We start from the raw sequence: 72,089 nt of genomic DNA, 5'->3' as shown, positions 1-72,089 counted from the left end.
GGCGAGCCATATGATGAACTGGTGTCTAGGGATAATCTTCGTTGATCATACAAGAGGAGTCCATTCTACTTTTTGTGCTTTTTCCCAAGTTACCTCCCTTATTTTCTTCGATACCAGCTTTCCATTAATGAATATCCGGTCTGTCGTGTAGTTGTATTTTACTTATATGATCAAGTATCCTCTGTCCTTCTGGATTTCTTCTCATGAGTGAGTCCCAATTTTCGTCTTTAATGTCTCTGATTTTCGCTGTTGTGTAGTCCCTTCTGATGCGGGTATTTTGAAACTCCTCCTTGTGGATGATATGCTGGTTTTCGAACCAGGGGTCGTGCCAGAATAGAGTGCATTTCTCATCCCCTAGCCGGATGTCATAAAGATTTGTAGTATCGCTTCTTAGTTTAAGAATCTTTTTTAAAGACCAGTTCATACCTTCATGAATTTTGCAGGTCCAGATGCTACCAAGTTTGTGCATTGCTTAAACTTGGTTGGTCTTCATTGTTGAGTTACTCTCTTAGGGCTATGGTGGAAAAGGTTTGATTTTGTGGTTATGCTATCAAAGATTGGAATTCGTTTCAAGGTGGAGATTGTTAGAGTTTGTGGCCCGAATTCTTGTTGGGCTTTGCTCGCACTGTATGGACCTGTAGAATTAATGGGTCTGACCCCTTTTAATTTACATTTTATTTTAGGGTTAGACAATATATAGAGGATACAGTCGTCTTTTCTCTCATCTAGTTTTACGTTGTCCACTCAAATTTGTACAATCTTCGATATAGTGAAACCTTCTCTTTTGCCCGTGGTTTTTCACACGTAAGGGTTTTTGTTAGGCCTACACATCAAGGCATCGGTCCTAGAATATTTCTGGCACCCTTTTTCTCGGTCCTATGGAACACTTGGGCCAACTTTATGTTTTTGTTTAATAATTCTGTTTTGTTTCCCTTCTCTTATATTTCTCTCAAACCGAATTCTGTTATTCTTTTAAAGTTGTTGTAAAAAGTTGGTAACCGAATACTCTTGGGTATTTCAGCCTCTTTAAATGCTGATGCCCACCTCACTTTTTGAGCTATGAATTGAAGCTTGTGAAAGTTGTTACTCTTAAGTTATTCTCTCGGCCTTGAACCTTTTTCTTGAACTACTAGGTGTATTCTAGTAGTATTCTCTTCTCACCCTGGTTTCTTCTCTCTTTAACCTCGAATTCTCTTATCACATTATATCTGCTGCGCTTGATTAAAGAATTCTATACTCGGTCTCATCAATCAAGAACACGTTTCTTGAATCAAGAACTCAGAAAGTTAAGTTATAGTTTTAAGCTTAACATTTTAGTATCAGAGCTGGGAGATTCTCCAAATGGTAGAAACCCGCCAGCAGACAGAAATGTAGGCGCTAAAGTTCCTAATCGAAGGATTGTCCCAACAATCAGTCGCTACGTAGGCCATTTTACACCAACACATGACTGAATCGGCTGTTATGCATGCCGCCCTTAAACAGTAGATGGCCGAACTAAGCAATAACATGGATGGAAGATTCAATGTTGCTGAAGAAAGACTTGCAGCAATTGAAAGTTGTGCATCGGGTAAGGGCCATGATCCCCGCGTCGGCCTCGATGATGATGATGAACCTTCTTGCCACGGTCCTCCATATCGACCCCATCACCCTGGCAGAAATCGCGACCAACATTATGTTCCTCCCATTCGGCTAACCAAGGTCGACTTTCCTCGGTTTGATGGACTCGACGTTGAGGGCTGGCTGATATCCGCCGAGCAATTCTTCAAGGTGGACAAGACAAAGGATGACACCAAATTAGATATCGCTCCCATTCACTTTTCTGGTGAAGCAAGAATGTGGTACGAGTCATATCTTCAGAAACGCAACCAAAAGGAAACATTGTCATGGGATGTGTTCAAAAGAGACCTCTTGGCGCAATTTGGGCCCTCTATACACGACACTCCAATGAGGCAGCTGATGAATTTGAAACAGGTTGGTTCGGTTCAAGAATATAATCTGCGGTACATGTTGATCTCTCAAAAGTTATATCATATGCCAAGGGACTACGTAATAGATTGCTACATGTCTGGTCTGAGGGAGGAAATTGCAAACTGCATCAGGTTGCGATTCCCAGATTCTCTAAACGAAGCCATGACCATGGCTAAAGTCCAAGAAGCAACATATCGGTCTTTAATGAGCAGTGGTAACTTGTACAGCGCTGAAGCACCGTTGCTGCCCACGCCATCCAATATCAACACAGCCGGGCCGAACACCAATACCGACTTAAAAAATGCATCATATGGGTCCTCTTCAAGTGCAAATCAAGTCCATGTTAAGCAATTAGACCCAGCCTTAATGGATGAAAAGAGAAAGAAGGGCCTATGCTACTCTTGCAATGAAAAATGGCAACCAAACCATTGGTGTAAATCAAAGTTATTCATGGTCTCGGTCAATCAAGAAGTTCAAGAAGCCGATCAAGAACCTGTTTTTGATGATCTACCTTCGTTGCTCGGGCCAAGGGAAGAACTAGCCATATCCTTACATGCATTGACCAGTTCTAAATCTTTTCAAACGCTCCAGATTCTTTGCAAAGTTGGGAACCTGTCGGTAGTGATCTTGATCGATATAGGTAGCACCCACAATTTTATCAATAACAGGATTTGGAGAAAATAGACCACAAAAGCATAGCAACCCGGGTGCAATCGGTTAGAGTGGTCGATGGGTCCAATATTGCTCTAGCATTTGCAAAGACTTGAAGTGGTCGATGGAAGACAATGAATATCAAACAGAAATGAAGGTAATTTTCATGGACGGATATGATATTGTGTTGGGCATTGAATGACTGATTACTTTAGGTCCCTCATCTTGGAACTTCGAAAAGTTGACCCTATCTTATGAGAAGCAAGGCATAATCACGGTCTTAAGAGGGATTCCTCGATCGCGGGTCACCTTGATGCATGGAAACCAGCTGGAAAAGACTTCGGAAGAATGTAGTGTTGCTGCCAAAGTGCAAATAAAAAGTAAGCATGAAGGCCAAACTGTTTCCCTCGCGGCAATGACCTTGGAAGATATTCCTAAAGATCTAATTAGAAGTTATGGCTCTTTCGCTTCCCCTGTTATGTTGGTTCGGGAAAAAGACTTGGCTTGGATTTTTGATAATCGAAGTTGGAAGAAATTATTTTTGCACTAGGCGCTGGAGACATTGCAGCAACAAAGGTCAGCTCTAAACAATGAAAAACTCGACCTTGGGTGCACAAAAATTCCTTACATGGGCGGAGTGGCAAGTGACCCGGCAATGCAAAAGACTGCAAGGACCCGACCAGCTCCACTACTGAAACGATTCTGCCGAAAGATTTTTAAGAAGTCCGGTCCTATGCAGCGACCCTTGCTGAACATTCTGAAGCCCGACCGAAGTAATAGTTTTTTGAAATTTTGAGGATGCGCATTAGAGGCTCACCATTCCACGTTCTTTTCGTCGAGGGCGACGAACTTTGAAGGGGGAGATTATGTTAGGCCTACTCATCAAGGCCTCGGTCCTAGAATATTTTCGGCACCCTTTTTCTCGGTCCTATGGAACACTTGGCCAACTTTATGTTTTTGTTTAATAATTCTTTTTTGTTTCTCTTCTCTTATATTTCTCTCAAACCGAATTCTGTTATTCTTTTAAAGTTGTTGTAACAAGTTGGTAACCGAATACTCTTGGGTAATTCAGCTTCTTTAAATTCTGATGTCCACCCCACTTTTTGGGCTATGAATTGAAGCTTGTGAAAGTTGTTACTCTTAAGTTATTCTCTCGGCCTTGAACCTCTTTTTGGACTACTAAGTGTATTCTAGTAGTATTCTCTTCTCACCCCGGTTTCTTCTCTCTTCAACCTCGAATTCTCTTATCACATTATGTCTGCTGCGCTTGATTAAAGAATTCTATACTCGGTCTCATCAATCAAAACAGGTTTCTTGAATCAAGAACTCAAAAAGTTAAGTTATAGTTTCAAGCTTAACAGTTTTCCACGTGATTCTTGGTGTTCAATTTTCCTTTTCATTTTTATTATCGTTTATTATGGTTTGATTCTAACAGAATGCATTTTAGCATTGACAATGAAGAATGAGGTGAAATCACTAAAAGCAAAAGCAAAATGGTCCTTATATCTGGTTTTGGATTTTAACTTTACATGAATATAAAGTATTTGTATACTTATTCCCATTTAATGTAATGAAGAAAAACAGATAAATTATAAAATTATGTTTATTGCAATAGTCTGCATAAAAGATGAAAAATCATCTGGCAGATATATTTGAAAATGTTACATCATTATTGGAAACGGTTTTCACTTCTTGTGACGACGATGATCCGACTGAAATCACAACACGTCGTTTGAGTGAGAACGCTGGTCGTCGTGGTTGTGGAAGTTTCATTGCATCACTTCGAAGCATCAAAACCACATTTGACATTGTTGGTCGGTCTGCCGGATCTTCTTGCACGCAAATCAATCCTATATGTATGCATTTCAACACTTCTGATGCCACATACTTTTCTACTAGTGAGGAGTCTAGCAACACTAAGCCATTGCCATTCTTCCACTCTTCCCATGCCTGGAAAGTTGGTCATTAAAACTATGTAACAAACCAATTATAAACATACATAAACTACATTCTTTAAATAAACTACTACTTAGAGAAATTCGTTAAAGATACTTACGAAAATTAAGAGATTCTTTCGAGTGTCGGGGTGATCAAATTTCCAATTTCTTTTACCACTTATAATCTCTAGGAGGAGAACTCCAAAACTAAAAACATCCGATTTAACTGAAAATAATCCTTCCAAAGCATATTCAGGTGCCATGTAGCCACTGTATACATAAACATCCAATGAGAATTGCAATAAATAAAACATCTAGAAATTTTAAAAGTGTTTCAAAAAACATACTATGTTCCAACAACTCGGTTAGTATTTGCTTCACATTGATTACTGTCAAAAATCCTTGCCATTCCAAAATCAGATATTTTTGGATTCATTTCATGATCAAGCAATATATTGCTAACTTTGAGATCTCTGTGTATGATTCGGAGTCGAGAATCCTGATGTAGATAAAGAAGCCCACGAGCTATGCCATCAATAATGCTAAAGCGTCTACTCCAATCTAGTTGTGGAGATCGAGTTGAATCTATAGATTTTTTTCACAATAAAACAATCTCAATAGTTAGTTGTTACCTCAAAATGTACATATTCCAAGTAAAAGGCTTGTATAGAAACATTAGTACCGAAGAGAAAAAAATCTAAGCTTTTGTTTGGCATATACTCATAGATGAGAAGGGATTCCCCTGCTTCCAAACAACAACCCCAAAGTCTAACAAGGTTACGATGTTGTAGTCTTGCGATCAACGAGATCTCGTTTTTAAACTCTTCTAGGCCTTGTCCAGAACTTTTTGAGAGTCGCTTAACAGCAATTTCTTTCCCATTTGATAGCTTACCCTATACATGAAAAACACAAAACATAGTTTTCAAATGAAAATATGCATAATGAGTTAGTGACTAAACACAACTTTCAGAATTTTTTTTTCTTTTTCTAATAAGATACCTTGTACACAGGACCGAATCCGCCTTCTCCAAGCTTATTCTCTTCTGAGAAATTCTCAGTTGCGGTAAGCACGAGATCTAATGGAAATTCTTTGGATTCCACCTGTTGTTCTCCTCCATCTTCTTGAAATATGTGTTTTTCTAGGCCGAGTACTATTGTCTCCTCTATATCATAATTAATGTATCAATCAAAAAATTAAAGAATTTGATGTATAGAACAGATGGTTGGATCGAGACTCATAGATCAGTGATAGAACAAAAAAAAAGATTAATGGATGATCTTAGCATGTCAAATACCTTGCTGTTTTTTCCTTTTCTTCAAATACACAATAAAAATGATCACAAATGCCGTCACTCCCAGAACTACTGACAAAATCACACTAATCAAAATGATTGTCTTCCTTCCATTCCCTGATCAAAACAATATATTCTTCTATTAGCCAATTGAACTTGTCCTGAAAATGAAATGTAATTAGAAGGAAACTCACACACCAATATTTGAGTTGTCTGTTGGTTTGATGGAAGGAGGAGCAGGCTGCGGTGCAAGCTGTGATGCAGGGGAATTCAGAAAAAACGAGAAAATCTCATATCTTATATTACAGCTTGGAGCAAGAAACATTGCACCCTGTTTTCCTTGTGTGGGGCGTTGTTGGAAGGCAGAAACACCGCTGTACAAGCAAGCCCGACAGTCTACACGTGACAAATCAGGAGTACATTGAACCATCCCATACAACGTTGGAACATTCTGAACATTCATCTCTGTAGTTGCATACATTCCAGGAGGAGGAGAAGTATAATTGGACAATGCATCTATCAGATTTGCCAACATTTGTTTCACAGCCTCATCAAACTTGTTTTGGTTATACAAGGACGATATATTACTAACACTGCCCTTGATTATGGCTGGATCTGTTTCTAAGTTTCCGAATAATGTTCTGTTTGAATAACGGAACAAACAATCATCATACCAAATTATAGCTTCTATGTTTAAAGAACATTCTACTAAGAGTTGTGAGGTGGACAAGTTGATACACTCCTGACATATACGTGAATTAATGTCGGCTTTGCAGAGGAAGAGTCCGGTAACTTGGTTGGGCCAATCTCCATAGGTGATATTGGAGAAGATGGAATTGTCGCTGTTGTGGTGAAGAGAGTTAATGACTCGACCCAAATTTCTCTCATATTCACTGCCAGAAGTATAATTGGCCTCCTCGTCGTAACATGATATGCCTATGTAATTTGACGCCTCATTTTGATGAAGGAATGATAATATTACTATAAAGAGAGCAAGCACAAGAACATGAATTGACATTTCTGTTGTAGAGGATGGGAAACCCATTGGAGGAGAAAATTGTTTCTTTCATGATCAGCCATTACTAGTGGCGGACCCAGAAATATTTTCTCGGGGGGGCCAAATACCTAATAACGTAGCATTTTTTGGCTATCAAATAAATGCATTTTTTAATTAAAATTTTACTCGATAATTACATAAAAATACTAATAAGCACAATTACTAAATTATTCTTGTCCATGAGTCGGTACAAAAGAAGACAAATATCTTCATTACGTTAACTATATTAATCAATCAATTCAAGAAAATTTCCTTTATTTGATGAACTACTTGACTCATCATGTCCTCGAAAAGGTAATCCTTGCCTCAATAGAAAGCGTGTTACATCAAATATTGTCGGTAAACATGTGTGATAATTTATTTCTATATCACGACCATGTGTACGTAAAACGTTTCTCACGTTATGTCTTTGATCTTAAAATGATTCAAATTGAATTCTAGCTTCATTATGACAACTATTTGAAGTTCTCATATGACGATTGAATCTTTCTAATGCTCTTTTCCAATTTTTGTACTCATCTCCTATAAATGTATCATCTACGTTTTCTCTATTTAAAGGTTTGAAAAGATAACACCAAAAACAAAATGATGCATCTTTTGATATGCTATATTCTAACCATGTATATTTGATCAGTAACATTAGACTCATTAGTAGGCTCATTAATTGATTGAGAAGACTCATGCTGGTCATATGATGTAAAAGTACAAATTCGTTTATAGAACATTTTCATTATTCTATATCCTACATAAAATAAATGATTAAAAATAAATATGTGTCACAACCCCTAAATAAAATCTAACAAATACATTTATTTGTTGAAATAATTTAAAATTAATTTAAAATTAAGAAATATAAAATAATATTTTACCCTTATATTTATATAAATGGTTATTTTACCCTTATATTTATAAGTAATTTGTATTATTAATTATATTAAAATTAATAATATATATATATATAAATAAATTATAATATAAATGTAGTTTTAAAATAAATAATAATATTATATGATTTTCATTATTTTATATATAATTCTTTATATTTTAACTTATATAAATAAATGTTATTTATATATTAACTAAAATTTATGTATTATTATAAATATTGTATTTTAGAAAAAAAAAATTGTATAAAATAAAATATTAATAATAATTATTTTAATAAAATTATATTTGAAATTAGAATACTATAATTATGAATTAGTTTTTATAAAAGGAAGGGCTAGTTTATTATAAATAGTGTTTGTATAAAAAAAGGTTAGAGGCAGGGTTTGATCACCTGACCTCTACTATACATTTCACCTCCAAAACCAATGAGGCAAAGCCTTATTTGATAAACATATATATATAATATCTAAAAAGTTTTACCCTGGTTGGGGAGGCCCGGGCCCCCCAAGGCCCCCCTTGTAGGTCCGCCACTGGCCATTACCATGGTTTTAATATAATTACTAGTCAATGTTGACTTGGTCAAGTCATGGATGATCACCTAATACAAAGACTTACAAAGACTTTAACATGCATTTAAAGTACTATTGATGTCGAAATTTAGGATATTTTAGGCTATAAAAAATATTTTAGATTTAACTTGTTATATTGAAATTATTCATAATTTTGTATTATATTTAATATAAATAATTTAATTTAGTTGTTTAAATAATATAATTTATTAAATCTTAAATTTTTTAAAAACAATTATAGGGTAAAGAGAGATTGGAAGCCTAGGACTGCCTAACTTGCCTCACAATAAATCCGGACTTATTATTTAACTTAAAAATAATTGCCGAGCAAATTAATTATCAACACACTTGTATAAATTTTTATTAAGAGAGTTTCCAAGGATATATACGAATAATGTTTATATTAAGGATGACAACGGGTATTCTACTAGTCATATAGTGAAGTACTCTTCCTTAAACTCGATTTAGATTTATTATCCTTACCCCGAACCCGAACCCGACATGTATCTCTACTTCTATTCTTATCCCCTCTACTACCTTTTGAGGGTGTTCCTTCTGTTCTCCTCACAAGAGGAGGGGAATTATGATAATAAAAGAAAATTTATTTTTCTTTTATTGCCATAATGCCCCTCCCCTTGTGAGGAGGAACATAGGGAACACCCTCAAATGGTAGTAGAGGATCTCATTGGGCCTAACTTACCTCACAATAAAGCCCGACTTATTATTTATCTTAAAAATCATTGCCCAACAAATTAATTATCTAACACACTTATATAAATTTTATTAAGAGAGTTATTTCAATGATATATATACAAATATTGTTTATATTAGGGATGACAACGGGTACCCTACCCCTATATAGTGAAGTACCCCTCCTCAAACTCGATTTAAATTTATTATCTTTACTCCGAACCCAAACCCGACAGGTATCTCTACTTCTATATATTCTCATCCCCTCTACTACCATTTGAGAGTGTTCCCTTTGTTCTCCTCACGAGAGGAGGGGCATTATGGTAATAAAAGAAATTTTCTTTTTCTTTTATTACCATAATGCCCCACCCCTTGTGAGGAGGAACATAAAGAACACCCTTAAATGATAGTAGAGGATCCCATTGGGCCTAACTTGCCTCACAATAAAGCCCAACTTATTATTTATCTTAAAAATCATTGCCCAACAAATTAATTATCAACCCACTTATATAAATTTGTATTAAGAGAGTTATTTCAATGATATATACAAATATTGTTTATATTAGGGATGACAACGGGTACCCTACCCCCATATAGTGAAGTACCCCTCCTCAAACTCGATTTAGATTTATTATTCTTACCCCGAACCCGACAGGTATCTCTACTTCTATTCTCATTCCCGATTCTTCGGATACCCGATCATCGACGGGTACCCTATTATCCGATTAAAAAACTAATTATGAGATTTTAAAGTTGGTAGAAAAAAACATAAATAATTTTAAAATTAATAATATCAAAATATTAAAAATACTAATAAAAACTTTAATTTACATATTTATTTGGTGGATGTTTGAGAAGATAAATTAAAGTGAAAAATAAAATAAAATGAAAGTTGAAAAAAAGTTAAAAGATTGATTATGAAAAATGATGTAATATTTTGATATTAATGTAAGTTAAAGATCAAAATTTATATAGAGAATATTTTCTTGGTAATATAAAAAATTTAAAGATGGACTGGAGTGTATTTTTTATGATATTCTCTGTGGAGTGTGAATAACACTAACTTAAATAACGTATTTATGAGATATTTGTAATGATTAAGAGTTTGAAAAGTCATATTATGTTTTAATAAAAAAAAATATTTTTTTAATATTAATAAATCCGGGTATCGGGTTTGGGTTTCGAACACTTCCCATAAGAGCTGCAAATGAGCCGAGCTCAAGCTTGTTGGAACTCGAACTCGACTCGATTAAATATTTATTAGCTCGACTCGACTATATTACATACAAGTTCGGCTCGACTCGAAAGCTTGAACAAAAATTGAATTTTCAAGCTCAAACTCGAGCTCGAACTCGAACCAAATTTATTTGTAAAATTAAAATATCAAACTTTCTTACATATTAAACATTTAAAACATGATATTTCAAAATTAAAATATGAAACAATCATAACTATTCAAAATTCTAAAACATAATAATCCAAAACATTAAACCACCATTACTAATCAAAATTCAAAAATATAAAATTCAAAAATCAGATAACAAAACTATATAAATTGTTTGAACATTCAATATATTTATCTTTTTTATTTTTTTATCTCATGTTCTTCAATCATAGTACACGTACAACTAACTGCATTCAATAATATAAAATGTTTAATCTTAAAAATAATTAATATAAAAAATAATTGTTAAAATAAAAATTTTTGGTATGTCTTTTCTTTCTGAAAAAGTGAAAAATCAATTAAATAGGTGAAGAAAAAAAATAAGTATTAAATATATGTATCTAGTATTAAGTAAAAACATACCGGACGGATTACTATATACTTAATACTACGTAAAGGGGACGGATTCATATGTGAGCTGTGACCCCTCTACAATTTATATGGTATAAATCCCTTTACTTTTTATTAAAAGGTATTAAGTATATGGTATAAATTGTAGAGGAGTATAAATTATAAATGATATGTCTTTTCTTTTTAGGGACGGATTCATATGTGAGTTGTGACATACATATATTTTTTATATACATATACTTAAATATTTTATTAAATACAATCAACATAAATTCTTATCTTAATTAAATTTTATTATATAAAAAATTAACACATTTATGTTTCATTTTTTTTATTTACATCTTTTACACTTGAATTATAAAAAATTAATAATCATTTGAATTTTATTACATAAATTTTACCATTATATAGTGTTTTTATATTGTGTTTTGGCGTTAATTTTATAGTATTATATTTTTTAGGCACAGTATATATTAAATATATAAGTTTGAATTTTTTTAATATTGTTCTTTCATTTATTACATTTTTTTAATATTGTGTGGAGTCATTTATTCTCATATTTATTATAAAAAAAAATTATATAAACTTTTTTTTATATACAAATATGGTCATTTTATTCAAAATTTTAGTTTTTTCGTTCTATTACTTTAATTTAATTTTCCCATTTTTTAACGTAAATTATCACTTTATCTTAAATAGGTAAAAATAATATTTTAGCAAAATATGTTTGTATTTTTTCTCTTTTGAACATAATTATTTCAGCTTCTACTTTATTCTCTCAAAAATTATAGAGAATAATAAAAATAAATAATTAAATAAAAAAATGATTTTTTTTTCTAAATTCACTGAGACAAAGAATCTTCGGCTTTCTCTTGATTTCAAATACTCGTCTTCTTTCGCTTCCCATTTTTCTTCAAATTAAGTTCGAATCTTTTCTTCTAGGTCCTCCATAATAAAATTTAATTTAACATATAAAACACGTTTCAAAATCTAAATAAATGATGATAGAATTAACAAACGACGATGATTAAATTCAGACTAAATTACATTATAATTAATATGATATGAATATATTAAATAAGATAATCAAGACAAATATTATAAAATAATGTGAATAATAAATTAATTAAACGTTATAATAAATAATAATAATAATATTATTTCAAAAACAAATTAGAAAATAGTAAAAAAAATTATGTTAAGAATATAAATATCATATGCATTTAAAAAAATATTTTATTTTATTAATTAGTCATAAAATTTTATCATTACTCATACTTTAACTATACCGGATTCAAAAGAAGATCGATGAAATGCGTAGGATGTTGTTGCAGCTTCCTGAAACGATCGGATTCAAAAGAAGATCGATGAAATGCGTATGACGTAGTTGCAGCTGCCTGAAACGATCAAATTCATGAGAAAAAAATATTGAACAACAGATTGTTGAAACATAACATAGTACAAATTCAATTATTGAAAACATTATATTGATAGAGAAATTGAGAAGATTACGAGTCGATACATAGATAACATGTTTGAAGACCGAGGATGTTGTTGTAGCTGCCTAAAATGATGAAATTCCTAGAAAAAATATGAACAACAAATTGTTGAAACATAACATAATGCAAATTCAATTATTGAATGCATGATATTGATAGAAAAGTTGAGAATATTATGAGTCGATATGGAGATATCACTATTCTCTCTTCAATTGAACCTTGTTGATCTAAGATTATTTATAAAAAAAAAATATTTGGGTGGAGAAGAAAAAGAAAAGTCGGGTTGATTTAGTATATTGGTTTAATTGTAGTTATATACGTTGATATAATCATTATTTAATGTTAAATTAAATTAATAGATAATTATAATATGTTAACTAAAAAAATTCTTGCATATTTTCATATTTAATATTAAACTGAATTAATATAGATAAAAAAAATTTAAAATTAATATAATAAAATAATGAAAACTCTTATTATATACATATAATAATTAATGATAAAACTTCGTTAATAGAATTGATGAAAATATATATATATATATATGAAAATATATATATATATATATATATATATATATATATATATATATATATATATATATATATATATATATATATATATATATATATATATATATATATATATATATATATATATATATATATATATATATATATATATGAAAAAGAAAATACTATGATGATGAGGATCATTTTGAGAGAGATAACGTGATTTACACCTCCAATATTTCAAATTAAGCGTCATTGTCATTAAATATATATGGAAAATAAAATACTTATGATGATGAGGATTATTTCAAATTAAGTGTAATTATATATATATATATATATATATATATATATTAATATATATATATATATATTATATATATATATATATATTAATATATATATATATATATATTATATATAAGAGTAACAGACATATAATAATTAATGATGAAACTTTGGCTAATATATATATATATATATTGAGGGGAAAAAAATAATTAATTAATAAAGAAAAATGAAGAAAGAGAAATATATATATATATATATATATATATATATATATATATATATATAAAAATTAATGAGGATCATTTTAGATTTGAGAGAGATAGCGTAATTTACACCTTCAACATTTGAAATTAAGCGTCATTAGATATATATAGAAGAAAAAATATATATGATGATGAGGATCATTTTGGAGAGAGCGTGATTTACACGAAAATACATATGATGTGGAGAATCATTTTGGAGAGAGCGTGATCATTTTGGAGAGAGCGTGATTTACACCTCCAACATTTCATTAGATATATATAGATAATATACTAATTATTATATCCATAATATTTACTTTTATTACATATAATATATTAACATTTCAATATTATGTATAATATACATTTATTAAAAAAGAAATGATATATATATATAGCACCTTTATATAGCACTTTTGTATAATCTTTGTATAACACCCATCATACAGCTTAGTTGGCAAAATTTTCTCTCTCTTGTATTTATTTCAAGATATTTTCTCTCTCTTTTATTTATTTCAAGATATTTTCTCTCTCTTTTATTTATTTTAGGATATATTTTCTCTCTTTTATTTATTTGAAGATATATTTTCTCTCCCTTTTTATTTTTTCAATATATATTTTTAGGGTCTTCTTTATTTTATTTAGGTTGTGATAATATTTAGGATTCCCTAATATCTTTTCTCCTTTTTAGGTTATGATAATATATTTTTTTAAGTTACGTGATATAAAAGAGATAAAATATATTATCTCAAAATATAATAGGTTGTTCGAGTTTAGGCTTTAAGGTTTAGGGTTTAGGGTTATTACAAATTATTGAACAAAAAGATCTACATTTCACATTTAGTGAGTTTAAACTTTATTTCTCATGTCTTGCAGATATGAAGATCGAGGTGTCAATGTATTTATTGTGAAACAATCGTGAAAGACAACAATGATTTTTTATAAGGTTGTAAGGCATTCATATAACTTGTACTAGAGATTTTAACTATGATTTTTTTATTGATTAATTATGCAATGCTAGTTGTTGTCGGGCAAATTTAGTTGTTTTGATATTAATTTGTTTTTATGGTAGTGAAGTAATATAAGGAGATTATAAATTAATATATAGAGAGAGAAGCTATATGACTATTTTGATATTAATTTAATTTTTTTATGACGTGGATAGCCACGTAAGTGATGCGGTGCGAGTCGAAGAGGCGTTTATGCGAAAGTTGCAGCATCCGAAAATATCTCGCAAGTGTCAGATTTCGACGATTGCCTAGTGTTTTTCGGGCGGAAACGTTTAGGGGCTCAAAATCGCATTTTTATTAGTTTCGGGTGTTTTTTTTTGCAATTTATTAAAAGTTGTTTATTTCTTTTGCAAGCTAGGGTTTGAGTATAAAAAAGAATCTTAAAACACTTTGTTAGAGAAATATTATTAATCAGAAAACGAGGTTTCCTCAATATCTATCAACTTTCGGTATTCGTAAGAATCAACGAATCTTGATAAAGGTTCATCCTAGCCACGCACGCTGCATCAGTTGGTATCAGTTTCCAATCGACCCTGAGGTATGCCGCCCCGAAGACAGCCGCGCAACCCTACCCCTAGTGCTGATGATGGTGACCTTGCTGAGTTGCGACGTGAAAACGCTGAGTTTCGCCGTGATAACGACGATTTGAGGCGGCAGGTTGAATGGTTGACGCAACGGATGGATGCATCTATGCACATGCACCACCCTGAAGATGATGTTACGATGACAGATGAAAACCCTCTCGATGGTCTTCGGAATCGATCCCCTGAACGCCCCAATCATCGCTGGGAGCAGGCTTTCAGGGTGGACATCCCTAAGTTCGATGGTAGTCTACCACCGGAAGAGTTTATTGATTGGCTTTCTCAGGTTGAAGAGATTCTGGATTTCAAGGAAGTTCCTGCAGATCGTCGTGTACCCCTAGTTACGATCCGCTTACATGGTCGTGCACAAGCATGGTGGCAGCAGTTGAAACAGACACGTGTTCGTCATGGTAAGGCAAAGCTCACGAATTGGGACAAATTCAGGAAGCATATTAGGGCTGCGTTTCTACCATATAATTACGAACGTAACCTGTACCAGCGGTTCCAGAATCTTCGTCAGGGTTCTCGTTCCGTGGATGACTATTCCACTGAGTTTTACACCTTTGTGGCTCGTGTTGACCTGTCTGAGTCCCCTCTCCAGTTGGTTTCTCATTATATTGGTGGCCTTCGCCTCCAGTTGCAGGATATTTTGAATATGTTTGATCCCTTGACTGTTTCTGAGGCACATCAGCGTGCTTCACAGGCTGAGAAACAGCTAGCCAGGCGCGGTTCGGGTAGCTTTGGAAAACAGGTTGTCCCCACTAGTGGCATTGGTTCTTCTTCCCAGCCGGCCCATCCCACCCCAGCCCCCCCTCGCGGCACTACAGCCCCCCCGCAGGGACGTCCCGGTGGCTTGCGTTGTTTCAATTGTGGTGAAGTTGGCCATCGCCAAGCAGAGTGTCGCAACCCAAAGTCCACCAATCGTGGTCTTTTTACTGAGGTGGATGATCCTGACTCTGCTCTTCCTTCAGATTCAGCGCCAGTGTATGATGTTTATGATGATGAGGCAGCGGAGGAGTATGTTTCTGGTGATGTTGGCCCCTTTTTGGTGATTCGTCGATCATGTTTAACCCCTCGTGCTCCTGACAACGAGTGGTTACGTAATAATCTGTTCCATTCCACTTGTACCATCGGTGGCAAAGTTTGCACCTTCATCATTGATGCTGGGAGTTGTGAGAATGTGATTTCTGAGGTTGCAGTTTCGAAGCTGGGTCTGTCCACTGAACCTCACCCCAAGCCTTATCGTCTGTCCTGGCTGAGTCAAGGTACGGATGTTACAGTTTCTAAGCGCGTACTTGTTAATTTTTCCATTGGTTCCCATTATCGTGATGCTGTATATTGTGATGTGGTTCCTATGGATGCTTGTCACCTTTTACTTGGTCGCCCTTGGCAGTTTGATCATTCTGTTATACATGATGGGCGTGCTAATACCTACACGTTCTTATTTCATGGTACCAAGATTGTGTTGATGCCAAATCAGCCCAAGAAGGGTGCTTCCCCCACTCATCATGCGTCCCCCCCTACCACCTTGTTGTCTCGGGGTCCTTTTCAGACCGCCATGGTCGAATCGGGCATGGTGTTTACTCTATTTTGTTCGCTGATTACCTTTGGTGCTAGTTCTGAGGTGCCTATTCCAGTGCAGCCGCTCTTACAGGAGTTTGCAGATGTTTTTCCTGAGAATCTGCCTTGTGCCTTGCCTCCTTTGCGTGATATCCAGCATCACATTGACTTGGTTCCAGGTGCTGCCCTACCCAACCGTCCTCATTACCGCATGAGTCCCAAAGAACATGAAAAGTTGCGTAGACAGGTGGAGGACTTGCTGGCTAAGGGACACATTCGAGAGAGCCTTAGTCCCTGTGCTGTCCCGGCCCTTCTTACCCCAAAAAAGGATGGGTCTTGGCGTATGTGCATTGATAGTCGTGCTATCAACAAGATTACAGTGCGTTATCGGTTTCCAATTCCCCGGTTGGATGACTTGTTGGATCAGTTGGGTGGTGCTTTTGTGTTTAGCAAACTGGATCTCAAGAGTGGATACCATCAGATTCGTATTCGCATGGGTGATGAGTGGAAGACTGCCTTTAAGACTCGTGAGGGCTTATATGAGTGGCTGGTTATGCCGTTTGGTCTGTCGAATGCTCCTAGCACCTTTATGCGTGTGATGAACCAGGCTCTTCGCCCTTTCATTGGGAAGTTTGTAGTCGTTTACTTCGACGACATCTTGATTTACAGTGACAGCGAGGTAGCACACCTCTCCCATCTTCGTGAGGTGTTATCTGTTCTCCGGCGTGACAAGTTCTATGCTGCTTCCTCGAAGTGCACATTTCTTACTGATTCTACCCAGTTCCTCGGTTATGTGGTGTCTCGGGAGGGCCTGAAAGTGGACCCGAGTAAGGTACTGGCTGTCAATCAGTGGCCCCGCCCCTCTTCGATCACTGAAGTTCGCAGTTTTCATGGCTTGGCTTCCTTCTATCGGCGTTTTATTCCTCACTTCAGTAGTGTTACGGCTCCTATCACTGATTGTATGAAGGGGGTTAAGTTCTTCTGGACGGATGATGCCGAGGCTGCCTTTGTTGAGATCAAGCACCGACTCACTTCAGCCCCTATTTTGGTTCTTCCTGATTTTTCCCAGCCATTTGAACTACATTGTGATGCTTCGAAATTGGGTATTGGGGCTGTACTTAGCCAATCTGGGCGTCCTGTTGCTTATTTTAGTGAGAAACTGTCTAGCGCTAAACTTCGTTTCAGTACCTATGATATTGAGTTCTATGTTATTGTCCAGGCAGTCAAACACTGGCGTCATTATTTATTTCAGCGGGAGTTTGTCTTATATACGGATCATGATTCCCTCGAGCATCTTGGTGGTCAGGACAAGATTTCTCATCGTCATGCTTCGTGGGTCTCTTATTTACAGCAGTTTACTTTTGTGATTAAACACAAGGCTGGTGTGTCTAATCGCGTGGCTGATGCTTTGAGTCGTCGTCATGGGCTGTTGGCGGAGATGCGTGTCCATGTACCCGGCTTTGATTCGTTTGTGGACCTCTATCGTGATGATCCTTTCTTTTCTCAGGTCCTCATTCGCATCCAACAGGGGGATTCGAGGGACTTTGTCTTGGAGGATGGGTTCCTTTTCCGCGGTGTGCAGCTGTGCATTCCAGATTGCAGCCTGCGTTTGAGGATGATTCAGGAACTCCACAAAGAAGGCCATGTTGGGCGTGATCGTACCTTCCAGCTTCTTGCAGCTTCTTATTTCTGGCCTTCGATGCGCAAAGAGGTGGGGCGTTTTGTTGCTCGTTGTCGTGTTTGTCAGTTGGCTAAGGGCGCTTCGACTAATGCCGGGTTATACTTGCCTCTGCCTATTCTCACTCAACCATGGTCTGATGTCAGTATGGATTTTGTCCTTGGGCTGCCACGCACCCAGCGTGGTTCTGATTCGATTTTTGTGGTGGTTGACCAATTCTCGAAGATGGTTCATTTCATTCCCTGCAAGAAAACCTCTGATGCTGTGGCTGTTGCACAGCTTTATTTCAGGGATGTGTATCGCCTTCATGGACTTCCTGCCTCCATAGTTTCTGATCGGGACACTCGCTTTGTGAGTCACTTTTGGAGGAGTCTTTGGCGTTTGGTTAATACTCAGCTGAATTTTAGCAGTGCCTATCACCCGCAAACTGATGGCCAAACTGAAGTTGTTAATAGGTCTTTGGGGAACCTTCTGCGCAGTTTAGTTGGGGATCATCCTAAGGCTTGGGATCTGAAGCTGCCTCAGGCCGAGTTTGCTCACAATCATGTTGTTAATCGCTCCACTGGTTTCAGTCCTTTCCATGTGATTTACGGGCTGTCTCCGCGTGCTCCTCTTGATTTGTTAGCGCTGCCCAGCAAGGTGCGTCCTCATTCCACTGCTGCGGATTTTGTTGGTCAGTTGGCTCAGGTTCATCAGACCACTCATGACCGCTTGGTTGCTGCTACTGCCAAGTACAAGGAGAAGGCTGATTCGAGAAGGCGTGCTGTTGATTTAGAAGTTGGTGACTTTGTGTGGGCTATTCTGACTAAGGATCGTTTTCCAGCTCATGAATATAGCAAGCTTGCTGCTAAGAAGATTGGTCCTGTTGAGATTGTGGAGAAGATCAACCCCAATGCTTATCGTTTACGCCTTCCCAGCCATGTGCGTACCTCTGATGTGTTCAATGTGAAGCATCTTGTTCCGTTTGTGGGTGAGTCTTCTTCTGATGAGGATGATGCGGTTCCAGATTCGAGGACGAATCTTTTCTATCCTGGGGGGAATGATGCGGTGCGAGTCGAAGAGGCGTTTATGTGAAAGTTGCAGCATCCGAAAATATCTCGCAAGTGTCAGATTTCGACGATTGCCTAGTGTTTTTCGGGCGGAAACGTTTAGGGGCTCAAAATCGCATTTTTATTAGTTTCGGGTGTTTTTTTTTGCAATTTATTAAAAGTTGTTTATTTCTTTTGCAAGCTAGGGTTTGAGTATAAAAAAGAATCTTAAAACACTTTGTTAGAGAAAGATTATTAATCAGAAAACGAGGTTTCCTCAATATCTATCAACTTTCGGTATTCGTAAGAATCAACGAATCTTGATAAAGGTTCATCCTAGCCACGCACGCTGCATCAGTAAGCTTCCACCTCAGGGTGCCTTCTACCTCATGGTTCTGTATAAGGGTGTTGTATTTATCGGCTCTCTTATTATAAATAATATATTAACTATTAAGGATATAAATAATATATTAACTATTAACTATTAAGGGTCTTATTAAGGATATTTTAAATAATATATTATTTATAATAAGAGAGCCTATAGATACCCTTATATAGCACCCTGAGGTGGAAGCTTACCTATCATAACCTAAAAAGGAGAAAAGCTATTAGGAATCCTAAATATTATCACAACCTAAATAAAATAAAGAAGACCTTAAAATATATATTAAAAGAGAGAAAAGAGAGAGAAAATATATCTTCAAATAAATAAAAGAGAGAAAATATATCTTAAAATAAATAAAAGAAATAGAAAATATCTTGAAATAAATACAAGAGAGAGAAAATTTTGTCAACTAAGCTGACACATCAGGGTGCTATACAAAAGATGTTGTATAAAGGTATTATATATATCAATTTTCTTACTTTTATTATATATACTATATTAACCATTTTTTATCTCTTTCAATATTATATGTAATTTATTAAACTTTTTTTTATGTGTGTTTCCGTATATTCATCCAACCTATATATAGAATAATCGAAGCATAAGTTTCTCTTAATACATGAAAAAAGATATATAAACATAAAATTCTTTTAATACATGAAAAAATATGAACAAGACTTACCTTACCAATGAGTAACCAATAAAATAGTTTTTTGCTGGATTCCTTAAGGTAAAAAGAAATCAAAGTTAAATAAAAATAAAAAACAATAGTTATTATAAAAGTGAAAATAAATTTTAATTACCCATAAGCTCTTCTGAATGAGTGAAAAAATTGTGAAGACTAAACAAGAAATTAAGAACTAAAGAAATGGTGTAGAATAAATGAAGAAAAGATGAAAGAGTGAAAGAAACGGTGAAGAGTGAAAGAAACGGTGAAGAGTGAGTGAAAAGAATGGTGAAGATGGAAGAAAAAATTAAGGAAGAATGAAAAAATTGAAAAAAAAGGCACGTTGATAAATTAGATTAGATGAAGAAGATTATGTTAGATGAAGAGTCACGTAAGGTTAGATGAAGAGTCACGTAAGTTTAGATGAATAGTCATGCAGATATGTTAAGAATTAGGGTTTTACTTAATAGATTATGGGCCTTCATATGGGTTTTGAAGAGAAAGAGAGAGAAAAAAATATATTATTTGAATTTTGAGTTTTAATATTAAATAATAATAAAATATTATATACTATGAGCCTCGAAAAAGCTCGACAAGCCATCGAGCAAGCATTATATGAGCTCGAGCTCGACTCGAATATTAAACGAGTCGGCTCGAGCTCGGTCAAAGTCAAGTTCAAGTCGAGCTTTGACCGAGCGGCTAGCGAGTGGCTCACGAGTAGCTTGACTCATTTGCAGCTCTACTTCCCTCCATGTCCAACCCGAACCCGATTTAAAATACCCGAACGAACTATCGGGTACCCACGAATATCGAGTATACGAGTATCCATTGTCATCCCTAATTTATATAACTATTGAAGATAATTAGATCACCTCATTCATTTCCAACTCCCTGCAATTTTTATCATTTGATTTTCCTATTAGTCAATAAAAGTTCAATACTTTCCATCTATAACTTATGTTACAAATAAAATGAACTAAAAATAATTTATCTTGAAATTATATAAAATATAAAAGTATCTTTCCATCCACGGTTAGATAATTTATCTTGAAATTATATAAAATATAAAAGTACAATATTAAAAATATAAAAATAAAGTACAATATACGAATAAACGAAATCATTGAAGAAGAGGTTGATCTGGATTATGTATTAAACATATTTGTATTAAAATAGTTGTATTGTCTCACTCTTGTGTTTGAGTTTATTATATATGATTGTCTGATACAACTAATTTATTTATTGGTGATTCAATACTAGATTTACTATGCAACAAACAGTTGTATAGTTCTTTAATTGTTAGTCTTAAAAAATATATAAGAGTAATTAAAAATTTATAATAAACTAAATTAGTCAAACCCATTAATCAATCATCATAATAACTATTATTTTTCTTAACGTATCAATAAAATTTTAACTGCACATTTATTATAATTGCATTTGATTTATATTAACACCTTATTTAAATGAAAAAATTAATCAAAATATATCAATTTATTTTTATGTCAATTAAATATACGTTGCAAATAAAATAAGGCTAATTTGGATTCATGAGAAACTAATAGCAAAAATTATACTATATATAATTTTCCGATTTAGACGAACCTGAATTAGAGAATAAGATATCATTATATTAAACTTATCCAAATTAACACACAGTCCCGAACACGCTTCAAATAACCAAAGAATATCACAAATGTGCTTGACATTTCTCTTTGTAGCTTAAATCATGCAAAGGGTATAATTTGTAAATAATAAATGAGACATAGATAATAGAGATCGTCTCGAACCGCATTCCACCCCACGAAACAAACCCGCATTTTTAATAAACATCATTCTAGAAAGGTCTTCCATAACAATAACAAATAAGAAAGGGGAAAAATAGTCTCATTGTCTTAAATCCTTGAACTCTCAAAGAAACCATGAGCGCTCTCATTCGCGATAACAAAGAATTTCGTCGTCAATACGCAAAATCTAATCCATTCGTCCGATCAATTTCTCCCTCCCATTTTACCCATATATCAAAAAGAAACTCCCGGATAACATGATCATATTCTTTCTTGATATCGAGTTTGACAAAAACAAATTTATCGCCACTAGAGTTAGCTAAATCAATACACTCATTGGCGATTAGTGTCGCATTAAAAATTTAATGGCATTTGATGAATGTATCTGATTGTCATAGATAATTGTACCCAAAACTTCACGCATTTTATTTCCCGAATATTTTGAGATAATCTTATAAAATGATGTAATAAAACTTATGTCGAAAATTCTTCACGTCGATAGTTTCGGTTACCTTACGAATTAGGACAATCAACGTAAAATTTTAACTTTTCTCAAAAAGATGAAAATCGATAAAAAAAAAAAATAATAATAATAATTCATAGCCACCATAATATGGTGGCCTTAAGAAACTTTCAAACTTTTTTTTAAAAAAACTCAAAAGTCTTTTTATATAACTTAATAGTACACTAAAGTATAATTTATACTTCTACCTTATATATTTTTATATATTTTTTTTTACAACGCATTAAACATTACATTTATTATAATAAAAAGTATACCAATTAATAGTATTATTTGTTAAGTTTTTATTATCCATTTATACCCTATATAATTTATATTTAATATAAAATTATAACTAAGTCTACCTATTTACAACATTTTTCATATAAAACTTAGTTATTAATTTTTCATGATAACATTTATTAATATTATTATTATATGCAACTTATCGTTATATAATATACTAGATATATTTTAATTTATTTTAATATTATTATTATTATATATAATAATTTTAATATTATATATATTTTTAAATAATCTAATATTATAATTTTATAATTAAAAATATATTTTTATTTTTATGATGATAATTCTATTAATTATTATTATATTTTTTATATTTTATTTAGATTATAATAATATATTTTTATATTTTATTATAATTAATAATAATATTTAAATTAAATAAATATACTTTATAGTTTATATTATAATTCATTTTTATATTTTAATTAAAATTATATTAGTTATTAAATTTAATAATTACAATAGTTAATAACAATATTACAATAATTTATAATAATAAATAAACTTAAAAAATAATAATCATTAAATATTAATAATATAAAAATAATATATTTTCATTTTAATTTATGAAAATGATAAAATTATCTTTTTATTCCTATATATTTTATATAATATACTAAACACCAAATTATAAATTATATATTTTTTATAATTGATACTAAATATTAATATTATATAATTTGTGTCGACCACTTAAACAAAAGGTAAATTGACGAAATAACCCTGATAATATGGTTATTTCCAAAAATAACATAGGGAAGTAAGTTTTGCAAACTTAACCTTTTGTTCCTGGCAAAAGACAGTTATACCCTCAATAAATATTATTTCCCCTTTTCCCCCTCTCTCTCCTCATTTCACAATTTCTCTTCTTTCTTCCCCGACTATCAGTTTCCCCTTTTTATCTTCTTCCTGATAATCAAATGAACCAACGAAGCGCGAAGCAGATCGATCAACTCCCCAAGACAACGTCGGAACGCCTTCATCATTTCAGGTGAGTTTTTCTTGTTTTTCTGTCGTTTTTCTCTTAAATGTGTTATAGCGTTTAGGGTTTTAGCGTTTTAGAGTTTAAGTTTAGGGTTTTAAGGTGGCTGAAAGAGTTTTACGGTGGATGATGCATTTTCACATGCGAAAATGCAATTTTCGTCTGCGATGATGCGATTTTCCCAGGCGACGGATGCAATTTTTGCATGTGACAAATACAATTTTAATCTATGGAAAAAAAAAATTCTACCAAAAATGCATTCGTCCTAGATATATCTTTAGAGCTCTTGTAAGTATTTCTACATCCATCCTAGATACTTCTATTTCTCTTATACTCCTCTTGTGAAGTCCTGAGTGTCCTACTTTTTTAATTCTTCTGTTTGTGTAGACTACTGAATGGAAATCAACTCTCTGGCTCCTTGCTTGATGAAATTGGATTTCTTCCAAACTTAGACAGGATTCAAATAGACCAGAATAAGATTTTTGGACCTTTACCTAGTTCATTTGCAAATTTGAATATGACAAAACACTTGTAAGGGCATAAGAACTACTATCCTAATGTTTCATCTATTTCTTCTTTTTGTCATTACTGTGAATTAATTTTAGTTGCCTTATTGTTACATTCTTGGCAGCCATATGAAGAACAATTCACTTAGTGGACAAATTTCACCTGAACTATATAGGCTGCCTAAACTTGTTCACATGTAAGTGAATGTTTTGGGTGGTTCTCCTTATACACAATGAAAGCATTGGAAGATTCTAACACGGTTACATGTAGGTTGCTTGATAACAATAACTTATCAGGGTATCTTCCACCAGAGCTTGCAGCCCTTCCACAGCTTCTAATTCTGTAAGTTTTATTGTCTTCATTTGTCATATCTCATCATAAATTATATGTTTGCATAACTTTTTATTTATGTTTCTGAAGCTGTAATATTTTATGAAAGTGAGTAGTTTGCATTCGATGATAGGCAAATGCAATTTCGCGCTGTGAGGTCATTTAACTTTCTTAACATTGTTTCAATTGGTTAATCATGCAGAGGTTGTTAGTTAAGTATGGGTCTTTGATTTCGTTGATTTGTTTTGTGGGTTTATTTGTATACCTGATTGTGACCTCATTAAAGTCTGGTAGTGCTAAAAGTAGCAAAAAGAAGTGTTGGGAAATAAGTTGTTCTCCTTTGCTTAGGACTTTGAGATGAAATCCACTTTTTTGATAAGTTAAAGCGCGACCACTTGTTTAGATTTTTTCTGTTTGTGTTGTGCTTACACATTTTGTATGTGTTTTAGTTAAAGATTTTGTTACAACTAGTTACTAAAGAAACACAATTTTACTCATTTTGGGTTGTTATAACTTACATGATTATGATTACTTTTTTTCTAGCACAATTGTACAATCCACAGTCCTTTGATTAAGCCATTTGTGTCACTCTAAATACCAGAGGAAGAACACAACTAACCATTATTATTTTTATACCAAATTTTAAGAAATATGTAAGTTTAAGAAATAAAACATAAGTATACAAACCACCACTGATGAATTATTAACTTCTTCAAAAAGGGAAGAATAATAAGTTGGATAATAGACAGATCCTCCTAGAGCATCATCTGAACCAGATGTATGTCTACCTATAATTGGGGTTGCAAGACTAAGAAAATTATTTAGAACATCAAATTCACCATCAGCTCGATCTACACCAGGAACACCCAATCTATACACTTGAATCCATAAAAATGATGAAGACAGTCTAATAAACAATCCATATAATCTGCATAAATAAGATCAGCTTCACTGAAAATATTGCAAAGACCCCATAAATTTTAGAAGAAATGTTCCTGCAAACTCAAACATACAAACAAACTTCACAATTCATTCAGAAACACCTTACTAGCAAAACATATCAAACTTACCAGATGGCATGAGCAAAAAGCATGAACCAGACTATGTCGAGTATGATTGAGAAGAATATTAGAACAACATAGGTTCTACATAGGGTTTGACTGCTACATTCAATTGCAACAAGTGCAAATAGTCCAATTGCTAAATTGATCAACAAAACTCTGTTGTACAATGCTCCCACAGATCCAACCAATGCACAACCAATCTAAAAGTTGAATTATCCACACAGTAATTAGAGATGACATAAAGGAAACAATATTATATTGTTACCGGATAATAAAAGAGATGCATACATGAATGTAAATGAGACTCGCGGCAAGGGATTGAATCATATCATAATCACGAAGTCTTAAAGGTGACAAATGCATTTTTTGCAGGCGAAGAATGCATTTTTCGCAGGCGACGAATGCATTTTTGCAGGCGACGAATTCATTTTTCGCAGGCGACGAATGCATTTTTTGCAGGCGACGAATACATTCTTCGCAGAATTTTTTTTTTTTTTTTCGAAGAGAAAAATTGCATTTGTCGCCTGCGAAAATTGCATATGTCGCCTGCAAAAATGCATCATCCACCGTAAAACTTTTTCAGCCACCCTAAACCCTAAACCTAAACTCTAAAAAGCTAAAACCCTAAACGTTATAACACATTGAAAACGACGGAAAAACAGGAAAAATTCACTTGAAATGATGAAGTCGTTCCGGCGTTGTCTTGGGAAGTTGATCGATCTGCTTCGCGCTTCGTTGGTTCATTTGATTATCAGGAAGAAGATAGAAAGGGGAAAGGGACGGTCGTCGGGAAGAAAGAAGAGAAATAGTGAAATGATGAGAGAGAGGGGAAATAATATCATAGTTTATTGAGGGTATAATTGTCTTTTTGCCAGGGACTAAAGGTTATGTTTGCAAAACTTACTTCCCCTATGTTATTTTTGGAAATAATCATATTACCAGGGTTATTTCCTCAAATTTCCCAACAAAAAAAAATTAAAATACATAATCTTCTTTTTAGAAAATTCACAATGAAGAAAAGGATTTCTTTAACTTTAAAGTTAACAACTTTTCTTGTCAAAGAAGAAAAGAAACGAGGGTTAGCACCTTCCTTTTTTTTTTCGTTATCCTTGCCGCCGTGAAATTATTATTTATACATGCCAATTATTCTTAACTTCGCCATTTTCATCATCTTTTAAACCTAAAAGACCACGTGTCGTAATATGATTTGCTATACCATCGATTTCTCCGTCTGAAGCCATAATCTCCGTCTTATAAATACCACCCATCTCTCATCTCCGCCATCATATTATCTTCAATCCAAATCCTTCTTATAATCTACCGATCAAGGTATTCTTTCTCCATCTTCTTCATTTCTTTATGTTCATAGATTTCAAATGAAAACACTTTTTTCTGGATTTGATTCTGAATTTGTACGTATTTAGTTCTTTTCTGATTGTTTGATTATTAATTGATAACATGCAGATGCAAATATTCGTGAAAACCCTAACAGGAAAGACGATAACCCTAGAGGTTGAATCGTCAGACACAATCGACAACGTAAAAGCCAAGATCCAAGATAAGGAAGGAATTCCACCAGATCAACAACGTCTAATCTTCGCCGGAAAACAGCTAGAAGATGGAAGAACCCTAGCTGATTACAATATTCAAAAGGAATCAACTCTTCATTTAGTTCTTCGTCTTCGTGGAGGGATGCAGATCTTCGTTAAAACCCTAACCGGTAAGACTATAACCTTAGAAGTTGAATCATCAGACACAATCGATAACGTTAAGGCGAAGATCCAAGATAAGGAAGGAATTCCTCCGGATCAACAACGTCTAATCTTCGCTGGAAAACAACTAGAAGATGGAAGAACCCTAGCTGATTACAACATTCAAAAGGAATCAACTCTTCATTTAGTTCTTCGTCTTCGTGGAGGGATGCAGATCTTCGTTAAAACCCTAACCGGTAAGACTATAACCTTAGAAGTTGAATCATCAGACACAATCGATAACGTTAAGGCGAAGATCCAAGATAAGGAAGGAATTCCTCCGGATCAACAACGTCTAATCTTCGCTGGAAAACAACTAGAAGATGGAAGAACCCTAGCTGATTACAACATTCAAAAGGAATCAACTCTTCATTTAGTTCTTCGTCTTCGTGGAGGGATGCAGATCTTCGTTAAAACCCTAACCGGTAAGACTATAACCTTAGAAGTTGAATCATCAGACACAATCGATAACGTTAAGGCGAAGATCCAAGATAAGGAAGGAATTCCTCCGGATCAACAACGTCTAATCTTCGCTGGAAAACAGCTAGAAGATGGAAGAACCCTAGCTGATTACAACATTCAAAAGGAATCGACTCTTCATTTGGTTCTTCGTCTTCGTGGAGGAATGCAGATATTTGTTAAAACCCTAACTGGGAAGACGATTACGCTTGAAGTTGAATCATCGGATACGATTGATAATGTGAAGGCGAAGATTCAAGATAAGGAAGGAATTCCTCCGGATCAACAGAGGTTGATCTTTGCAGGGAAGCAATTGGAGGATGGCCGTACTTTGGCTGATTATAATATTCAGAAGGAATCGACTCTTCATCTTGTCCTGCGTCTTCGTGGAGGTTAATTATTGAAGAAAATTTATGATTATTTGAAAAAGTTCTATATATATAAATTGTGTATGTGATGTGTTTTATGTGAATGTGATGCAATGTGACAATAGTAATTGTATTAATTATAAAAAACTTTAATGTTGGAATAAATTATGTGTTAATTATTGTGATCTAAACTAATTTTTCATTGTTCTTTAGTTTGTCAATCTTGATAAGGTTCAATGAATATGAATTTGTATTAACCTGAGCTAGCAACCATCTATATATCAAAGTTAAAAAAAATGAATTTTTGGATAAATTTTTAGATAAAACTAGAAATGATTAACTTTTTTTCAACAAATTAAATTTTTGATAAAAATGAATAATTTTATAGCAAATAAAATATTACAACAAGAATAAAATTTAGGGAAACTAAAAGAACCCATCATCCAAAAGCTCAACAATAGGTATGGTTTTAACTATAATAGTTCCTAAAACAAGCCTAGTCCAAAACCATCATAATGTTAGGACTAATTACTTATTCCATACTTGAAAATGTCTATAAACAAAGCTTATTTATTTAAGTTGAAATATATGAAGAACAAGTTGATTATTGTTCTTGATGTGAATAGAAAAAGAATTATAAGATGAATGATTTGTTATTATTAATTTGTTGATTTATAAACATCAATTTTATACTTATGAAAAGCATAACTGAATTCCTAACTAATAGCTAACTAAAGTCCTAACTAATAGCTAATTAAAAAACTAATTAGTAAAAGAAAAATATAACTAAAATCTAGCCTAACTAATAGAGAATGGTTACTAAAATCAATTACTTTTATCATCCCCTTCAAGCGAAATGGTGAGGCACAAACCGAGAGCTTGCTTCGTAAAATAGCAAACCTATGAGAGGTAAGACCTTTTGTAAGAATGTCAGCAATTTGATCTTCAGTAGAGATATATTTTATGAATAATTGTTTACGAGAGACTTTTTCTCTAACGAAGTGAAAATCGATCTCAATATGTTTTGTGCGAGCATGAAATACTGGATTTGCTGATAAAAAGGAAGCACCAATATTATCACACCAAAGTATGGGAGCTGAAGGTAGCGAGACTCGAAGTTCACTGAGTAGAGATTGAATCCAACATAGATCAGCAGTTGCATGTGCAAGAGCGCGGTATTCAGATCCAGTATTGGAACGAGCAACAACTTGTTGTTTCTTAGAGTTCCAAGAAATAATATTGTCGCCAAGAAATGTGCAATAGCCAATCGTAGATCTACGGTCATCGGGACATCCTGCCCAATCAGCATCAGAGTAGGTGGTAAGAGTGAGTTGTGGCGTTGAGCGAAGAAAAATCCCATGTCGAGGAGTGTGTCTAAGATATCGTAAAATACGTTTTACTGCTGCCCAATGAGAAGTAGTTGGAGCTTGCATGTATTGACATGCTCGATTAACTGCGAAGGCTAATTCAGGACGAGTTAAAGTGAGGTATTAAAGGGCTCCAACTATGCTCTGATATTGAAAAGGATCTTGTAAAGGATCTCCATCATGTTTAGAGAGAGAAGAACCAGAAAATATTGGAGTATGTAATGGCTTAGATTGAAGCATATTAGCCCGAGTCAAAATGTCATCCACATATTTTGATTGACATAAGAACATGCCATCCTTTGTGCGTGTGGCTTCCATACCAAGGAAGTAGTGTATTTGACCTAAATCCTTAACTGGAAATAAAAGATTTAAACGACGAATAAACTCTTTAATAAATGATTAAGAATTTCCTGTAAGAATAATATCATCCACGTACACTAAAAAATAGGTGGATGTTGTTGATGTATGACATATGAAAAGAGCAGTGTTAGATTTTGATTCAGTAAAACCAATTGACACTAAAGCATTTTTAAGAGTGGAGTACCAAGCCCGAGGAGCCTGTTTGAGTCCATATATTGCCTTGTTAAGTTTGCATACATTATTAGGAAAGTCTCGATGCACAAAACCAGGCGGTTGTGACATGTAGACTTCTTCGTTTAAGAACCCATGAAGAAACGCATTGTTGATATCCAGTTGGTGTATAAACCATTGATGCGAGATAGCCAAAGTTAGAATAATACGAATAGTTGTAGGTTTTGCCACTGGGCTAAAAGTCTCTTCATAATCAATACCTTGTTGTTGATGAAAACCTTTAGCCACAAGACGTATTTTATGATGATCAATTGTCCCATCTGATTTGTGTTTGAGTTTGAAAATCCATTTGCAACCAACAATATTGTGTGATGATTTTCGAGGAATAAGAGACCACGTTTTATTTTGAATAAGTGCATTGTATACATCTGTCATGGCAAGTCTCCATTGTGGATTTTTACTAGCATTAGTAAAATACGTAGGTGTAGTAGCGGAAGTAATAGTAATGAGGGCAGATGATGCCATAGAACGTGATTTATTTCGGGTGATCATATGATGATTAGAACATGTAGACATGTGATTTGTTGTGTTAGTTTATAGTGGAAGTGAAATAGTAGATGTAGTATTTGATTGAGTAATATCTATTGAATTTGTAGTATTCATAGGTGTCGGCGTAATCGAAGAGGAAGATGGTGGCGATGACAAATTATTATGAGCTGGAACATTTAATATGTTTGTAGAAAGAGATGATTCAACATCACGAGACTGTGGAGATATTTGTACAACGCTATTATTTTTGAATGGAAAATTGAGTTCGTCAAATGTAACATGTCGAGAGATAAAAATACGTTCAGATGGAATATGAAGACACTTATAACCTTTGTGAGACGGATTATAATCAAGAAAACTGCAAAGAGTAGTATGAAAATCAAACTTATGTTGATTATACGGTCGTGTAAGCGGATAACAAGAACAACCAAAAGTCTTCAAAAACCCATAATCGGGTTGAGAGTTGAATAAAATTTCAAACAGTGATTGTTGATGTAGAGTTAAAGTCGGAAGACGGTTTATTAGATATGTAGCTGTTTCAAAAGCTTCACTCCAATAATATAGTGGCATAGAAGCATGAGCTAATAATGTAAGACTAGTTTCCGTTATGTGACGAATTTTACGTTCAGCAATACCGTTTTGTTCACTTATATGTGGGCAAGATAGACGATGTAGAATACCGTGATGATCTGTTAATAGTTTAAAATTCCTGTATTCACCACCCCAGTCTATTTGTAACATTTTTATTTTGCGACTAAATAGGTTTTCAACAAGACGAAGAAAAAATTGATAAATGTATCCAAAACATCCGACTTTTTCTTTAAAGGATATATCCATGTAAAACGACTAAAATCATCCACAAAGTGTACAAAATAACGACAACCATTAGACGAAAATTCAGGAGCAGGTCCCCAAACATCCGAATGAATTAAGTCTAAAGGCGAATGAGATGTAGAATTAGAAAGCGAAAAAGGTAGTTTGTGTGCTTTTCCATATTGACATGATGTACAAAATGGAATAGTGTTATTACCCAAAAGTGGTAGTTTAAATTGTGATGTGACTAAGGATGTAGTAGCGTTAGAGGGATGTCCTAGTCGTGAGTGCCATATATGAGCTGAAGATCGGGTACCAATAAACACTTGTTTTTCTGAATGATTCGAAGACGGATTTTGAGTAGGTTCAAGGCAATAAAGTCCGTCTTTAAGTGATCCTTTAAGAAGCACCGTCTTCGTGTCCCGATCCTTAATAAGACAAACATCCGGATGAAATTCGAAAAATACATTATTATCAGCTGAAAATCTCGCAACACTAATAAGATTTTTAGTGATTTCTGGTGCATGTAATATATTATGTAAATAAAGAGTGCGTTGAGAACTTGTAATTTTGGTGGTGCCAATATTATGAATAATTAAAGGTGTGTCATTACCAACTTTAATTGTTTCTATACCTTTATAAGGAGCATTGACATGTAGATTATTTAGATCAGATGTAATATGATCAGTGGCACCCGAATCAGGATACCAAGCTGGATCAGCAATAGTAGACGGTGTTGCTAGAAAGGCGGTGTAATTTGTTGAAGATGTAAGTCGAGAGCATTTGAGTGCAGTGTGTCCTTGTACATTACAAATATGGCACGGTGGATTATAGAAACAATTTTCCGAGCGATGACCAGCTTTGTTGCAATAAGTACACCATGGGCGATTGTTGTCTCGGGAAGTATACCCATTTCCAGAATGAACAGATTGATTTGACCCTGTAACACCGTTTTATCCCCCCGGTCTATGTCCCGTTCCATAGCTTTTCACGTGTTTGTGAGACACGTGGCAATATGGAAGGACTACCGCGAGGCATCTCGAGGTTTAATGATTTCAACCTTGGTTTGCGTATCAGGCATCTTTTAAAATGAAACATTTAATTTTTAAAATATTTTGAGAATACCTGGAGCAGTAATAAATTAATTATGTAAAATAATTAATCTTTTGTTCAAACATTAATAATCTAGGAGGCTGAATAACAATTTAAACTGGCCCAATTTAAATCAATTAAACATAATCAATTTAAAGATTATTCATTTGAAAATCAGAGTCGCCAAGAGATTTTATGAAAATCAATAAAATGATACGTGTACAAACGTATTTATACCAGAGTTTCTGAAAAAAGTGGTTTGTTATCTGTTTACGCTCGGGAAAGGGCTTTCGCGCTATGTCTTCTGCGCCCGCCTAAGGACGATTTTCAAAATCCTTCTAAAATAGACAAAGTTTGGCTTCTATAAATCTAATTATAACATTCCTTATCTTTATTAGTAATCTAGGGGTCCTAAATGAGGATAAACTTTAAATAATTGTACAAAATTATTTAAAGGAGGTGTATACATGTTGCGTTGGGGTTCAGATTTAACAAAACCTGAAAATATCAGAAAAAGATGTTAGAGAGTATAACCAAACAAGACCTAACAAAAAAAATTGCTTTGGGAAACATCTCAGAGAATCTTGAGAGTTACTTTATGACCTTGAAAATACCATTTTTTAGAAAATGGGGGCTTGGTTCCAAAATAGTTTTGGATTTTTTGAAAATTGGAACCAAACGGACCTAAGGATTAAACCCTAGGTTCGAGTCCGATCTGGTCAATTTGGGCTTAGTAAGGTTGAAGAGATTCAATTTTGAGTAAGGGTTCGGACTTAGGCCTAGGGCTATAACGATCTTAGGTTAAGTGGGGGTTTGATACTAGGCTAGGGCTAGGGTTTGGCCTAGGCTAAGATGAGGCTAGGTTTAGTTGTTAGTCCTAGGTTAGGTGTCAAGGTCAATCCTAGGTCAAGTGGAAAGGTTTGTCCTAGGTTAATTAGGTCTAGGCTAGTTTTGTCGGCCCTAAGACAACTTTCTCGGTCGAGAGGCACGGTCCTGGGCGGTTTCCTCGGTCGCGCGGCTCGGTCCTGGCCTGTTTTTCTCGGCCCGAAGGCAAAATTTCAGGGCCTGGTGTTCTTGTTTTGGTCCGAAACTTCAGAAGTTCATAACTTTTGATTGGGATGTCCAAATCACAATCCGTAAGTTGCAGTAGGTTCATATGATCATGAAGAACAAAAGCCCTAACATAAATCACGATTTTGAAAATCATAAGAGGATCAATTTTAAAACACCATTTCTAGGTCAAATTTTGGGATCTTTTAAATTAGGCCATTTCAAGGCCTGATTTTTGTTCCATTAGCTTTGAAATGATGAATATAGTTGATCCATACCAAAACAATAAAATCATTACATCATTAAAATGGTTTTTGAAGATTGAATCAAAATCTAACTTTTTTCAAAAACCAAATTTGATCAAACATGATCAAAAGAGTGAAACACTTACTTAGAATTCATCCCTACATGTTAAGAATCATGTATAGCTACTAATTGAATCAACAAATCCAACTTAGAAGCAAGAACATGAAATTTCAAAAATCCAGATTTTTAATCTTTTTTTCCAAATTTCAATTTGATCAAACATGATCAAAACATGATTACAGTTACTTATAAATCATCTAATCATGTATACAAACATGTAATACAACTAATTGAACCCAACAAAATCAGATTAAAAACAAGAACACAAAGTTTTGAAATTCAAATTTTCAAGCTTTTTTCTCAAATTTCAATTTTGATCAAACATGATCAAAACTTGATTACAGTTGTTTGGAAATGATTCAAACATGTTTATAAACATATATAACAATAATCTGGATCAACAAATCCAAGTTTAAACCAAGAACACAACATTTCAAAAAATCAAATTTTCAAACTGATTTTTGCAAAATTCTGTTCTAGGTTGATTTGATCGGTTTTTTTTCAACAAAAAGCTTACACATGATATATATAATGATTATGTACAAAGAAATCATACAATCAAGCATAAGAACACGACCAAAGTGATCAAACAAGAAATTTTAAAGAAATTCTAAATTTTCAATTACAAATCAATATTCAAAGCTTCTGGAATCATACCAACAACTGAAAATCATTCCTGGGAGTTGCTGGAAGTGATCCAGAAGCCTGGATCGAAGCTTGGCTCGAAGGTCGGCTGTAGAAAGCCAATTTGAGTTTTCTTTGATCGCTAGTATTCTTATCCCTAATTCGTGGCAGCCTTATCCCGGGGAAGATAAGGCTTCTAGATAAGGGGGAAACGTAGGCGCTGACGATGGGATCACGTGGGCGAAAAAATCAACGGATTTGATCGCATGTAGCCGAAGTTAGAGCTTCTTGAAGAAACTCGTCGGCGAGGTCACGATTCTGGCGACCCCTGCGTCCCAGCGAAGAAGACGGCTGAAACGACGTCGTTTCACCTGACGCCGTCAGCGTTCCGTCCGCGGTCAGCGGTCTTGACTAACGGGGTTAGTCCATCCCATTAGTTGATCCGGTGCGGGCGCGCGCACGTGGTTCTGCTACAGCTGGATTTCTGGCGCGCTCTGGGCTGTCGTATGAGATCTGGCGCTCATCTGATGGTCCAGGATCCTGCTGCAAAGTTTAAACATAAAATCAGCCACACAGGATTATGCAATTTTAATTTATTTAAAAGGTTATTAAAATTCGAATTTAATTCCTTTTAAATTCATTTTTTCGCAAAAAAATCACAAAAAATATTTCTAGAATCATAATAACAATTATGATCATATTTTATTTTTTGGGAATTTTTGGGAATTTTGGGGTATTTTATTTAATTGGTTTAAGTCATGAATTAAACATAAATCATGGATAAATCATAATTAAATATTTTTAACCCCTTCCTTGGTCTAATTTAGATAAAATATATACAAATATTTTATCCTCAAATTATTTTTGGAATTTTGAAAAGTTTTCTTAATTAAGGTTTAATTATCACAATAATTAATCCTTAATTAGGTTTTAATTCCTTCTTTCAAGTTATTTTGAATATAAAAATCCAAAATATTATTTTAATATTATTAAACATAATAGTATTATTTTGCAAATTGGGTAAGTCAAATTTTCATACTTACAGACCCAAAATTAATTTTAGAATTAGAACTTTGAGTTGCTACTGGTTTGTTAGACAGTGGATCAGTAACAAAATTACTTTTAGTGGGGTAGGTGGATGATGGTGGGCCATAGGCGTGATTAGAAGGAGGTGATGGATGACTGGAAGAATTAAAGTTTGCAGGTGGTGGGCATTCTCTCTCTTTCCACGGTAAGCCACATTAACAGAAGAAGAAGATGAAATATTTCCAAAACTCTTCTGTTTGAAATTCAGCCGGTTTTCATGGTTAAGAAGTATAATGGTCATCTCATTAAACGATACATCTTTAACCGATGTTAGAGTGCATATCATCGATTCATACTCTTCGGGAAGTCCATTCAAAAGTTGTAGTTGTAGATCTTGATCTGATATTTCTTGTCCTGCAGCCATTAATGAATCTGCTATGTTTTTGAGTTCTTGAATAAAGTTGTGTAGTGGACGAGAGCCTTTATGAGCATTGTGAAGTTGATTACGCAATTGTAACAGTCTACTTTTAGATTGTGTCGCATATGTGTTATGCAGATTCATCCAGAGTTCTTGTGAGGAGGTGCATCTTGAACATTGTTGTCTGATCTGATCCGATAGTGTTGAGAAAAGCCAAGTGAGTGCTCTTTGATCTCTAATTCGCCATGATTTGTAGTCTGGGTTGAAGATTTCGACTATCACTGATTCGGTGTTCCTTGATTTGACAAACTTAGGAGGGGCTTTTAGGGTTCTTTCTACCAGATCCAGAAAATTATAACTCTCCAAGATTGGCATAACCTGAGATCGCCAGTAAGTGAAATTATTGATATCTAATTTTATACTTACTGGAATATTTGGAAGCACTTGATTGTTGCCTTCCATTGTTATTGTGGGAGTCCTCCCTTACTGCTCTGATACCAAGTTGAATTATATGAAGAACAAGTTGATTATTGTTCTTGATGTAAATAGAAAAAAGAATTATAAGATGAATGATTTGTTATTATTAATTTGTTGATTTAGAAACATATTTTATACTTATGAAAAGCATAACTGAATTCCTAACTAATAGTTAACTAAATTCCTAACTAATAACTAATTAAAAAACTAATTAGTAAAAGAAAAATATAACTAAAATCTAGCCTAACTAATAGAGAATAGAGATGATTACTAAAATCAATTACTTTTATCAATTTAAATTTCAATTTCAGTTTTTATGAGTAGTAATTTTAGAATTAGAAGTTCAATTCAAATTCAAATTCAAATTCAAATTGGGGTGTAATTTCAATTCTTATATTTATTAGATTATTTAAGATTAAAAATTATAATTGAAATTGTAATTCCAATTAAAATGTGATCTTATAATTCTCAATTCTATTATTTTTAGTTCTGAATTTTAATTTTAATATTTATTTATTTTAAAAAATATATTTTATTATTTATCACTTACAACGTATTGAAAGGATAAATTTTTTTAAAAAAAATTAGAAAGTTAAAATGCCGAGTCGTTATAATTTTCTTTTTGAATTTAGAAAGTTAATATGTCGAACCGATATTTCTTTTATTTTTCATGAAAATTCTCTCAAAAAAAAATTCTTAAGGAAAAATGATGATTAAGAAAAAAACGAAATCTTGGAATGTGAGGGCGATCCCTCGAATTAGGAGTTTGGTGGAAACGTCAGTTAGAACTGAACAATTAGGTAAAGTGCGAAGAATGTAAGATGTTAGGGTAGCTTGAGTTGAGTGGCATCGTAACACTATACCCCATTCAGATAGGAGTCCCGGGATGTGACTGATGCTTTTCCCTTTCGTTGCACACTAGAAAGACAAGCCGGGAAGTACCAGAAACTAGAACTCTATAATAACCTACACTTGGCCTATTATTGGTTGTTGTCTCTTTCCCTTTGTTAAAATTTACAATACTAAAATAAAGCACCATTTGATACTCTCTCAAATTCAGGATCTTCCGCTTCCTGAGTCCCGTTCGCCCCTAGCCCAAGACCTCTCCCCGCATGTCCTCTAAAATTAATCATTCTTTCAGAACCACTGATAATGAAGCAAGTGTTGTAAGTAAATTGTAAGTGTTTTCTTGACAAACTCTAAGTGCAGGTTCATGGCTTCCGTTTGCTGGGTAAGGAATGGAAGGAAAAGTGTCTTTATCAATTGGATCTTGATCGAACACGAAATAAGCTCAGAACTTTAGTTTTCCTCCGGTATGTTTTTCAACTATCTTCTATGTTCTATCATGCACCTAAATGCTGCTTTCCGGAAGTCAATTTTCTTCATTCATTAGGTCAGTTATAACTGGATCGCAGACATAAGCACTGGAAGGCGATAGAGCTAAACTAACTTAGGGTCTTTTCCTTGCGGCATGCTCGAGAGACCTAGGCCTCACGTAGTACGAATTAGGATAATAATAAGTTTAATAAAATCAATGAAGGGAAACATACAACTTCTTTAGTTTTCCTTTTTCAGGAAAACAAAATCTTTGACATTTTAATTATTCTAATAAATTGTGTCTAACCAATATTTAATATTATAATCAATATTTAATATTATAGATAATATTATTATTCAAAATGAGACATTCTATAAATTTTTAAGCATAAATTAAAATTGAATATGGTCTTCGAAACTCACAATAACACTAAATGAATTTGATACTTAATCGTTTAAGCTTATTATCTTTATTTGACTCACATTATTCAACTTATACACTAAAAGTTTATTTATGTTTGATTTTATTTATTAATTTTATTAAGATTAAATAATATGAAAAATCAGCCCATTTATTAATAGCCCTTGTTTAGTAAATTCGCCTTAAGTCTTCTTCTTCTTCTTCAGGTCTGAATCTCATAGAAGTCGTCTCGACCGGAAGATCTTCAACCATTGGCTATGGCTGCAGCTGCAATGTCGCATCTTTTCTCTCTCCTAATCATCCTCTTCTCCTTCATCACTCTCTTCACAACCTCCTCCTGCTCCGACGACGATCTAGTTTCCGATCTCCTCTACCGTCAATCCCAATCTGAAACCGGCGTAATCCACCTCAATGACCACCTCATCTCCCAATTCCTCTCCTCCAAAACCCCCCGATCTTACTCTCTCATCATCTTCTTCGATGCCCTTCAGCTCCACGACAAGGCCGAACTTCATCTCAAAAGTCTGTTAAAAGAATTCGATCTACTATCATCCTCCTTCATCGAGAACAACAAAGACAATCCATCATCTAGATCTAAACTCTTCTTCTGTACGATAGAGTTTAAAGAATCCCAATCCACCTTCGCTAAATTCGGCGTCAATTCACTTCCCCACATCCGCATCGTCCCTCCAACTGCTGTTAGTCTAAAGGACGATTCTTTCCAAATGGACGCTGGCGAATTCTCTAGACTTGCTGATGCCATGGTTCAATTCGTTGAATCGAAGACGAATCTCATTGTTGGCCCACTTCATCGTCCGCCGGTTCTTTCCAAGAAACAAGTAGTTTTCATCATAGTTGCTCTGTTAATTTGTTTCCCTTTTGCTGTGAAAAAGTTTATTGCAGGGGAAACTATTCTACACAGCAAAAAACTATGGATGGGAGGGGCGGTTTTCGTCTATTTCTTCAGTGTTTCTGGAACAATGCACAATATAATTAGGAAGATGCCTATGTTTATGACGGACAGAAACGATCCAAACAAGTTGGTCTTCTTTTACAAAGGAACTGGAATGCAACTGGGAGCAGAGGGATTTTCAGTTGGGTTTTTGTATACGGTTGTCGGATTGTTGCTTGCACTTGTAGTTCATCTTCTAGTAAAGGCGAGGAATGCGAACTTGCAGCGCACAGTGATGTTGTTTGCGATTGCGGTTTCTTTCTGGTCAGTGAAGAAAGTTATATTCTTAGATAATTGGAAGACTGGATACACAATTCACATGTACTGGCCTTCTAGCTGGTAGTGAGATTGATTGATTATATGTGTAACTTTGATTCTCCATCCTTAACACATAAGGTAAGATCATTTGAACTTTGCGAAAGTTATATTTTGTTAGTAGTAAAACTTGGGGAAATTGTATGTTTTTTTACCTTGAAATTGAACTCAACTTATTATGGAGCTTTAGCTGGTTTATTCTTCTTTAATTGTTTGTTAGCATCATCTGCAATTCTAGCTGTTATTTACTCTGATTATGATATGTTGAGTTTCTAGATTTGTTTTGGTTCAAGAACATGGTTGCCTTGATAATATACAGAAATCTACTAATCTGGGCAGAATTTAATTTTCATCAAATGGTTGTTGTTAAGATATTTTGTGTTGAAGAACATGTCTGCCTTAATTTTGTACACGCGTTGTTTTGCAAATCATTGAGATTCTTCTTCCCTTGTTGATGAGAAGGTTGTTTGTTCATTGGAAGGCCTGTTTAAAGGATTGTTGAATCTGCAGCCTCCCCATTAGCCAAATGAAAAGAAACTTGTCAGATAGAAATTAGATTTCATCTTGATCATCAAGATCACTTTCCACAATTTTGACATTCAATTGTGTGTGCTTAATTAGCATAGACAATTGCTGCTATTTTTGAAATTGCATTTTATGGATTTTGGCTTAGAATCATCTTTTGGCCAACTATAAGTACTTGTAATGTGGTGATGGTGTATTTGTTCTTGAATCTGTAGTACTTGCCCAGAATAATACATTTATGTCATATGTTTTCTGAATTGATTGTCTTCTTGAACAACTAAATATTCAGATCTATTACTAAATAAGATTTAGCTTGTCATTCATTTCTTTTGTATGTCCATGGTTCTGAATTGTTTGCTTTGTCTTATCCGTTCTTTCTCATTGTCCAAATTATGTTCATTTAGAAGCTCATTTATATGAAACGAACTTTTGCCCAATGTAATGGTGAAGCTTTTTGTTGTCAAAACATTTGGGATGCATATCATGATCAGAAAATATTTACATATTTAGTGACAAAATACATTGTTAAGATGAAATAAACTCTTCTACTTTGTATGGTTCCCTGCCGTAGGTAGGTAGTTTCAAATTTGATTCTCAATTTCTCACTCTATTTAGAATGGTTGCTTAAAAGACTAAAGTTTCAAATTCGATTTACTGATTAAAAGGGTAATAACGAAGAGGAATCGAGATTGCCACCTCGAGAATAAGTTCATGTCAAAAAACTGTTATAATTTAAAAAATCAAACAAATAAGATGTTAAAAAGGAAAAACCAATTTGCAAATATTAACAATACAACAAGAATATCCAATAATTGTTTATATGAATGAAGAACAATGTCTTAAATGGTGATAAACTAAGAGAATCTTAATGCAGATATCTGGTCATTTGTAACCTCTTAGGGAAATTTATTTGTGTAAAAGTTGATTATTTATCTTTCAAACATCTTCTTCAATTCAACAATTTATAGGTTTTTTAGTCCAATTTGTGAAACCATCTACAAATTGGCCAAGATTAGATATGGACATTTGTATTTTATTTCTCTCTATTTTAATAAGTGTGATTCATATCGGATTGGGTCAAGGTTTTTCAATAAATTAAAATATGACTATGTTAGATTGGTTGTACTAAACCAAGACCAAAATCCAATAAATTGGAAATGTATTAATGGTTTCATTTAAATATCTTTTATATATTCAATAATTAATATTCAACAATAATTTTAAACAACTAATTAAAAAATAAATTTAAACAAAATTGTTTATTAAACAAATACACATAAGTTAAGTTGGGAAATGTATTAATGGTTTCATTTAATATATTTATACATCCAATAATTAACAATAATTTTAAACAACTAATTAAAAAAAAATTGTTAAACAAATACACAAAAATTAAGTTGACATATATGTATAAATTATTGGTCAAATATTAATTAATATTCGATTGTCAATTAGTTCATTTATTTGCATAGAACAAGAACAGGAATAAAAAAAAAAAATTATGATCGGCATCTATTTGAGTAGATCATTTCCAAGATCTAATTCCAGGGATAGTCAACAAACCTTAGCTATTCGTTGGATCCTTGAAGCAACTTTCAAACGACATATAAGTCAGAGGTTAAGCAAGCAAGTATAGTTTTTCATGCATCAATATTTGCGGGATCTTCTTCCCTCAGTCCCATTCGAGATGGATGGCTTTTCAGTGAATTTCTTTTCAAGCTAGCCAGTATCCTTTGGGTAAGGCAAAGACAAAAGGTATATCTGAAGAAAAATTTGAGCACCTGTGTATCCTATATGTACTCCAGTTTATTCGATGTAAGATTTTTCTTACCCACGTGAAAAATCCTGAACATGAAATCTTCTCGGACCGATTGGATACAAAAAGGCGGATTAAGCAAGAGCTATTCCGATCATGCGATCTTTCTATACGTTCGTGCACCCATTTCAGGTCTTTCTCGTACTAAGGTTGTCTCATAATCAGCATGTGGTGCTGTCACCGCAAGGTGAAAAGAAGGTCGAAGAAAGATGCGTTTTAGTTATGGAGCCTACACTTATAATAAACTCTACATTGTTAATTAGAGTTTATTGGGTTTGTATTTGGTTTTGGGGTTGAGCCTGACTAAGAATTATTTAGGTTTATTACCTGAATATTTACCCTATAAATATGTGATTATTAAGGGTTTACAAGTGAAAGACATAATTCTAGAGAGATAAAGTGTGAGGCAAAAACTTTGTAATCCTTCTTCTTCATAATGAAATCTGGTGATGGCTGAAGTGGACGTAGCTCAATTTGAGTGAACCACTATAAATCTGTATCTTCTTGTGTTCTTATTTCTTGCATTTTTACAGATTGTTTTAAGCTGGTCGGATTTAGGAGATACAAATCTTAACAACTAGTATTATAGCAACTAGGCTAGATCTGAGCATTGGAAACAATGGCAAGTGAGAACAGTATAGGACATGGGATTGGAAAATTCGATGGGACAAATTATGCCTTCTGGAGAATGCAGATTGAAGATTATCTCTATGGAAAGAAGCTTCATATTCCTTTGAGTGAGAAACCAGAGAAGATGGATGAAGCTAAATGGAAACTCCTTGATAGACAGGTTTTGGGAGTTGTCTGATTGACGCTAACCAAGACGGTTACTCACAATGTAGCAAAGGAGAAGACCACCATGGGTCTGATGAAAGCTCTCTTTCTGATATGTATGAAAAACCATTTGCTAACAACAATGTACACTTAATGAAAAGACTCTTTTACTTAAGAATGGTTGATGGTACTTCTGTCACTACTCATTTGAATGAATTCAATACAATTGTGAATCAATTGCTATCTGTTGAGATTGATTTTGGGGATGAAGTTAGTGCCCTGACCTTGTTAGCATCTCTACCAAATAGCTGGGAACCTATGAGGGCAGCAATTAGTAATTTAGTTAGAAATGCTAAACTGAAATTTGTTGAAGTTAAAGATCATATTCTTGCTGAAGAGGTTCGTAAAATTGATTCTGGTGAAACGTTCAAAGGTTTTGCTCTGAATGTGGAAAATAGGAGCAGAGGTAATGATAGAAATTTCAACCGAGGTAAGAGCAAATCTATGTCGAGGAGCAGGAGGAGTCAGTCCAAGTCTGGGCGGATATTTGAGTGCTGGAATTGTGGTAAACAGGGTCATTTGAAGAGGAACTTCAAAGCACCGAAGAGAAACAGTGATGATAAAATTGATGCAGTCGATGTTATTACAGAAACTGTCACTAATGCATTACTTATGTCTGTTGATAGCTTGATAGATTCATGGATTTTTGACTCGGGAGCGTTTTTCCACACCACTGCCCACAAAGAATTAATGGAAAATTATGTGGCTGGAAACTGTGGGAAAGTGTATCTTGCAGAGGGTGAGTCACTGGATATTGTTGGAATGGGGGACATCAAATTGAAAATGGCAAATGGTTCTGTTTGGAAGATTAATAAGATGAAACACATTCCAGGTTTAATGTGCAATATGATTTCTGTTACACAATTTGATGAAGAAGGTCACAATTTCATTTGTGAAAATAGTGCATGGAAGGTGACTAAAGGAGCAATAGTTGTTGCTCGAGGTCACAAAACTGGAACGTTATACACGACTTTAACTTGTAGAGAAACAGTTGCTGTTGTAGTTTATGACTCGAAAAACAGTGAGCTATGGCATTGCAGGTTAGGCCATATGAGCGAAAGAGGGATAAAAATTCTTTTGAAGAATGGACAAATTCCAGAACTGAAGTCTGTTAAATATCAGTTATGTGAAAATTGTATTCTTGGAAAACAGAAACGGGTGAGTTTCTTAAAGATTGGGAAGGATCTCAAGAAAGAAAGGCTAGAGTTGGTACACACTGATGTGTGAGGACCTGCACATATTTCTTCTATTGGCGGATCACAATACTACGTGACGTTTATAGATGATTCGACAAGAAAGGTATGAGTATATTTTATGAAGCACAAGTCTGAAGTATTTTCTATTTTTAAGAAATGGAAGACTTTGGTTGAAAATGAAACAAATCAGAAAGTTAAGTGCTTGAGATCTGACAACGGAGGTAAATATATCAATTCAGATTTCAAAGAGTATTGTGTTGTGAATGGGATCAGTATGGTGAAGATTGTTCCTCGAACGCCTCAAGAGAATGGAGTAGCTGAACGAATGAATCAAACATTGAACGAGCGTGCTAGAAGTATGAGATTGCATGCAGGGCTGCCTAAAACCTTCTAGGCAAAAGTTATTAATACTGATGCCTATTTGATAAACAGAGGATCATCTGTTCCTCTTGAATTCAGAATTCTTGAAGAAGCCTGGAGCAATAAAAAGATAAACCTTTCTTATTTGAAAGTGTTTGGTTGTTTATCATATGTTCATATTAATGAATGTGATAGGAGCAAGCTTGATCCAAAGTTTAATAAATGTTTTTTCATTGGTTATGGTGATATCGAGTTTGGTTATCGTTTCTGGGATAATCAAAATCGGAAGATCATTCGTAGCAGAAATATTATCTTCAATGATACAGTTCTCTACAAATATTGTGTTGGGAAGACATCAGATGGTGATTCCAAGTTGGAAGAGACTAGTACAATCGATTTGAGAGAATTTTCAGCTATATATATACCGACTGTCGAAGAAGGACAATGTGTTGTTGAAGATGAAACCGTTAAGAACGTGGCCCCAGAGGAAAATCAGCAAACACCGGTTATACAGTTGAGAAGATCATCAAGAAATCGAAAATCATTCGAGAGGTGGTCTCCATCTCTAAACTATATATTGTTGACAGATAGAGGTGAGCCTAAATGCTATGAGGAAGCAATACAATCTGATGAATCGGTTAAGTGGGAGTTTGTGATGAAAGATGAGATGGACTCTTTGACGTTGAATCAGACTTGGGAGCTCACTGAGCTACCAAAGGGAAAGAAAGCACTTCACAACAAATGGATCTTCAGGATTAAAGAAGAACATGATAAAACCATGAGGTACAAGACAAGATTGTTTGTGAAAGGATTTCAACAGAAAGAATGTATTGACTACAATGAGATCTTCTCTCTAGTAGTTAAATTGATGACAATCAGAACTATTTTGAGTTTGGTTGTGAAAGAAGACCTTCATCTTCAACAAATGGATGTCAAAACTGTTTTTCTTCATGGTGATTTAGATGAAGAGATTTATATGCGACAACCAGAAAAATTTGAAATCAAAGGAAAAGATGAGCTTGTATGTATGTTTCAGAAGAGTCTGTATGGTTTGAAACAGACTCCAAGACAATGGTACAAGAAGTTCGATAGCTTCATGAAAAGTAACAATTTTTTGAGGTGTGAAGTTGATCATTGCTGCTATATCAAAATGTTTGATAAATCGTACATTATTCTACTCTTATACGTTGATGACATGTTGATTGCTAAAGAAAACTTGTATGAGATTAACAAGCTCAAGAAAGAGTTGTCTGAAAAAGTTTGCAATGAAATATTTGGGTGTTGCAAAACAAATCCTTGTATGAGAATTTTCAGGGATGAAGAAGTTCTCAAGCTTTCACAAGAAGAATATGTGAAGAAAGTTCTTAGCAGGTTTAACTTGTATGATGCAAAACCAGTTACTACCCTCTTAGCTAGTCACTTCAGACTATCTAAAAATCAGTCGTCTTCAATAAAGGAGGAGAAAATTTACATGGTCATTGTTTCGTATGCCTCTGTCATTGGTTGTATTATGTATGTGATGGTTTGCACAAGACCAGACATAGAACATGCAGTGGGAGTTGTTAGCAGATTAATGAGCAACCCGGGTAGACAACATTGGGAACCAGTAAAGTGGATACTACGATACTTAATAGGAAGTACTAGTCTCGCTTTGTGTTTTCGAAAGTCTAATATGGGTTTGGAAGGATATGTTGATGCTGACAATGGTGCTGATGTTGATAGTATGAATGACACAACAATGTACATTTATACTCTAGGAAGTACTACAATTAGTTGGGTTTCAAAATTGTAGAAGATTGTTGTACTTTCTAGTTGTGAGGCAAAGTAAGTTGTTGTGATAGAGGTTGCTAAGGAGATGATGTGGTTACAACCCTTTTTGCGAGAATTGGGTCAAGACTACGAGGGAAGTGTGTTGCGATGCGAAAGTCAGAGTGTCATTCATTTGGCAAAGAATCTTATTTATCATGGCAGGACGAAGCATATATAGGTTTGTTATCATTTAATCTGATCAGCTTTAGAAGATGGAGTATTATCTCTTGAGAAGATTCTTGGGAGTGAGAATCCAGCTGATATGTTGACAAAAGTTGTGACAAATGAGAAAATGAAGTTGTGTGCAACTTCAGTTGGTCTTCTTCGTTAAGACACTGGATGGAAAGCCACTACCGATCGAGAGATGATGAAGTTAGTCTCCAAGTGGGAAATTATTGAGTTATGGAGCATACACTTATAATAAACTCTACATTGTTAATTAGAGTTTATTGGGTTTGTATTTAGTTTTGGGCTTGAGTCTGACTAAGAATTATTTAGGTTTATTACCTGAATGTTTACCCTATAAATATGTGATTATTAAGGGTTTACAAGTGAAAGACATAATTCTAGAGAGATAAAGTGTGAGGCAAAAACTATGTATTCCTTCTTCTTCTTCATAGTGAAATCTGATGGTGGTTGAAATGGACGTAGCTCAATTTGAGTGAACCACTATAAATCTGTGTCTTCTTGTGTTCTTCTTCTTTCTTGCATTTTTATAGATTGTTTCAAGATGGTCAGATTTAGGAGATACAAATCCTAACATGCTGGTCACCCTAAAAGGACATGTAAGGAAGGTCGGAACGATTTGTGCATTTCCCAAGGTCTTTAGATCCGGACTCCCAACCCAACAAGGTGGATGGAGAGGGAAGGCTATAGAGGCGGCTTTTGACCGAATTATTCAATGATCAATTCTTAAGGCCCTACTTTGTTTCGCAAGCCTTTGTCATTGTCAGGAGTTGGATGAATCATTATTGCCTTGACTCCTCTGATGTAAGAGAAGATGTATGAGATGTGATTTGGAGTTTGTAAAGAAGTTTTCCATTCATTACCCCTATGAAGTTAAGACGATTTTCCGCAACTGGTTACGGAAACTCTGCTTTGACATGAGTAGAAGGATGATCACGTCAGCTTTGAACTCCTTACCAGTAGACTAGACCTTGAAAGTCAAGAAAAGCCCGACGGCCCAGCCTGTTTCTCGCTTGAAAGAATCGCTGTCTGGTATGACCTTGTTCCCTGTATTGGTTATGTTCTTCATTTCTTGTCTAGCAGAAACTAATCGAGCTCCGTTTGATCTTAAATGTTATTTAAAGGAAAACAAAGAATCCCGATCCATGCAGTAACTTTTGAGTCCTCCCAAGTGATAATGGAGCCATGTGGGCTGAGACACTCCCTTCTCTTGAGAACAAGGTAAATGAACCATAGTATGTCAGGAATAAGGGGGACATACTGTTCTACTGGAAATTCTCCAATATCAGGAGCATGTAAGGCTTAGCTCTCTTGTAAGGTTCAATAGGCGGATAATCTATAAGAAATAAGGGGGACATACTGTTCTACTGGAAACTCTCCAATATCAGGAGCATGTAAGGCTTAGCTCTCTTGTAAGGGTCAATAGGCGGATAATCTATAAGAAATAAGGGGGACATACTGTTCTACTGGAAACTCTCCAATATTAGGAACATGTAAGGCTTAGCTCTCTTGTAAGGGTCAATAGGCGGAGAATTTATAAGAATGATTCATTTTCAATGGACACCTATGAACCAAATAACAGGCTGTGTAAACTGCCTCAGCCCCAAAGTGTTTAGAACGCCCAACAAAGCGCATCATCATGAATTGCATGGAGAGACTTTTCAAGCTTGAAGAATAAGTAGACTGAACACCAACCCAATCTCGATATCCTTCGACCAGACCAGAAGAGTTCGGAGAAATGACTAATGGGAGATGGGAGATGGGAGGTGCATATGAAGAGGTGGAGAGATGCCTTCAATTCAGACAAGAGATGACGCACGCTTGGATTCGGGTCTCTCCGATTCAACTAGGATCATAGTTCCGGAATTTCTATGCGAATCAAGATCGAGAAAATGAAGTTTTTCTATGACTGACTCAAACCCATTGTCAAACATCCTTTAATATAAATGAATGGGAAGCAGGCCCGATCTATATTGTGTCGGTTATGAAAACTTCACCTGATCGTACTCTTCTATTCAACTATTTGAATTGAAGCGTCTTTCCGATCTTTGGCTGCACCCTCTATTTTTATTTTCAAAGCCAACCGAAACAGTCCCTTCATACCTGAGCTAATAAATCAAACTTTTTATATTTAGTCTTGCAAATCAAATATTTTTTGATTTATATTAGGTTAATGGGTTAGAAAGTTTCATCAATTTATATGAATATCTTAAAATTTACAAGTGTCTGTTTAAGCTTTTTTAATTGATATTAAGATTTTTTTATGTAATAAACATAAAAAAATTTAAATGATATATATATATATATATATATATATATATATATATATATATATATATATATATGTATATATTAAATTTATAATTAAATTATATATTTAATGAAACTAAAATAGTAAATTCTCATCTTAACATGTGTGTAGGCTAGGCTGACGTCCCTCACTTATCTTCATTCTTAGCCTATATGAAAACCTGAAACCAAATCTCTAATATTAATAGGATTTCAAGCGCGGATGATTTATGTTATGTTCACCCAATAAATCAAACTTTTTTATATTCAGTCTTATCTATCAACTATTTTTCATTTATAAATAGGTTGATAACTTAGAAAGTTTGATCAATTTATGAATATCTTAAAATTTAGAAGTGACTGGTTAAACTTTTAACTGTTATAAAAATTTATTTTAATATAAGAAATTATAAAAACCTTTAAATGATAAACATATATTTTAAATTTATAATTAATGTGTAATTTTATATTTAATAAAATTAAAATAGTAATTTCTCGTGGATTTATGCTATGTTCAACCCAATAAATCAAACCTTTTATATCAAGTCTTAAAGATCAAATATTTTTCGATTAATATTAGGTTGATGGGTTAAAAAGTTTTGTACGATTATATTAAAATTTACCGACAGGTAAACTTTTTAATTATTATAAAGAATTTTTTTAATGTAAGTAACTATAAAAATCTTTAAATGAGATATATTTATATTTTTTATTTATAAATCATTATAATTGTATATTTAATGAAATTAAAATAGTAATTTTCCATGTAAACTAAAATAGTAAGTTCCCATTTTAAAATGTTGCGACACATAGGCATGGCAATGTTGTCCCGTCGGGTCGGGTACCCGAAGGAACCGAATTTGGTTCGGATAATTCATTTAATTTTCGGTTTTGAGTAATTTCGGGTCGAAACCAATCGGTGGTTCCGATTCGGTTTCGGGTCAGTTTGCGTTCAATTCTGAGGAAGAAGGAAGAAGAGATACAATATATAGAGACAATTAATTTTGAACCTGGTTCCCATTTTTTTAATATATATATATATATATTTAAATTTTATCTATTTATATATTATATAATATATGATTGATGTTTTATTTTATATTATATAATATTTTATTAAGTAATTTTTCAAAGCTTAATACACATGAATTAATTTTTTTTATCCATTAATAATATAAAATATTTTAAAATATTAAAATTTTGTTCAATTTAATTTAAATTAAGTTTAAAATATAGATAAAAATTAAAAATATTTTAATAAGTTAAAATGAGTTAAATAACTAAAAATAAATAAAAATCGAATCCGGATACCCATCTGTTCCGAACCGATATTTTGGATAATTTAATAATCCAATTTTTTCGGGCCAACTTCGAGTCCGGTTCGGATCCCCTGAAACCCGGAAATTTTCCATGTCTAATGTCACATCGTATCTCACTAATCTATAATATTGAATAAGGAACAATTTCACAAACTAACCTTGTTTGGCGTTCACTTTTCCCAAACTAACCTAGTTTGTTCATTTATTCCCAAACTAACTTAGTTTACTATTCAAACTCAGTTTTTTTTTTTTCAAATTTAAATTATTATTTATATAAATTAAATTATTTATATTTTGATATATATTTTAAATTATTATTTTTATAAATTTGATTATTTTAAATTATTTTTTTATAAATTTAATTATTTATATTTTAATATAAATATATATATATATATTTATATTTCAAATTTATTATTATATATATATATATATTTACACATATATATATATATATGTGGAAGTATGATTTTCATCCCATAAATTTTTTTTTACTATTCAAATTATTATTTATATTTATTGGGCTGTCTTTTATTAAAATAATTTTGACAACTTTTCATTTAAATTATTATTTATATTTATTGGGTTGTCTTTTATTAAAATAATTTTGACAACTTTTGATTGTGATATAATTTTACAATAAAAATTTTATCAATTTTTAATGTGTTGTCTTCCTAACTTAAAGGTTGTAAAAAAATATGTGTTAAATTAATGAATCATTAAATATGTTAGTTGGTTAGTAGGAAGGTTAATGAATCATTAAATATATTAGTTGGTTAGTAGGAACATTAAATGTGGTGGTTATGTGCTATGTAATTAATGTAGTGCAATGAAAATATTAAATCGTTACATAAGAATATTAACAAAAAAAAAAAGCAAACAAGAAAACAAGAAAGCAAACAAACAAAGATGTTCTTCTCTCTAACTTTTAGTTGTTTATGTGTTTTTAAATTTATTTAATACTTATAACTAATAATGATTATTATTGTATTTTTGTAGATGGAAAATTCAAACAAAGGAGGCAATTACTCTAATTATGGTGATTATAATCTTTTCCAAACACAATATACTGATGTTGGTCCTAGTCAAACTAATGAAACAAGAATTGATTTCTCGTCAAGTTTTCATGAGTCACAACAAATTCAGATGGAAGAAATTATTAATGATGGAGTGACAAGATCTAATGCACTTTACAATTTAAGTGAAACTGATGGATTTAATTTAAACCCGGAGATGGAAAGCGATGAAAGTGATAGTGATTACAATGCAGAGGACTCGGATTCAACAAGTAATAGTGACGGTGAAGAAGAGAATATTCAGACTAATGACCCAACAAATATGGATGGACATATTCCTAATGTGGCATGGTTTATAACAGAGGAGATCCTCAACAACGTTGCCATGAATAATTTAGGTCATTTTCCTAATTTTAATTCGCTTAACAATGATCTTTTTGAAGGTCAATGTTTTGTAGATAAACAAACTGCAATAGATGCAATAAAATCAAGCCACATAAGAGAATCAAGAAATTATCATGTTTTAAAGAGCACTACGGTGCTTTATGAGGCAAAATGTACTATAGTTACATGTCCGTGGAAAATTCGAGTTATAAAAAGTAAGCGATCTGGATACTTTCAAATCACTAAACTTCCTGCTCAACATAATTGCCTTTTGAGAACAATCCAAAGAGACCACAAGAAACTTAGTTCAAAAATGATTGGAAGTGTTATAAAGCAACAAGTAAGAATATTTTTGATATTTAATATTGTTGATCTTTTACATATTTTTGAGTTGCTATTTATTATTTTAAATTTGCATATTTAGATAATGGAGGGGCCATACTTGAAAGTGAATAACATAAGGAATCAAATACTGGCAATGTATAAACATCATGTTAGCTACAAGAAGGCTTGGTTGGCAAAACAAAAGGGAATATCGGAGGTGTATGGTGATTGGACGATCTCTTATTCTAAACTTCCTAAATTTTTAAGTGCTTTGATGCATTTTAATCCAGGCACGAGTGCTTCGATTGAAGTTGTGGTCGATGTTACAAAACTCCACACGTCGGTGTTTAAGCGTGTATGGTGGGCATTCAAACCGATAGCTGATGGGTGGCAACATGCTCGGCCAGTTATCAGTATTGATGGTACGTTCTTGAAAGGAATATATAGCGGGAATGGTGGAATATGGTCGAAAAGTTTCAATGGTATCTTAAGGTCTGCTCGTTTTCTTCCGATCACGTCAATGGTGGAATATATATATTATCGCTCTGTAAAACTTGTTGCAGAAAGGCGTACTCAAACTTTGAATGATCTTCAAAATGGGCATACTTATTGCAATATGTCAAGAAAAATCATTTGAAAATATCGAAAGCAAGGTATCAGCACACACAGTTATTCCACACAATGAGCAAACTAGAATCTTTGAGGTGACTACTGCACGTTACAGAACTAATAATGGTTTTTGGAAAGGTGGCAACAAACATATCAATGACCTATGTAAAGGTTTTTGTTCTTGTGGAAAATGGTACCGATATCACTCTCCATGTTCACATATAGTTGCTGGTTGTATAGTGTGCAATCTCGATTGGGTTAAATACATCGATACATATCACAATCTAACAACACTTTCTGAGATGTGGCAGTATGATTTTCACCCCATACCTAATGAATCATATTGGACGTTTCCAATAGCACGTGATTGGGAGAAATATGGTAATCTTGTTCCCAATGAAAATTTGAGAAAGAAGAAAAACCAACGAGGTCAAAGCCAGCGTATTCGAACCGAAATGGATAACCCACGAAGAACCATCATTTGTGGGAGGTGTGGCCAAGAATGTCATACGAGACGTAGCCAACGTTGTCCTAAGCAAAATCGTCAATAATTTAGATAAATGATGATTGTAATAGTTTTTAAGAATATTTAATTATTATATTATTATAGTTAAAATATTTTAAATTTATTAGTATTTATCAATTATTTATTAGAATACTAAAGGAAAATATAAATGAGAATTGAAATGTAAATATATATATATATATATATATTTATATTAAAATATAAATAATTAAATTTATAAAAAAATAATTTAAATTATATATCAAAATATAAATAATCAAATTTATAAAAATAATAATTTAAAATATATATCAAAATATAAATAATTTAGTTTATATAAATAATAATTTAAATTTGAAATGTTAAAAAAAAAAAATATGAGTTTGAATAGTAACTAGGTTAGTTTGGGAATAAATGAACAAACTAGGTTAGTTTGGGAAAGTGAACGCAAAACAAGGTTAGTTCATTGAATAAGACCCGATTTATGTGATGTTCTATTTAAAAAAATCAAAACTTGATATATGTATGTCAAATTTTTTTCAATTTATATTAGGGTGATGATTTAGAAAATTTCGACCAATTTATATGAATATCTTAAAATTTATAAGTGACAGCTTAAGTTTTTAATTATTAAAAAGATTTTTTTAATGTAAAAAAATATAAAATAAAATAAAATAATTGAGAAATATATATATATTTTTTAAATTTATAATTCATTTGTAATTATATTTAATGTAAAAAAATATAAAATAATTGAGAAATATATATATATATATATATATATATATATTTTTAATTTATAATTCATTTATAATTATATTTAATAAATTAAAATAAAATAATATTTTCCTGTTCAGCGGTCGTCTCTCTGAACAGTTTCCCAAACTAACCTTGTTTGGCGTTCACTTTCCCAAACTAACCTAGTTTGTTCATTTATTCCCAAACTAACCTAGTTTACTATTCAAACTCATTTATTTTTTTATTTTTTATTTTTTATTTTTTTTACATTTCAAATTTATTATAGATATATATATTTAAATTATTATTTATATAAACTAAATTATTTATATTTTGATATATATTTTAAATTATTATTTTTATAAATTTAATTATTTATATTTTGATATATAATTTTAATTATTTTTTTTATAAACTTAATTATTTATATTTTAATATAAATATTTAATGTTCATTAACTTAAGACATATTTTTTTACAACCCTTAAGTTAGGAATAAAACACATTAAAAATTGATAAAAATTTTATTGTGAAATTATATCACAATGAAAAGTCAAAATTATTTTAATAAAAGACAACCCAACAAATATAAATAATAATTTGAATGAAAAGTTGTCAAAATTATTTTAACAAAAGACAACCCAACAAATATAAATAATAATTTGAATGAAAAGTTGTCAAAATTATTTTAATAAAAGACAATCCAATAAATATAAATAATAATTTGAACGAAAAGTTGTCAAAATTATTTTAATAAAAGACAACCCAATAAATATAAATAATAATTTGAATAGTAAAATAAATAAATTTATGGGGATGAAAATCATACTTTCATATATATATATATATATTAAAATATAAATAATTAAATTTATAAAAAAATAATTTAAATTATATATCAAAATATAAATAATCAAATTTATAAAAATAATAATTTAAAATATATATCAAAATATAAATAATTTAGTTTATATAAATAATAATTTAAATATATATATCTATATATATATATATAATAAATTTGAAATGTAAAAAAAAATTAAAAAAAAAAAATTAAAAAACTGAGTTTGAATAGTAAACTAGGTTAGTTTGGGAATAAATGAACAAACTAGGTTAGTTTGGGAAAGTGAACGCCAAACAAGTTAGTTTGGGAAACTGTTCCGTCTCTCTCATCTTCATTCTTGAAACCCTAAAACCAATGTCTCTCAAATATTGAAAAGGATTTCAAACACTGAAAGACTCCGAGCAATGCTTTGTCAATGGCGGTCTACAGATGCCTCCGAAGCTTGATAAACCGCAGTTCAAATCAATCATCAAGACAATTTCGCACTCTTGCTCTCTTTTCCCCAACTCCATTTCAGCCAATATCTCCTCTTCTCTCTTCCCCTATCCGTTCTCGTCTTCTTTCTCCTCTCTCCAAATGGATGATCCCCTTCCATGGCCCTCTATTTCTGTCATCCCCTCCTTGGAACCTCTCTCAATCCGCAACACCTCTCTACTTGCACCGAAAGATCGAAGCTTTAAGATTGCTTCACAAGAGAAATACTCCAATCAAATTAGGGTTTGGATCCATTGCGGCTGATCATGGGTTACTGAAAGCGCCTTTTACTGAAGAGTTAAAGGATGGCGGTGTTGGAATTGGTGCTCGTGTTTTAGTGGAGAATTTTGTCAATCTTCCTAATTTGGTCTCAATGAGCAGATTGGTTTCCGGTCCGTTTATAGGATGGTATTTTGTATTCATTTTATATTCACAAGAATTTTACATGATATGTACCTATGGTTTTTAATGATTTGCAAACAATCACTTTGTGCAGGATGATCTTACATGATATGTACTTTCCAGCATTTTCGGCTTTGGTTATATCTGGATCAACAGATTGGGTATGAATGATTCTTATGCAGGTTGTGAAAGATGATAATGAAATCTAACTTTGCATTTACTTACTTCTTTTTGACATGTAGTTAGATGGTTATCTAGCAAGGAAGATGGGAATTAACTCTGTTGTTGGTTCATATCTTGACCCATTGGCTGATAAGGTGACTGACTATTCATATTACTCTCACTTTTCATGGATGTGTGTAAGAATGTTTTCACATGATGAAGCTATTCTTATGTTTAGCCTATTTGAAAACTGATATATTGAGAATTGTAAAGTAATTATTTGTAGAAGTTGGGTAAAGTGATCCAAATAACAGTGTGTTTTGGTGCTTCATTTGGTATAAAAATTATCTTCCACACCATGATTTAGATTATAGTGGGATTTTGCTAAATTTGGTTGTGGATCATTGTGATTTTTGGCAATCATAGCAAATGTTGAATTTTATATACAAATAGGCTTGTTTGATGGTTACATTGAAACAATCAGATTACTTCATAATATTTTATTTAATGAGAAAGTGGTAATTTGGGTTAAATGAGCAAATCATCCTTAGTATTTTAATCGATGATTTGAATTTGATGAAAGAATTAATTGTGCCTTAAGAGTGTTCAATTGATCAGGTTTCTGCCATTTATGGCTGCAGGTTTTGATAGGATGTGTTGCACTAGCAATGGTAGACAAGGGTCTCTTGCATCGTAAGTATTGAGTTTACCCCGATGAAATTGATATCAACAACCAAACATGGTCATTATTATGTCAGAAATAAAAAAAATATATACACAAAGATATTGATAATTTTTTGGTGTATTTTCTAATTAAAGCTCTTTATATGAAGCTGGGCTCGTTGGAATTGTAATTATGCGTGATTTTGGCCTTGTTGGAGGGGCAATATACCAAAGAGCAAGTAGCTTAGGCTGGAAGGTGAATTTTCTTACCTTCGATTTTGTTTACTTGTTTTGTGTAATCAAGATTTTGTGAAGTTGACTCCATTTTAAAAATTCAGTGGAAAAGTTGGCTTGAATTCTTCGATATTGATGGAACTCATCGTTTGAAAGTTGAACCTCTCTTTATTAGCAAGGTAACAACACCCATGTTAGTTTAGATTGTTCTATATAAAGTTCTTTTTCCTTTCTCAAAAGCTGATGATACTTTAAATTGTATAGGTTAATACAGTGTTTCAGTTAGCATTGGTTGGTATGGCTTTGCTGCAACCCGAATATGGAACTGTTGAAACTCAAACATACGTTACATATTTGAGGTAATTTAATCGAAAAATGGCATCGATAGATAGATTGTTTATTGAATGTGTATTTTATGGCGAAATTTGTAGCTGGCTGGTGGCTGCAACAACTGCTGGTTCAACAGCAGCATATGGAGCTCAATATTTGAAACAATCGTCCATTCTGACCGCAGTTAAAACTGTAAAGAAGTAGAAGAAACCTTATAAGTCTAATGTTGTTTTTTAAATCAGTAGTACTGGTTTTTCTACTATTTGTTAAGATTGATATTTATGATAGAAAAATATAATATCCTTTATATATATATATATATATATATATATATATATATATATATATATATATATATATATGTATAATATTATTTTTATTAATAAATTTTAGTTCATTTTTCTTTTGTTCTAATGTAATTATAAATGTCATATGGGTATATATATTTATATTAACATTAAAATGTTTAATAAGTTTCATCGAACCCCATTTTTAAAAGGGAAATTTGAAGAAATGACCCTCAAGTGGGGCCTAATTATAGATGGTGCGGGTCCATGGTGACCTTTTTTTTTTAATGATAATTATACCCTTGCGTAACGCAACTCCGGTTGCGTAACGCAACTCCGGTTGCGTGACGTAACCGATTTTTTTTATATATTTTTGTTTTCAAATTTTTTTTTTCGTATCGCGGTTGCGTGACGCACCTGGGGTTGCGTGACACACCTGGGGTTGCGTGACGCAACTGGAGTTGCGTGACGCGATTGCGTGACGCAACGGGGGTTGCGTGACGCGATTGCGTGACGCAACGGGGGTTGCGTGACGCGATTGCGTAACGCAACGGGGGTTGCGTGACGCAACTGGGGCATTTTCGTCCAAAAAATTTCATAATTAAAATTTTTTGAAAAATAAAAAAATAAAAAAATAAAAAATTGCGTCACGAAACCTGAGAATGCGTGACGCAATAGGGATATTTTCGTCAGAAAAAAAAATGGTTACCAGCGCTATTAAAATTATGGGCTCGCACCATCTGTAATTAGGTGCTTGAGGGTCATTTCCTCATATTTCTCTTTTAAAACGACAATATATATTATAGTCCAGAACTAGGGTTCAAAGTTCAAACATATATTTAAAAATATATTATAATATTGTAACAATATATTATATTTCAAAATTCTTTAAAATGAGTAGACATATAAATTAGTTTTATTTTAAAACAATCTTATATAAATTATACTTTAAAATTTTAAAATAATTAATATATATTATTAAATATTATTTATAATATATCTAATATTTATAAAATAACTAATAAATATATATATATATATAAATTATTAATAGTTTATCGGTTAAACTGCTAGAAAAATAGTTCAACCGAAAATCGAACCGTTTAACTGGTAAAAAACCGGTTAACTGGAACCGTTAGAACCGGTTAACCAATAAGCTATTGGTTCGATTTGATTATCGGTTTTTCAATTTTTTTCACGGTCCTATTCAGAATTAATATTCTAAAACTTTTTAATGAATTAGAGTTTACTATTATATTTAAGACTTTATTAGTATGAATTATGAAATATTATTTAAATAATTTATATTAATTTTACCTATTATTTCTTCAACTAATTTAGTAATTAAATTATCAGAATAATTTTAAACAAATAAAAATTATATTAAACTGATAAAAAAATGTATAATAATGTCAAAGACATATTAGACGGAACAAAAAATAAATTAAACGAACCGAAAATGTTAAATGTGTCACAAGTGTGTTAAACGTGTCAAAACGTATTAAACGTGCCAAAACGTGTTAGATATGTCAAGAACGTGTTAAACATTCAAAAACATGTAAATGTGTGAAATGAATTAAAACGAGTTATACACTTGTTAAAATAAAAAATATATTAAGCCGAGTCGAAACATATCAAATAAATTAAATATAACGAGATAAAAACATGTCGAATAAGTCAAAAACATATTAAATTAGGTAAAATGAATTAAATAATTATTAAACGGATCAAAATGTGTTAATATTAAACGAGTAAAAAACGTAATAAATATGTTACAAACTAAAATTTAGTTTGGGTTACCAACCCATATTATTTATTAATATGGGTTGGATAATAAATTGACTAAATTTAATATAAAAAACCGTGAAAAAAATATTACGGTAAAATTTTTATGGGCGGGTCAACCCACAATCCGACCCAAGTATCCATTTACTCTCACATATATCCAAATTAACCACAGCTCTCGACCCGACAATCCGAGCACTTTAAAAATTAAACATCATTATATATATATATAGATATGGGTTGGATTGCACGAGTAATAATATAAAAAACCGTGAAAAAAATATTACGGTAAAATTTTTATGGGCGGGTCAACCCACAATCCGACTCAAGTATTCATTTACTCCCACATATATCCAAATTAACCACAGCTCTCGACCCGGCAATCCGGACACTTTAAAAATTAAGCATCATTATATATATATATAGATATGGGTTGGATAATAAATTGACTAAATTTAATTTGAGTTTAATATGAGTTTGATAATATGAATTGAGTTTACCCATTTACTCATCGTCACATCACATGGTTCTAATTTCGTGATTCATTTTACTAATATTCTTATTTGGTTTTATCACATTCTTTATAAAAAAAAATATAATAATAATATTTTTATTATAAAATTCTATATGTTTTAATATATTTAAAATTTATATTATTATAATAAATAACTTAAATTTTATAAAATATAAAAAATAAATATATTAATAATATTATATATTTAATTGTGTTTATTAGTATTTAAGACATAGTTGACGTGAACACAAATATCAGTTGTGTTGTGTTTTATCCTGATCAACTACCTTTCAAACTGAGAAGGACCTCCACAAACAAGGTATTTCAAATCGAAAATTGCAATAACAGGGAAATTAATTAAGATAAAATAAAAAGAGATAAATTTTAGTTCAAGATACAAAAATATAAATTATCACTTTTTTTCTATTGATATTTTTAACAAAAATATAACAAATAAATATAACTATGTTATAAATCTATTAGTCAATTATAAAATAATTTTATGAATTAAAATATTTGAATACTCTGTGTTTTAAGAAATAGATCATTTACTCCGATATTTAAAAATACCTAAAAAAATAAATGTATTTATTTTCGGCCAAATTTTGAGAGACTATTGAGTTAAATTAGTTATTTTTTTTTTTTGTTACTTCAATACTCTTTATATTTGTCATTTCCTAACTATTTCTTGTTTATTTTTTGAAGTTAGTTCCTTGAAAGAATCTATTCAAACGTTATGAATGATGACCAATATAATTGTGAACTTTGATTATCTTTTTGGCATTGCTTTGAATTTAACAAATTGCCATTGTAGGTGCAACAATATCTTATTGATTGATTTTAATTTGTAAATTGAAGTAATTTGACAAAAATAAATTAAGAATAAAGTATATATTTTCTAAAACATATAATATTCATGCCAACTCAATAAATTAAAATAATATTAATTTGAAAGGATGGATATACTCATTCTTGTTTATACTCCTATGCTAAACCCTGGCCGGCTCCAGAGAGGCAAATTATGACACTTGTGATAAATATACAGCAAATCAAATTAAGTTAATTTCTTTATAACCACTAAATTGAATAATGCCGGCTGCCTTCAATTATATATATAGCTCCCCTTCTAATTCTATACATATCACACATTTCATAATCTAAATACATGGGTTTATTAAGCAGGGGAATCATGGGGAAGAATGTAAATGCATATTCAAAGATTGAAAAGGAAGACCCAGAAGAAGTAAAACATAGGATTGCTCAATTCTTGATTTACAAAGTGCTGGATAAAGCAGATAATCATACCAAACCAAGAACTTCTTCTTCTTCTTCAAGAGGATTGGTGAAGGTGAAGATCATGTGGATTGGGAAGAGGATGAAGAAGATACTAATGGTTATTATCAAGAAGGTTGGAAGTTGGAGGAAGTTCAAATCAGTACTCTCAAACTGATCAAACAATTACTAATTACATTAATCATTTACAAAAGATATTCCTTGATTGGGTTGGATATATATATTACAAAGATGTATTTAATTTTATAAATTACTATTATTATATACAATGAAAACAAAGCCTTAAGTTGAAGATTCATGAATATAGGGTTATGTTAACTTGCTACTAAAAAAAAGAGTGTAACTTACTTATTTGGTGTTGGTTTCTTCTTATTTATTAATGTCATTATTTATATGTCATGAAATTGAGACATTTAGACATACACATAACTAATATAAGGCTTTGGTCCACTAGGAGTTGGCCAAATCATTTTGTACATAATAAAACATTGTTTTAAGTATATAAAAAATATTTGTGATGATAAATAAATTTAATTTATGTGAATTTTAAAATTTTAAAGAAAGTGAACAAGTTATATTTAGACCAAATTTTAAATTAATTAATTTGAATTTATAATTTTAAATTTTTACGAGTTTATGAATTATTTTGATTTTATATTATTTTATAAAAATGAAGAAAATTATATGTATAAATTAAAAAATATTTAAATAAATGAATTTATTTTAAATTCCTTAAATTCCTTATATATTTATATAAAATAATAATAATAATATATAGTTTTTTTTCTGTAAAATAGTTATCAAGGGTGTGTCTCTATCAAAAAAGATATTAATAAGTTTGATGTGAGATAAATATTAGTATATCTTATATTCGATACACGTAGTAACCGTCGAATTCGGATATTTTAAATTGGGTTTAGAGTTGAACATAAGAAAAATGTATCTAGTCAGATTTGGGATCAAGATTAGAATAAAGAGGGTAAAATTCAAACTAGAAATGAGAGAATACTATATTAATATTTCAAATATAAGTTATATTTTTAGATTTATGTAATCTTTCAAAAAGTTATATAATAAATGTCATCACAATCCACAATAAGGATCCATAATTTATTTTATTAGTATTCTACTTTCACACCAACTGATCCTTTTTTTTAATAATAAAAGTTATTTCTCTTATCACTTTATCTTCTATTTTTAATAATAAAATATTATTTCTTCTCCACTTTCTTATTCAACTTTTACTATAATTTACTTCCACTTTAATATGTAGGTAATTAAATAATACCTACTTTCAATTTAAAAAAAAATGATATTGCAAATTTTAAAAAATATATATATTATTTTATATTTACTTTTCTTAAACCTTTATAATCTTATGCATATTTATTAATTAATTTTTCTAATAATCACTTTCTTCTTCAACTTCAATTTACAATAATTTATATTAATTTAATTTAAATATTTTAAATAAAATATAATATGTTTTAATATTTAAAAAATAATAAAATATATAAATTTACATTTTAATCGGTTAATGAGGTACCGTCGAGGTCGGATACACGACAAATCGGGGTTGATGATAAAAATAAAGATATTCATTGAGGTTGGATAGTAAAATGAAAATCAAGTTTGACGACAAATACTTTACTACTTGGCGGGTAGAATACACGTTGCCATTTATATGAAACACTTTTATTTTTTAATTGATAAAGTTGTTCGGAGAAATTATGGGAGTCTAGAGTTCCCACTAAGATCTAATTTTTCGGGTGGAGAGCGCTACATATGGTGATATTCTAATTAATGATATATGCACTTTGAGTTTAAGCGGGATCATGACTATGACTGTGAGAGTGTTATGCTAACTCTCCTTTATTAAAAAAAGAGAAAATTATCTTGCTTAGTCAATATCGTTTGTGATTCAAGGCAGTGAAAATAACCTTTCATTTTTTTCTTTGTAAGAGTATCGTTGATATTCCAAAGATTCTTTGGAATATTACCGGTATCCATTGAGTTATATCGGGAACCATTAGTCGAAAGGTAAATTGAGGCGGCTAGACTTGTAGGTATGAGACAATAAAACTATATTCTTATTATTTTATGGTGAATAATTTGTTAGAGAAAATTCTTACTACCTTAACAATCTCATTCACCCATCACCCATTACAAATTCTTTCCAATGTATCATCTTGACTTATACGAAGTTTGATCTATTCGATGGTAGGGGATCTCATTTGCTTTCTAAATGATATTCACACATTAATTTTTATTTATTTGTTTGATTTTTCTCCACCGTTATAATGTTTTTGTCGTTGGGTGCTTAAACGACTATACATTTTATACTATTTTAAAATAAATATATATTTCCTTAAAATAAAATCTTACATTTCAAGTTAACTTCCCATTTATAATTAGAAAATTAGAAAACGTCATAGAATTAAAACAAACTCTCAATTGATTAACTTATTCTTTTTTATATCACTAGGTTTTGTTGAGAATTTAGTCGAGATTATTTAAGTTTAATTCATACTTTTTCTTAATTTATTAATCATTTCATCTCAAACGATTCGTTTAATCCAATCGAAATGTGTCACTATCAAATGGTTTTATTTTCATTGACAACTCCTCTAGCGTCGAATAAATAATGCCACAAGAGTGTTCAATTTTAACCCTTCGACGCTTCATTTATGGTCGACAACTATTCATTCTCATTCATTTCGACTATCGATGAAAGTTCAATAACAAGCGAGAGAAGTCTCACAACTCTCAAGATATCGACTTCTTTTAGTGTCGCTTTATCCCATATCTAAAATGAGGACGATTCAAAAGAAGAATATTAAGATGTCTGATATCTAATTTTTTCTCTCTGAATGAATACAACTGAAATGATTGAATATCTAACTTTGTCAAAATTTTCAATGGAAACGAAATATAATACTTGAATTCAAAATTTAAGAGATCACGTCGCGCTTGACTCGAGATCGACGGTTGTAGTCAAGAGATTCAAGCTCTATCACATACACTATTCAACATGAGAATTCACAAATATAAACAAACTTCAAGTGTGATGCAAATCATATGTGCGTAATATCACCTTATTGGTTAATACGATTAATTATTATTTATTTTTTTGCTAATAAAGATTAAGTCAAGATTTCTTGATACTATTTCTAATGGCAAAATTAGATTTTCAACCGTGTACTCATCAAATTTCATTTTGTTAGCCATTTATTTTTCTTAACCAAAAGAAGATTTTAGTTATCATTAAATGAATAGATTTCTTCCATGAAGAAGTCAGTCCAACTTCCTTTGCATTCTTGAAATCCCTTAGGAAATTAAGTAATTCATTAAGTGAATCATATAATATATTATAAATAATATTTTATATTCTCAATTTTATTATGGATTTAAACTTGAAGTGCTTAGGATTATGAAGGATATATTAGAAAATCTATCACCAATATTTTCCAAATAATTTTTAATATAAAGGTTTCCATTGATAAGGAACTTTCCCTTTTCTTTTTCATCTGTATTTGATTGATATGTTATTAGCACTTGATTTCATATTCATGATTTCCTTTGATCTCTTCTTTTGTGTTAAGTTTATGGAAATGGAAGGTCTTAATAATTGACTAATCTTTCTACTTTCTTGCCACCTAGCACAGCCTGTTAAGAATAGGCCCCAGAAGTCAACACATAAAGCATTTACTCCTCCCCACATAACCTTTTCTTTTGGCTTCAATCCTTTTATATCTTTCTATTATACCTAGTTCACAAATCCTTAATCAGATTCAGGGTTCAATCCTCTTTCACACCCAGTTCCCCGACTTTGCAATTGCGCAGAAACAACCCATAAATCTCGTTTCTTCTCATTTCGGGTATTGTTCCACCTTTCCTGATCTGGGTTTCTTCCGGAAGATTGATTTGCGGACATGGGAGGATGTTTGAGCAAGAAACCATCTCCACCAACAGGTGTAAACGGAGGTAGATCAGACAGAGCTGTCCGGAACGAGCAAACCTATCAACCGATAAATCAGAGTTATGAAAAGCCATCTACCCATAATAATCAACCTCAAGGATACCACCACCAGCCGCCGCAGCCGCAGCCGCAGCCGCCTCAACAACAGCCGCCACCGCCAATCACTCATCAGGATAAGACGGCGCATGCGATTCCTAGGGCAGTAGTCCAACGGAAGGATCCAGATACTGTCCTAGATAAGCCTTTAGAGGATATTAAGGTACACTACCGTCTTGGAAAAGAACTGGGTAGAGGTCAATTTGGGGTAACTTATTTATGTACTCAGATTTCAACTGGCCAAAGCTATGCTTGCAAATCTATACTGAAAAGAAAGCTGAAAACTAAGCAGGATAAGGATGATGTTAGAAGAGAGATTAATATAATGCAGCATTTGAGTGGGCAACCTAATATTGTTGAATTTAAAGGTGCTTATGAAGATAGACAATCTGTTCATGTTGTGATGGAGCTTTGTGCTGGTGGTGAATTATTCGATAGAATCATAGCAAAAGGTCAATACTCTGAAAGTGCTGCAGCTGCAATTTGCAGGTCTATTGTTAATGTGGTTAACCATTGTCATTTCATGGGAGTTTTGCATAGGGATCTGAAACCCGAGAATTTCTTGCTATCAACAAAAGATGAAGCTGCCACTCTTAAAGCTACTGACTTTGGATTATCAGTCTACATTGAAGAAGGTATAGCAAATATACTCTTTGCAGTCTTTTAATAATTAATTGGCTAACTTATTGTGTTTAACTTGACAGGAAAGGTGTATAATAATATAGTGGGGAGCGCTTATTATGTCGCTCCTGAAGTTTTACGTCGTAGATATGGAAAGGAAATAGATATATGGAGCGCTGGAATCATACTTTACATTTTACTTAGCGGCGTGCCTCCTTTTTGGGCTGGTGAGTTTAAAATGAAGTGGCTTTGATAATCTCTAGTCTTTTGATATTCTTTTTGTTGCAGAAACGGAGAGGGGAATATTTGATGCTATATTGGAAGGAAGTATTGACTTTGATAGTGATCCGTGGCCTTCTATATCGGAAAGTGCGAAAGATCTTGTCAGGAAAATGCTGACAAAAGACCCCAAGAAGAGGATTACTTCTCAACAAGTTCTTGGTAATTCTTGATAATCTGAAAACATTTGTAAATGTTTGTCCTTTTCTTATGTCAAGATTAAAACCCGTCAAATAGAGAAACTACCCGTGTCAATTTTGCCATAAAGTAGGCGTTTTTTTAACTTTTTTCGAAGATATGTGATTAGTGAAATACTTGTTCAGATATAGAAACAAGAATAAACTTTTGAACTTGTATCTGACTGTAGTTACTTGCCAAAGTATTCTCATATATAGAGACAAAAACAGTAAGTGTTTCCAAATGTTGTGAATTTTGAACTTTAACTAAAGATACAAAATGAATAATTGATCTGCAAACATTGTTTATTTCAAAATTCAATATAGAATTATCATCTTGTTTTGCTTAGATTTCATGGAATGGATTAGATAAATCAAATGGATATGACTGAAAAGTTTTTGCTATTCATAGATGTTGTAGTTTGTGGGTTTTCACTCAATTTTGTGACTATTCTTATCCTAGGGTATCTCAGTTTTGCAATTGACACCTTTCTCACATTGCTATAAATTTTCCATTGTAATCATTTCAGAGCACCCATGGATCCGAGAAGATGGAGAGGCGTCAAACAAGCCAATAGACAGTGCTGTGCTCACTAGAATGAAGCAGTTCAGGGCAATGAACAAGCTCAAGAAACTCGCATTGAAGGTAAATTTATCGAAAACCATTTTCTGATATCAATTTGCTTGAATTGGTTTCATTCAATCTTTGTCCATTCTCAGGTCATTGCTGAAAACATGTCAGAAGAAGAGATCACAGGTCTTAAAGCCATGTTTGCTAACATAGACACTGACAATAGCGGAACAATCACCTATGAAGAGTTGAAAACCGGGCTAGCTCGTCTCGGTTCAAAGCTTTCCGAAACTGAAGTCAAGCAACTGATGGAAGCTGTATGTTCTTAAATTTATTTTCAATAATGAAATCGAAATAAATCTCATTCTACGCTCTTATTTGATTCAGGCTGACGTGGATGGAAGTGGATCTATAGACTATATTGAATTTATTACTGCTACAATGCATAGACATAGATTGGAAAGAGACGAACATCTTTTCCAAGCTTTCCAGTATTTCGACAAAGACCATAGCGGGTGCGTAAAATACTCATTTGTCTTTGTATGCTCTTAAAAGTTTAGGGTTTGTGGAATCTCATTATTTATATGAACTCTATCTTTGTTCAATAGTTTCATAACAAGAGATGAATTGGAACATGCGATGAAGGAGCATGGAGTTGGTGATGATGTGTCCATAAAAGACATAATATCGGAGGTCGACGCTGATAATGTGAGAATGCTATTAATTTCCATATCCAACTTATTTATCTAATGGCCCGGGTGGAAGATTCAGATCTAGATGAAAAACTGTCAATAAATTTATTTGAAAACACTTATAATATAGAGTCAGGATCTTGATCAAATGGGTAGTCTTCTTTATTGTTGTCTTGAGGTGTTGATCTTGTTTCAGGATGGGAGGATCAACTATGAAGAATTCTGCACAATGATGAGAAGTGGTGGACCAAAGCTGCCAGGGCAGCAACATGGTTCAATCTTGTAAGTTGTAAACATAGAAAATGTTCATGGCAGTTCAATGTGGATTCCTGAAAGCTGGCCATCGGTTTTGGTTTGTTCGAGTTCATGTTCATTAATGGTGTCGAGGCTATGTAATGTGTTGTGAAGTTTCTCTCGTATGCATAGTTCTTACTTCTTAGCATTTTATATGTAAAATTGTTGACTATTATTGTCTTTTAACTTATTTTAATTGATGGATTGATAACAAATGAGAGACAAATATCTCTTGAACATTATTTTTTTTATTTTCTTTTGAAAATATTTTGATTATGAAATCTAGGATCATGACCTTAAATGGCTTTATTGAGGATTGCATTATTTTGTGGATATGGATGTAGCTTAATATTTAGATATAAGGTTTTAAATGAAGTGTCTTCAAACTTTTAGTTAATTTTTAAAATTTTACATTTTTAGAAAATACTAATTGATTTTAGATAATTTTTAAATTAGTTAAAATTTTACGATTTAAAATTATTATATATATATATATATTTTTTTTAATATAGGAGAACTAAAATGTGGGTTATTTAATTTTTAAAATTTTACTATTTAAAAAAAATACTAATTGATTTTAGATAATTTTTAAATTAGTTAAATTTTTACGATTTTAAATTATTATTTTTTTTAAATATAAGAGAATTAAAATGACAATCCGATTTCAGATGACTTTTACCATTGAGATACCCTAATTTTGTTGGGATTTTACGATTTTAAATTATTAATAATAAGATTTTTGAGTTTATAAATATTTTTTATTTTATAATTTTATAAGATTTTACATAAAAGAAAAAAAGAATTTATATTTATAAATAAAAAAAATATTATTTATTATAATAAATGAATTAATATAATTAATTTTATAAATATATATATATATATATATTTTATATTTTCATTTACTAATTATTATTTTTTAATTAATTTTAATTTAATTATATATATATATATATTTTAAAATGGTCAATTTATAAAAATATTTAATTATATATATAAATAATAATAATAATATATAATATTTAATATAATTATTATGATTTTAAGTAAATTATAAATTTGATGGGAAAATTATTTTAATTAAATTTTGACAATAATGTTTCAAACTCTATAAGTTTTACTATGCATGTGGATGGATGATTTTAGTGGACTTACAATCTTCACTCTATTTATTTTATAGATTTTATTAGTATATTTTAAAAATGATAAAATTAAAAAAATTAAAATTTTTATAAAATATTAAAATTAAAATATTTATCATATTATATAACTATGTGTTTATTAGTAGTCATTGGACACAAATATCTTTCTAATAACAATGTGGGTTATTTAAATAACTCAAATCAGTGTAACATTATTTAATTCTCATATTAAATTATTTAATTTATTAATTAAAATATTAAAACACCTTATATTTTATTATTATTATTATTATTATTTTATATATCCCAATACCTTATATTAATTTTTTTTTATTAATGATTATTTATTTTATCCTGATTATTCAAATAACCCAGTTCAACAAACCCCAAGTTTGAGAAAAACCACTTTCAAATAAAATGATTGCAAGTTTAAGAACAATTTGAAGATCTACTGTAAATTCAAGGGTACATTTGATATAATTTCCTTACACAAAATATATGTGAAAACGCAATCTCTAAAAATTCAAAATCCTTATCTAAATACCTCATCCTAAACGCTTCTTCACCTCTCATTCATCTCCTTTGTTCTATGCCAATGGAACATCAAACCATCTCTGTACAGATAAGACTGAAAATTCCCACAAAATATCACAAAAACAACAACATTCTCTTTCCTCCTTTCCTTCTTCTTCCATAGCCAAAGATCACAAGAAAAAAAATTCAAAAAAGATCATGTCTTGCTCAAACCTAACAATGTGGGTTTCTTCCAAACCATCATCAATCTCCGACACTTCATCTCTTTCATTCCGCTCTGTTCTCAACCCTCTTCAACTCCCAACAACTCCATCTTCAAACCCATCAAGATCTTCCTCTGTTTCCCCAATCCATTGTGGTCTTCGTGAGCTTCGTGACCGAATTGACTCTGTCAAGAACACCCAGAAGATCACTGAAGCTATGAAACTCGTCGCCGCTGCTAAAGTCAGGAGAGCTCAAGAAGCCGTTGTGAATGGTCGACCATTCTCTGAAACCTTAGTGGAAGTTCTGTACAACATTAATGAACAGCTTTCAACAGATGATATAGATGTTCCTCTTACTAAGGTCAGACCGGTTAAGAAAGTTGGTTTGGTTGTTGTCACCGGCGACCGTGGTCTCTGCGGTGGATACAACAATTACATCATTAAGAAAGCTGAAGCAAGGATCAAGGAATTGAAGAATCTGGGTCTTGATTATACTGTCATCAGTATTGGAAAAAAAGGTAATTCTTATTTCAAACGTAGACCTTACATTCCGGTTGACAGATTTATAGAAGGATCTAACCTTCCAACGGCGAAAGAAGCTCAGACAATCTCCGACGATGTGTTTTCTCTTTTCATCAGTGAAGAAGTCGACAAAGTTGAACTTCTCTATACAAAGTTTGTGTCTTTGGTTAAATCCGAGCCGGTTATCCATACTTTACTCCCTTTATCTCCAAAGGGAGAAATCTGTGACATAAATGGCACCTGCGTGGATGCAGCTGAAGATGAGTTCTTTAGGCTGACAACCAGAGGAGGAAAACTGACTGTTGAAAGAGAGGTGACGAGGACGGCAACGTCTGATTTCTCGCCGATTCTGCAATTCGAACAGGACCCAGTTCAGATTCTTGACGCCTTATTGCCGTTGTATTTGAACAGTCAAATCTTGAGGGCTTTACAGGAATCACTTGCGAGTGAATTGGCTGCTAGGATGAGTGCCATGAGCAGTGCTACTGATAATGCGGTTGAGCTGAAGAAGACGCTGTCTAGGGTGTATAACAGACAGAGGCAAGCTAAGATTACCGGAGAGATTTTGGAAATTGTGGCCGGAGCTAGTGCCTTTATGTAGAAAAACAAAAAGGGTGAAGAAAGGAAATAATCAAAACTTTGCAGAATCAATTTACCATTTCTATTCAATTATTATCATGTATAAGGTTTTCACTTGTAATAATTAAAACATATGGATTGGAGTCTTGAATCTTGATATGATTTTGGGAGTTAAGAAATGAGATCATTTTCTCATTTCAAGTTCTATATTACTCTTGATAGGATAGACCAGACATTTATTTACATTACACTGAAATGGGATAATGAGAAGTATAAGAATATGAAAAAGCTTTAAGAATATGAAACCAAAAATATTCACTTGCATATTTTATTTATTTTTGTTAACATCCTTATGCAAACGAAATGGAGTTGACACAAACCTTGAATTTGTTACGTAAGAGAGCAAAACGATTTGACATAAATCTTTTGGTCAGTAGGTATGTATCAGATGATGATATATTTTTGAGCAACATGTTCACGAATAAAGTAAAAATCAATCTCTACATATTTTATAATGAAAGACAAGATTGACGGTGAGAAAGACAACACCATGTTGTCACACTAGAGAGTGGGAGGTTGAGGGAGAGATATACAAAGTTCATGTAATAGAAATTGAAGCCAAATTAATTAAAGTAGTGACATGAGCTAGAGCTCGATATTCAGATTCCGTGCTAGACCGAGCAACAACATATTGTCTTTGGAATCCTCGAGATAATGTTATCACTAAAATATATGTAGTAGCCCATTGTAGAATGATGTTCGTCACGATAAACAACCCAATTAGATTCGGAAAAGACAGAAAACTCGATGGATGAGGATGGACGAATGAGAAGTTCATTGTGAGACGTGTGACAAAGATAATAAATAATTCTTTTCAAACCAGTCCATTGAGTGGTAGTATGTGACTACATAAAATGACAAACACGTACAGTTGATAATAAATGAAATGTTAACCGAGTATTTGTTAAATATTGTAGAACCCCAACAATGTTGTGATATAGAAATTACTCAAGGAGAATACCAACATCATGTCCAAATAAGGACGACTTAGAAGAGATTAGAGTATGAAGAGGTTTTAAGTCACTCATGTTGGCTTGAAAAAGAATGTCCTTGATATATTTGGATTGAGAGGAAAAAATAATAGAGGCAAAATAATGAAATTTAAAAACAAGAAAGTTGTGTAGTGTTCCCAAATATTTTATGAGAAAAAAGTGGTTGAGTTGAAAGATGATGGAGGAGATGTTAGAGAAGAAATTTCTTGTAAAGATGATATCATCCACCTAAACAAGAAAAAATAATGTAATACGGGGATGATAATAATGAATACAGATGTATCGTATTTTGATTAATGAAACCACAAGAGAGAATAACAAATTTCAAAAGTTGTATTTGAGAAGTTTGCACACATGGTTATGATAGTGAAGATGAATGAAACCCGTGAGTTGAGACATAAAAACTTATTCCTGAAAGGGTTCCATCTAAAAAAGTATTGTTAACGTCAAGTTGAATTGGTCATTAATGAGTGACAACAAGAGATAAAATAGTCCGGATGGTAGTATGTTTCACTGCCGGGCTAAAAATTTCTAGGTAGTCAATGCCTTCTTATTGATGACTTTTTTTTTTTCCCAACTAAACGAGCTTTATGGAGTTCAATGGAACCATCAACTTTTTGTTTGACTTTAAAAACCCATTTGGATCCCACAATATTTTGAGAGGATTGAGGAAAAGTGACGTCGTCTTATTTTGAATGAGAACATTAAACTCATTGGCCACAACAGAACCCCATTGAGGATCTTTGTTGGCAACGGAAAAATAGGTGGGTAGAGA

The 72,089-nt window shown here is 32.4% G+C and overlaps 7 protein-coding genes and 1 pseudogene across 8 annotated transcripts; 6 read left to right on the top strand and 2 right to left on the bottom strand.

The window, feature by feature from the left end:
* Window positions 1-4,886: 4,886 nt before the first annotated feature.
* Window positions 4,887-6,513, bottom strand: LOC124941842 (cysteine-rich receptor-like protein kinase 15). The gene is made up of 5 exons (XM_047482201.1): window positions 6,047-6,513; window positions 5,852-5,965; window positions 5,556-5,719; window positions 5,239-5,449; window positions 4,887-5,141 (listed from the first exon to the last, which is right to left on the bottom strand). The coding sequence occupies exons 1-5, from the start codon at window positions 6,381-6,383 to the stop codon at window positions 4,903-4,905; spliced, it is 1,065 nt and encodes a 354-aa protein (XP_047338157.1). The 5' UTR covers window positions 6,384-6,513; the 3' UTR covers window positions 4,887-4,902.
* A 17,258-nt stretch (window positions 6,514-23,771) lies between these two features.
* On the top strand, window positions 23,772-24,933 carry LOC124941264 (probable LRR receptor-like serine/threonine-protein kinase At1g06840). Its single transcript, XM_047481560.1, has 4 exons — window positions 23,772-23,889; window positions 24,268-24,411; window positions 24,512-24,583; window positions 24,658-24,933. Exons 1-4 carry the CDS (start codon window positions 23,819-23,821, stop codon window positions 24,731-24,733), a joined length of 363 nt encoding a protein of 120 aa, XP_047337516.1. The 5' UTR covers window positions 23,772-23,818; the 3' UTR covers window positions 24,734-24,933.
* Window positions 24,934-25,359: 426 nt separating this feature from the next.
* LOC124943180 lies at window positions 25,360-26,231 on the bottom strand (annotated as a pseudogene).
* Window positions 26,232-27,002: 771 nt separating this feature from the next.
* On the top strand, window positions 27,003-28,550 carry LOC124941780 (polyubiquitin). 2 transcript variants are annotated; one of them, XM_047482131.1, is made up of 2 exons: window positions 27,003-27,110; window positions 27,246-28,550. In XM_047482131.1, the coding sequence occupies exon 2, from the start codon at window positions 27,246-27,248 to the stop codon at window positions 28,386-28,388; it is 1,143 nt and encodes a 380-aa protein (XP_047338087.1). In that variant the 5' UTR covers window positions 27,003-27,110; the 3' UTR covers window positions 28,389-28,550. The 2 variants fall into 2 exon arrangements, with proteins under 2 accessions (XP_047338087.1, XP_047338086.1); XM_047482130.1 differs by lacking the exon at window positions 27,003-27,110 and having other exon boundaries at window positions 27,240-28,550.
* Window positions 28,551-38,601: 10,051 nt separating this feature from the next.
* On the top strand, window positions 38,602-39,877 carry LOC124942310 (probable dolichyl-diphosphooligosaccharide--protein glycosyltransferase subunit 3B). Its single transcript, XM_047482788.1, has one exon. It carries the CDS (start codon window positions 38,668-38,670, stop codon window positions 39,703-39,705), a length of 1,038 nt encoding a protein of 345 aa, XP_047338744.1. The 5' UTR covers window positions 38,602-38,667; the 3' UTR covers window positions 39,706-39,877.
* Window positions 39,878-54,778: 14,901 nt separating this feature from the next.
* Window positions 54,779-57,002, top strand: LOC124941918 (cardiolipin synthase (CMP-forming), mitochondrial). Its single transcript, XM_047482300.1, has 8 exons — window positions 54,779-55,312; window positions 55,401-55,467; window positions 55,549-55,623; window positions 56,110-56,161; window positions 56,302-56,387; window positions 56,470-56,544; window positions 56,630-56,724; window positions 56,797-57,002. Exons 1-8 carry the CDS (start codon window positions 54,846-54,848, stop codon window positions 56,897-56,899), a joined length of 1,020 nt encoding a protein of 339 aa, XP_047338256.1. The 5' UTR covers window positions 54,779-54,845; the 3' UTR covers window positions 56,900-57,002.
* A 7,310-nt stretch (window positions 57,003-64,312) lies between these two features.
* On the top strand, window positions 64,313-67,530 carry LOC124941371 (calcium-dependent protein kinase 2-like). Its single transcript, XM_047481682.1, has 8 exons — window positions 64,313-65,284; window positions 65,354-65,497; window positions 65,559-65,711; window positions 66,256-66,371; window positions 66,446-66,613; window positions 66,684-66,811; window positions 66,905-67,004; window positions 67,185-67,530. The coding sequence occupies exons 1-8, from the start codon at window positions 64,507-64,509 to the stop codon at window positions 67,272-67,274; spliced, it is 1,677 nt and encodes a 558-aa protein (XP_047337638.1). The 5' UTR covers window positions 64,313-64,506; the 3' UTR covers window positions 67,275-67,530.
* Window positions 67,531-69,063: 1,533 nt separating this feature from the next.
* LOC124941372 (ATP synthase gamma chain, chloroplastic) lies at window positions 69,064-70,467 on the top strand. Its single transcript, XM_047481683.1, has one exon. It carries the CDS (start codon window positions 69,157-69,159, stop codon window positions 70,282-70,284), a length of 1,128 nt encoding a protein of 375 aa, XP_047337639.1. The 5' UTR covers window positions 69,064-69,156; the 3' UTR covers window positions 70,285-70,467.
* The last annotated feature ends 1,622 nt before the right edge of the window (window positions 70,468-72,089 follow it).

The sequence above is a fragment of the Impatiens glandulifera genome, chromosome 6 (assembly GCF_907164915.1).
Source record: "Impatiens glandulifera chromosome 6, dImpGla2.1, whole genome shotgun sequence".
Taxonomy (NCBI): Eukaryota; Viridiplantae; Streptophyta; class Magnoliopsida; order Ericales; family Balsaminaceae; genus Impatiens; species Impatiens glandulifera.
This window is presented reverse-complemented; position numbering and strand designations above follow the sequence as displayed.

Bases quoted from the DNA above. Each gene is read 5' to 3' on its own strand.
- LOC124941842 (XM_047482201.1), bottom strand. From the start codon at position 6,383: ATGTTGGCAAATCTGATAGATGCATTGTCCAATTATACTTCTCCTCCT. The intron at 5,450-5,555 runs GTATCTTATTAG...TTTCATGTATAG, and splicing joins GATTCGGTCCTGTGTACAAG to GGTAAGCTATCAAATGGGAA. The intron at 5,142-5,238 runs GTACTAATGTTT...AAAAATCTATAG, and splicing joins CTTAGATTTTTTTCTCTTCG to ATTCAACTCGATCTCCACAA.
- LOC124941264 (XM_047481560.1), top strand. From the start codon at position 23,819: ATGAACCAACGAAGCGCGAAGCAGATCGATCAACTCCCCAAGACAACG. The intron at 23,890-24,267 runs GTGAGTTTTTCT...CTGTTTGTGTAG, and splicing joins GAACGCCTTCATCATTTCAG to ACTACTGAATGGAAATCAAC. The intron at 24,584-24,657 runs GTAAGTGAATGT...GGTTACATGTAG, and splicing joins CTGCCTAAACTTGTTCACAT to GTTGCTTGATAACAATAACT.
- LOC124941780 (XM_047482130.1), top strand. From the start codon at position 27,240: ATGCAGATGCAAATATTCGTGAAAACCCTAACAGGAAAGACGATAACC.
- LOC124942310 (XM_047482788.1), top strand. From the start codon at position 38,668: ATGGCTGCAGCTGCAATGTCGCATCTTTTCTCTCTCCTAATCATCCTC.
- LOC124941918 (XM_047482300.1), top strand. From the start codon at position 54,846: ATGGCGGTCTACAGATGCCTCCGAAGCTTGATAAACCGCAGTTCAAAT. The intron at 55,624-56,109 runs GTGACTGACTAT...TTATGGCTGCAG, and splicing joins TTGACCCATTGGCTGATAAG to GTTTTGATAGGATGTGTTGC. The intron at 56,545-56,629 runs GTAACAACACCC...TAAATTGTATAG, and splicing joins AACCTCTCTTTATTAGCAAG to GTTAATACAGTGTTTCAGTT.
- LOC124941371 (XM_047481682.1), top strand. From the start codon at position 64,507: ATGGGAGGATGTTTGAGCAAGAAACCATCTCCACCAACAGGTGTAAAC. The intron at 65,712-66,255 runs GTAATTCTTGAT...TAATCATTTCAG, and splicing joins TACTTCTCAACAAGTTCTTG to AGCACCCATGGATCCGAGAA. The intron at 67,005-67,184 runs GTGAGAATGCTA...ATCTTGTTTCAG, and splicing joins CGGAGGTCGACGCTGATAAT to GATGGGAGGATCAACTATGA.
- LOC124941372 (XM_047481683.1), top strand. From the start codon at position 69,157: ATGTCTTGCTCAAACCTAACAATGTGGGTTTCTTCCAAACCATCATCA.